The sequence below is a fragment of the Eurytemora carolleeae genome, unplaced genomic scaffold (genome assembly GCF_000591075.1).
Source record: "Eurytemora carolleeae unplaced genomic scaffold, Eaff_2.0 scaffold1576, whole genome shotgun sequence".
Taxonomy (NCBI): Eukaryota; Metazoa; Arthropoda; class Copepoda; order Calanoida; family Temoridae; genus Eurytemora; species Eurytemora carolleeae.
The window spans coordinates 1-65,964 of record NW_019397467.1 but is presented as its reverse complement, the minus strand read 5'-3'; the positions used below and the strand labels follow the sequence as shown (position 1 = coordinate 65,964).

At 31.9% G+C, this 65,964-nt stretch overlaps 3 protein-coding genes and 2 long non-coding RNA genes across 7 annotated transcripts; 4 read left to right on the top strand and 1 right to left on the bottom strand.

Moving 5' to 3' along the window:
• Positions 1-8,198: 8,198 nt before the first annotated feature.
• On the top strand, positions 8,199-12,549 carry LOC111714452 (pupal cuticle protein 36; the record flags this gene model as incomplete). Its single annotated transcript, XM_023489556.1, is given in 3 exon segments — positions 8,199-8,286; positions 9,670-9,753; positions 11,959-12,549. Coding segments are annotated over 3 exon segments (345 nt in total). The 3' UTR covers positions 12,139-12,549.
• Positions 12,550-39,846: 27,297 nt separating this feature from the next.
• Positions 39,847-54,060, top strand: LOC111714454 (putative E3 ubiquitin-protein ligase SINA-like 6). Of its 3 annotated transcripts, none has more exons than XM_023489558.1 (15): positions 39,847-39,955; positions 41,617-41,673; positions 41,912-41,973; positions 42,150-42,221; positions 44,190-44,237; positions 44,866-44,919; positions 45,455-45,552; positions 45,807-45,840; positions 47,314-47,367; positions 48,300-48,340; positions 50,665-50,695; positions 51,269-51,338; positions 52,276-52,340; positions 52,992-53,053; positions 53,966-54,060. In XM_023489558.1, the coding sequence occupies exons 1-15, from the start codon at positions 39,874-39,876 to the stop codon at positions 54,021-54,023; spliced, it is 888 nt and encodes a 295-aa protein (XP_023345326.1). In that variant the 5' UTR covers positions 39,847-39,873; the 3' UTR covers positions 54,024-54,060. The 3 variants fall into 3 exon arrangements, with proteins under 3 accessions (XP_023345326.1, XP_023345325.1, XP_023345327.1); XM_023489557.1 differs by having other exon boundaries at positions 41,909-41,973; XM_023489559.1 differs by lacking the exon at positions 44,190-44,237 and having other exon boundaries at positions 41,909-41,973.
• Positions 54,061-55,024: 964 nt separating this feature from the next.
• LOC111714453 (uncharacterized) lies at positions 55,025-61,452 on the bottom strand. Its single transcript, XR_002767981.1, has 5 exons — positions 60,491-61,452; positions 59,789-59,868; positions 58,641-58,737; positions 58,011-58,063; positions 55,025-55,982 (listed from the first exon to the last, which is right to left on the bottom strand). It is a non-coding gene; the product is annotated as an uncharacterized LOC111714453 (long non-coding RNA).
• A 459-nt stretch (positions 61,453-61,911) lies between these two features.
• On the top strand, positions 61,912-62,781 carry LOC111714450 (uncharacterized). The gene is made up of 3 exons (XR_002767980.1): positions 61,912-61,993; positions 62,053-62,102; positions 62,301-62,781. It is a non-coding gene; the product is annotated as an uncharacterized LOC111714450 (long non-coding RNA).
• Positions 62,782-63,771: 990 nt separating this feature from the next.
• On the top strand, positions 63,772-65,513 carry LOC111714451 (formin-like protein 6). The gene is made up of 3 exons (XM_023489555.1): positions 63,772-64,277; positions 64,532-65,085; positions 65,338-65,513. Exons 1-3 carry the CDS (start codon positions 64,071-64,073, stop codon positions 65,351-65,353), a joined length of 777 nt encoding a protein of 258 aa, XP_023345323.1. The 5' UTR covers positions 63,772-64,070; the 3' UTR covers positions 65,354-65,513.
• The last annotated feature ends 451 nt before the right edge of the window (positions 65,514-65,964 follow it).

Genomic DNA, 65,964 nt, shown 5'->3' with positions numbered 1-65,964 from the left:
ATTTATAAATTTCATAAATCAGAATATTCCTGCATAGAATTAAAAATTACCCTTTCCTTATGTTTTTTTTTCAAATAATGTAGAAGTAATTTTGCGGAAGTAATTGCCATTCTATTTTTAATCTTATTTTTAACTTATTATCATTCTATTTTTATTCTTGTTTTTAACTTATTGCCATTCCATTTTTAATCTTATTTCAACTTATTGCCTTTCCATTTTTAATCTTATTTTTAACTTATTGCCATTCCATTTTTAATCTTATTTCAACTTATTGCTTTTCCATTTTTAATCTTATTTTTAACTTATTGCCATTCCATTTTCAATCTTATTTTTAACTTATTGCCATTCCATTTTTAATCTTATTTTTAACTTATTGCCATTCCATTTTTAATCTTATTTTTAACTTATTGCCATTCCATTTTTAATCTTATTTTTAACTTATGGCCATTCCATTTTTAATCTTATTTCAACTTATTGCCTTTTCATTTTTAATCTTATTTCAACTCATTGCTTTTCCATTTTTAATCTTATTTTTAACTTATTGCCATTCCATTTTTAATCTTATTTTAACTTATTGCCATTTAATTTTTAATCTTATTTCAACTTATTGCCTTTCCATTTTTAATCTTATTTTTAAGTTATTGCCATTTCATTTTTAATCTTATTTCAACTCATTGCTTTTCCCTTTTTAATCTTATTTTTAACTTATTGCCATTCTATTTTTAATCTTATTTTTAACTTATTGCCATTCCATTTTTAATCTTATTCTTAACTTATTGCTTTTCCATTTTTAATCTTATTTTTAACTTATTGCCATTCTATTTTTAATCTTATTCTTAACTTATTGCTTTTTCATTTATAATCTTATTTCTAACTTATTGCCATTCTATTTTTAATCTTATTATTAACTTATTGCCATTCTATTTTTAATCTTATTATTAACTTGTTGCCATTCTATTTTAAATCAGTCAAACCATCTGAAGAGTGCCATGTCTTTTGATTGGAGGGTACCCTTTTCTCTGATTAAGAAAAAAAAAGTATTTTCTATAGGCTGAGAATTTATCATTTCCATTTTGTTTTCTGTTTAAAAATGACATTTGCTACAGAAACAACAAAGGAAATTTTGTGCAAGCAATATATGTATATTATAACCCTCGTAATTGTGCATACAAGTATAAATATGTACACATAAATATGTACAAGTATACAAGTATAATATATACAATATATACAAGTATAAATATGTACATATAACATGATGATTAATGACAGTTGATAGAAGACATGTTGACTTCTTGATATATATTGCAGTATTTATTTTTAAGAATCTTGAAACAAAATTTCATAAAATATCACATAGCGTTTTCAGAAGTGTGTTCTGCTTTTTTTAATTTCCGGAGATATGAAAAATTTCGCGTATATTTCCGTTAATAAATAAGATCAACTATAGGATTCAAAGTAATCTCAGATTCTAAAATGCAAGTCTAGTGAAATCTTTGGAAATTATAGATATCAAGATGGAAACACTGTTTAACCATATTCAAGCTATATTGTTAATTGTTCTCTAAAATATTCAAATAATTAAATAAATGTTGAAAATTCGGAGACTTACGTGCTAATTTTCGAAAAGCTCACCATGGATGCAGTGTTGTTAACAGTTTTGGTTCGTTTTCGAAAACTTTAAATAAAACTTCCCACGCTTAAAACCTGTATTTGGTTAAAGTTTATTTTAATAAAACTTTGCAATATTTTATTCTAAAAAACGGAAAAAAGAAAAATAAATAAATAGGATAAACACATTAGTTTTCAGTCGTTACAAAAACCACTATCATCATATTAAACACATTTCTGTTTTGTTCTTTTTTTGCATATATTTTCTCTCTAGGCTTGGTAAAGAAGAGAACATTTTTACTAATGTATAGACAAGATGGTATATACNCGGCTTAAGTATGGTTGGTTCCACTTTAAAATTGTATCAAATGTTTCAAGATTTGAGCCGGCGCTTAATTTAAACCGGGTTTTGACAGATTTAAACCGCGGCTCAAATTCTTTAAATTCCATCTCAGGTCTATAAGGGTCAGGCAGTTTTGTTTATTTTTTTGTTGATCAGAATCTGGACACATCTTGATATATCTCATTATCAATGAACGGAATTTCAAGCGACTCCAGTTAAAGTGGAATTTCCGATTCTTAAGTAAGTATTTTTTAACAAAAATGTAAAATATGTGTAAGTATGATTCAACCCAACGATAGAATTTATTCCGAACCGGAGTTAAAAGGAATTAGAAAGCGATAAAATTATATTTTAACAATATACATCTACGATTTCATTTTTACCTAACACCTAAAAGGTTACAGGTAAACACAAGATTGAAAAATTTAAAAAAAATGTTTTTGTGTTCCATTAATTTACCTTAGATATATATTAATTATTATAATTACTATCATGAAAACAATTAAATATTTTTTGTTTAATGTTTATTTTAAAAAATATCCAATTCAACAATATTCTTATACTCAATATACAATATTTTATTCTCAGTATATGGTATTCTCATTCTTAAATGGACTGTAAAGGAAAAATGAAAGGCCGGGGGTATAGGATGAAACCTTGAGAATCTCAGGCGTTGAACGATACTTAAAAAACATCTGTATGGTGTTCCTGTCTCGAGAAGTTGATATAAAAATGTGTCAAAATTATACGAAAATTTTTATATACAATTTTGTATAAAAGTAGTAGGTTTAAACAGATCATATTCAGCAAATATGCAACCAATCTAAAAACGATTATATCCCACAGGAGCTAAATTCACGTCGAACTAAACTAGATTGCTGGAGAAAATTCACGTCGAACTAAACTAGATTGCTGAGGGAAGTTCACGCCGAACTAAACTAGATTGCTGAAGGAAGTTCACGTCGAACTAAACTAGATTGCTGAAGGAAGTTCACGTCGAACTAAACTAGATTGCTAAAGGAAATTTACGTCAAACTAAACTAAATTGCACATTAAACTAAAATCTTAGATGTTTTCAAACATAACTTAGCTGATTGAAGAGCTATTATAAGAACAAAACATTTAAAATTTTTAATATGTAACGGGGTAAATTTGCTATTTTTTTACTTGTTCAAAAATTCGTACAAGTAATGTCGAATAAATTTGACCTTTTTCTTTGCTTAGTTCACCGTGAATTCATAACTCTATTTTTATTTTTACTAAGCTTCAGAAATTAAACTTGCTTGGTTGAATATTATGATTTGTTTATCATCAAAAGTTTTCAAAATAAGCAGAATTTGATTATCAATGACTTTTTAAGATAAGAATTTGATCATCAATGACTTTTTAAAATAAGAATTCAATTATCAATAATCCTTCAAAATAAGAATTTGATTTTTAATAACTGTTTAAATAAGAATTTGATTATTAATAACGGTTTAAAATAAGAATTTGATTATTAATAACTGCTTAAAATAAGACTTTAATTATCAATAATCCTTCAAAATAAGAATTTGATTTTTAATAACTGTTTAAAATAGGATTTTGATTATTAATAACGGTTTAAAATAATAATTTGATTATTAATAACTGCTTAAAATAAGACTTTAATTATCAATAATCCTTCAAAATAAGAATTTGATTTTTAATAACTGTTTAAAATAAGATTTTGATTATTAATAACTGTTTAAAATAAGATTTCGATTATTAATAACTGTTTAAAATAAGAATTTGATTATTAATAGTTGTTTAAAATAAGATTTTGATTATTAATTACTGTTTAAAATAAAATTAAATTTTTAATAACTGTTTAAAATAAGAAATCGAGTATTAATAACTGTTTAAAATAAGAATTTGACTATTAATAACTGTTTAAAATAAGAATTTGAATATTAATAACTGATTAAAATAAGACTTTAATTATCGATAATTCTTCAAAATAAGACTTTAATTATGGATAACTGTTTAGAATAAGATTTTGATTATTAATAACTGTTTAAAATAAGAATTTAATTATTAATAACTGTTTAAAATAAGACTTTAATTATCAATAATTCTTCAAAATAAGAATTTAATTATTGATAACTGTTTAAAAGTAAGAATTTGATTATTAATAACTGTTTAAAATAAGATTTTGATTATTAATAGCAGTTTAAAATAAAAATTTAATTATTAATAACTGTTAAAAATAAGAATTTGTTTGTTAATAACGGTTTAAAATAAGAGTTTGATTATTAATAACTGTTTAAATAAGATTTCGATTATTAAAAACTGTTTAAAATAAGAAATTGATTATCAATAACTGTTTAAAATAAGAATTTGATTATTAATAACTGTTTAAAATAAGAAATTGATTATCAATAACTGTTTAAAATAAGAAATTGATTATTAATAACTGTTTAAAATAAGATTTTGATTATTAATAACTGTTTAAATAAGACTGTAATTAACAATAACTGTTTAAAAATAAGAATTTTCTTACTTAAGACAATAAATCTTAAATTACAAGGCTACACAGACAATGAGGAAAGGATTTTACACTGATTAATTAGCAATTAGTGAAGAGGTGTAAAGAATCCAACAAGTTTCAACCAAAATTAAATTTATTTTGGTTTCTCTTCATGCTTGAAATACTAAGAACTTTAACAACTATGAAAACTGATGGAAAATTACTTGTTAAAATAAAATGTTTACAGCTTAGCGTTGAAATATGATTTTAGGGGTTCATCAAATATAAAAACCACAAAAAGATTATTATAGATGAGAACTTGACGATGAGATAAGCTAAACTTTAGACCAAATTTTTGCATCAAGAAAAATAATGTGAATTGTAAATTTTTTTAAAACTTATTAAAATTTTTTTAATTATCTTCGTTTAAAAATCTGTTAAAATTTTGGATTAATGTATTCACGTTAATTTCGTTTTTTTTAGATTGAAAATTTACTGTTAGTCTTAGTTATATTGTTCACCAATTTTCTAGATTAAATATAGGATATTGGCGATATTTAGATGGACTGGAAGTTGCATTTAACATATATAAGTTTTAAACTTAGAAACTTGTATTATAAGCTGTTTTACATTTAAGACATTTTTGTATTTACTTTATATAAGTCGATAAAAAATGAATTTTTTAATTCAAATATTTATAATTTAAGCTGCGTTGAGCTGTACGCTAGCGTACACTCCGGTTTTCCGGGAATTTGAACACTATTTTAGACTTTAGAGATAAACACACGGAGCTCTCTACCTCGATGATCTGTTTTAAAGATTAACATTGCAAATCCTGTATTCCCCTCTTTCATGGTGAATAGCAATTACGCCTACAGTCCCTTTAATGTCTCCTAAAAATGTTTTGATTTGTTGCATAATTGTGTTCCACTTGATTAATATTTATCATCCAAAAATATATTTACCTCTCCTCACCGCAAAACTAGGCTTTGCATGCGTATCATCGCACCATCAGACCGCGTAGCTGACGCCTGCATTGACGCAAAGGCCTTAAATAGACGCAAACGATTGGGATATTTAAAAGGAAAAATCTAAAAAGTGCGTCAGTTCTGACCCAGACATTGAAGGGATATAAATACAGGAATATGTCATTAAAAGACAAAATGAAAATAAAAATTTACAAAAAAACGAATATTTGAAGAAAAAAAAACAGTTTTTAAGTTCAAGTTATTTAGTGAATTTTATTGAGTAAAGAGTCACTTTAAAAGTTACTTCATGTAAAAATAGTTTTTTTTTGTACGAGTTTTTGCCACAAACTCAAAGTTTTAATCCCTATATCTTTGCAACCCAATGTATGTATATACCTTTGATATTTCAAACTATGAATAGTGAATACTGTTAGAACAAATAGTCTCAGATGAAAGTTCATCGGTTTACACCATCAGGTTGCAAAGATAAAGGAATGAGTTTCCTAAAAATAATTATTTTTGATAATTCAATAAAAATAACAGCAAAATGTTTATTTTAAACAATGACCAATGATAAACAATGTTTGTCGACTTTGTTTTGTTTTATTTAAAAAATTTTCGATCTTAAAATGTTGTAAAAATGTTGTTAAAATGTTGTAAAAATGAAAATATCGAATATTTTACAAAAAAAAATTTTTATTAAAACTGATACACTTCATCAGCTTCTTTTTAAAAAGTTGTGATTGAGAAAACTTCAAATATGTTTTTCTTAATACTTAAACTATCTTAAATTATCTTGAATAATGTAATTTTCATATTCAGTTTCATTTTCAGAGTTAATCTTAAATTATTCTAGAGTTTAAAAAAGAAAATAAAAGTTTTTAATGAATTATTAGAACCATGAAGTTGTGTATTCTACTTACCCCTCTCATCCTTGGAGTAACGCTTGCAAACCCATTTAAGAACAAGGTATATCTACAAAATATCAAACAAAAATAGCGCAATTTAACAAAAAGTTATACAATTTAACAAAAAGTTATAGCAATTTAACAAAATCTTAGAGCAATATAACAAAAAGTTACACAATTTAACAAAATGTTAGAGCAATATAACAAAAAGTTATACAATTTAACAAAATGTTTGAGCAATATAACAAAATACTAGACCATTATCACAAAATGGTAGAGCAATAAAGAAAATGTTAGAGCAATTTAACAAAATATCAGACCACTATCACAATGATAGAGCATTAGAACAAAATGTTAGAAATAGATAAGAAAATTTTTAAATTGAATGGCAAAATGTTATAATATTACATACATCACAATTTTAGAACTTAGTGGCACAAAGTTTGAACTGTTTTCCCTACTCTAGGAGGGGGGGATTATCATTGCAACTTGATGATGGTGTAAACCATTGATATTTCTTATAGATTTTTTGGAAAGAAGTCAAAAATATTCACAAAATAGAAAAAATTATTTAATTTTGAAAGTTGTTTTAAAAACTTGTAAATTTTAACAAAGATTTGCACGTGGCATTTATCTTCATTTTCTTAAAAATATCCAGTGTGTCCCACGAAACATGAGAGTAGCAAGACGACTTGAAGATTGTCTTTGATCTTTGAAATAATTTACGATCTTTATAAGTAAACCAAAGTTAGTAGTAAAATTCTAGAGTTACTAATCACAAAATACCCCTAGTGTTAGCATTTCCAAAATGTGGTCTGCCTATATATTCTGCTGAACGCAACACTAGAGCTGTCGTCGGGCTGTATTGAAATTCACTCTGTCCAATTTTTTTCTGAATTTTATGTTGCTTTTTATACATCCCGAATATTGTATAGGCACAGAATTTTTTCTTGAATCTTGAGGCTTAGGTCTTTCAACCCTTCGTGCATCTCAGACTTTAATCAAAGATTGCCCTGAAAATCAACATGTCCCCTGTCCAACCAGTCAGTGACAAAAAACCTCAGTAATTAATTTTATATTTTGAAACCATTCTTTTGAGAAAAACATGCAAGGGTCCAGTGCTCCTTGAACACCGGACCCATGTATTGTAACCGGAATTCGGGAACACCGGACCCATGTATTGGAACCAGCTTCGGGAACACCGGACCCATGTATTGGAACCGGCTTCGGGAACACCGGACCCATGTATTGGAACCGGATTCGGGAACACCGGACCCATGTATTGGAACCGGATTCGGGAACACCGGACCCATGTATTGGAACCGGATTCGGGAACCAGAAATCCGATAAATCCGGATCCTAGGAACTGGTTAAATGAAAGTATTTCAATGTATCTTTTAACAGTTAATGTCGTGTTTTTAGCTTCATTTTTTTAATTTAAATTTTTTGTTCTTTCACGAGTTCTTGAAAATAAGAAGTTAAGATTAAAGAATGCTAAGTTTCGAGTAAAATTTATTCTAATGAGGCTTTTATGGCGCTTCGCGCCCATCTTCTATTTCAACTTTAATTGTTGCTCTATCTGTGAACATCGTCTCTTTGTACAATGTTAAACAAAAACAAGAAAAAGTTCCCAGATTTCATAATATTTTTTCTTGGATTTTCAAAATTTTACAAAAGTTTAAAATTTTGGGAGACAACTTTTGAAATTTCGAGCATCCATAAACTTTCTCTGGGTTCATGTGAGGTCCCACTCTAAATTTGGGCCCGATCGGTTCAGCCGTTTTGACGTATTTTGTATAAAAACAGACAAACATACAAACAAAAAGACAGACAGACGCCCAAAGTATATATAGTTTTGAGTGTGTTTATATACAGGCTCAACAATTGATGCCTTACCGATACGGATATGCTGTTAAAGACGAGGACGGAAATGATTTTAACCAACAAGAGCAATCTGATGGACAACAGGTAGAGCACATTTGATAAAGACGACCTTTACAATCTTCATTTCCAAATGGAGGACCGTCAGCCAAACATTTAAATATTAAGTCATGATGGAAATCTGGGAAATTTACCAGATATCCGTAAGTATTTTTCTATAAAAAAGGTTAAAATTGAAAAAAAGTTCAAAGTTTACAGATTTATAACAGTGGTCGTCGTTTATATCAATACAATGAAGATGAATTTTCTGTCGAAGGGAGTGACCAGCAATGTATGATGGTTGAACTGAGATTGCAGTATTGTAGAGAAATTTTTTAGGATTCATTTGAGAGATATAAAACGTTTTAAAGATCTATAATTACTTAGTTTGAGCGCAAAGTTGACGTACAAAATCATCCATTTGGGTGGGTACAGTAAACTAATTAGTGGTTAAGGAACAGGTTGAGAAAATAAAATTTAACTCTTATCATCAAAAATAAGTGATCTTATTCAAAAATTAGTTTCTATAATCTCTTATTATTCACAAAAAATTTCTGCAGATTTTCTGGAATTATTATTGAAAAAGACGACATTTAAAGAATTAGTAGAAATCTGCGAACAAATTCATAGAAAATAAAAAATTCAATATAATGATGAAAACGAAATAATTTATTCTAACATTGATTTATTGACGAATTTCTTTTAAGAAATATATTCCTAAACATCTAATTAGCTTACTATAGAATTTTTACTATAATTTTTGTCGTTGTTATTTTATAATTTAAAAACTATTCTTAAAACGTATTTACCCAAATTGATGATTTTGAACGTCGACTTTGCGCTCAAACTCAGTTTTTATAGATCTTTAAAACGTTTTATATGTCTCAAATGAATCCTAAAAAATTTCTCTACAATACTGCAATCTCAGTTCAACCATCATACATTGCCGGTCACTCCCTTTAAGGTTTTGATTTTTAACAAGTTTACAAGCCAACAAAGGGAATCTTTTTATTTGTCAGCTTCTCTTGATTTTGATGTGTAGCCAAGGAGAATTCTCCTTTTGTGTAACCATGCTGATTAAAATAGAAATCCAAATTTGTCTTTATTGTATTGATATATACGACGACGACTGTAAAAAAATAGCTTCTTTAAGTAAAGATTCATTTTTTATACCGATTTTTGACAGTGGTTCAAAAAATCTTCGAGGATTTACTCATTTAGTTTATTTTATTTTTTTAAATCATGCAATATTTTAACTCAAATCTTAAATTAATTTTCTCAAGATTAGAATTTTCCATAGAGCAAAAAGTCAATTTTTTTATCTTCCCAGATTTTTGAGAAGTCCCTTGAAATCTAAAAAACTGTTTGAAAACGGATAAAAAGATGCTGGTCATAATATCGAGAACATTCCACTAATTCCAAATAACCTAGGTGACAGGGCAGTACAGTGTACTTCTTCCTGATGGTAGAATTCAGACTGTAACATACAGTGTGGCACCCAATACAGGATTTGTGGTAAGTGTTCTTATACTGTGTACTGTGTACTGCGTACTTTGTTCAGTGTACTGGTCACAGTGTACTGTGTACTCTGTAATGTGTTCTGTGTTCTGTACTGTGTACTGTGTACTGTGTACTGTGTACTGCGTTCTAAACTGCGTACTATGTACTGTGAGCTTTGTACAGTGTACTGTGTACTGTATACTTTACACTGTGTACTGTGTACTGTGAACTGTATACTGTGTACTATGTACTGTTTACTTTATACTGTGTACTGTTTACTCTGTACTTTGTACATTGAACGCTTACTTGTCCTGTATACTTGTGCTTTGCAGTGTGTACTGTGTACTGTAAACAAGTACTGTGTTTTTGTATTGTGCTCTGTACTTTTCCTTTGTATTTGTCCTGTGTTCTTGTTCCGTGTACTGTAAACAAGTACTGTGTTTTTGTATTGTGCTCTGTACTTTTCCTTTATATTTGTCCTGTGTACCGTGTACCGTGTACTGTGTACGTTTCCTGCATACTTGTGATGTGTACTATTTTTGTGAATAAAAGTGCAATTTTAATGAAACATCACGTGGTTCAGAAAATATAAAATATAAAGATAAGAATATTCCAATGATTGTTGAAAATTACAATCTGAGTTAAAGAATATAGAATGTGTTTATACTTCTATTAAATTAAACTGACAGAAATGAACTTGAGTTCAATGTGGTAAAAATGAATTTGAACATCAAAAAAAATAAAAAGAAGAATTGATAATATTATTAATAATCGATCTAAAGGCCCACAAGTTGTCCAGCTATTTCGAAACACTCCTGAATGGACTGTAAGTGTAATTTCAGATGACTCTCCCTGCAACGAGGAAATTATGCCGATTCATAACCTTTGTCTTATCAAGTATGAATTGGATATCAATGTTTTTAATTTTGAAAACTGATTATTTTCAATTGCGGTTTCTCTACAAAAGTGACTTGCAAATTTCTACTACTGTAAAATATTAATGATCAGATAAGGTTTTAAGTGTATCGTTGTGAATCAGGTATTGCCATCTTTGCATAGAGTTTTACTAGAATTTACGCTGATAGGGCCTTTTTTGAAGAAGGGACCCAACTCTTAGTTTATTTTACCGCTTTAAAGTGTTCCCAAGGCTTAGACTGATCAAAATACTTTGCTGTTAGACAATAATTTTAGTTCCGACATCTTGAAAATAGAGAGAGAGATGTCGTTTTTGGTTTGTTTTCAACGTAAAACTTTATTTTCATTTTTAGAGGAAATTCTGAATCTGAGATTTTGTGTTTCGAATTTTTTTATTAGAAATTGTGCATAATCTTTTCTTATGACAAAACATGTCGTCAAAAAACGATTGATTAAATCGTTAAAGCATTTCCGCAAACCAAAGCTTGAATATTTGAAAACCAAACCTAATTAAAATTAACCCCATGTATAGTTGCTAAGTATATATGTGTTGCCGACTGATGCACAATGCATGTTAATGCATGATGTATTTAAACTAATAATTCAATCAATCAAAAAGTGTATCTAGAGCACCGTGAAAACCGACTGGTATATATGTTCCGCATTATCAGAATTAATTGCTTTAAAAATCCGTTGCTCTTCTCTTGGCAGACAAATATATATGATCCAGTTAGCTTTGCAACTTATTATTAATTTTTGGCTACAAACTCAATCATTTATCATTTCGATTTTGTTTTCTGTTTAAAAATGACATTTGCTACAGAAACAACAAAGGAAATTATAAGACTAGTACACAGTACTGTACACACTGTACACTAAGGGTTAGAGCGTACCGGAAATGCCACTTTTAAAGAGACTGTAAGTATAATTTCAATTAATCCTTTATTCAAAGATGGCAATTCTCGTTTTACAACGGTACCCTTAAAACTTTTGTGTGTTAGTCGAGTACAGAGATATGTGTGTTTAAACTTATCGAAACCCGCTTGTATTTAACTGAAAATTCAAGTGTGCGCTGCGTTGAGTTACTTACACTTTACAGTCTGAACTCAACACAGCGCACACTTGAATTTAAAACACAGAGGTTTTAAGGGTAGCGTTGAAAATTCGGTGTTGCCCTCTTTGCAAGGAGGGTCATTAAAAATGACGCTGACAGTCCCTTTAAAATAGCGGTACACTTAGAAATACGTCTACAGTTTCTTTACGCAAAAAAGTGCATTCCAAGCTGAATATATCATTTTGTTTCAGGCGGAGGTTACCTATACTGCAGCTCCCGGAGGTGCATTTGGGGGCGGAGCCGGGGGCGGCGGAGGAGCAGGAGGATTTGGTTCAGGAGGCGGTGGAGCTGGGGGCGGAGTACGTGGCGGTGGAGTGCGTGGCGGATCTCAATCTGTACAAGCCGGATATGGCGCACCTGGCAGAAGATAATTATTGAGAGAAAAAAAGTATTGTCTTCATATTTTTTGTTATTTTTTGTTATTTTTGTTATCTATCTCTTATTCTAATTTATATATATTTCTGTTTTGTTTGATATTTTGTGCAAGCAATATATGTATATTATAACCCTCGTAATTGTGCATACAAGTATAAATATGTACACATAAATATGTACAAGTATACAAGTATAATTTATACAATATATACAAGTATAAATATGTACACATAACATGATGATTAATGACAGTTGATAGAAGACATGTTGACTTCTTGATATATATTGCAGTATTTATTTTTTTGAATCTTTGAACAAAATTTCATAAAATATCACAGAGCGTTTTCAAAAGTTCTCTATTGTTCTCTAAAATATTCAAATAATTAAATAAATGTTGAAAATTCGGAGACTTACGTGCTAATTTTCGAAAAGCTCACCATGGATACTGCATACTGTTAGTTAACACATTCGTTCTCATTAGTTACCAAAACCACTATCATTGAACTAAACACATTTCTTTTTTGTTCTTTATTTTGCATATATTTTCTCTCTGGGCTTGGTAAAGAAGAGAAATTTTTTACTAATGTATAGACCAGAGCCCAAAACTTAAGTCAGAAATAAAACCAGGTATTGGAAACCTGTCAGGGTCAGGCAGTTTTGTAGATACCAATATCTAAGACATTACTTGATGTGGTTACTTTATATCCGCTTCATATCTCTTTTTGTTTTCTGTTTTCTAAAATCAAAATTTACGCAAATGTTTAGAGAAAAGGATACTCGGGACACAGGAGTTATACGTTTAACTAACGTTACTCTCTTATAGTTTCAACACAGAGCTCAATATAAAAACTTTTTTATAAATATTGCCTAAAGGAACTGAGTTTTTGTCACAAACTCAAATTGTCTAATCCCTAGATCTTTACAATCTGATGATGTAAACCTTTAATATTTCGAACTTAGATTATTTGGTCTAACAGAATTCATAGTTTAAAATATCAAGGTCTACGACATTGGGTAGCAAAGATATAGAGATTAGAAAAGTAGAATTTGTGACCAAAGCTCAATTATTTTTTTGCCAACAATATGATGAAATAAGATATGCCATTTCTACGTTATACTATGTGCTAACTAAACATATAACCACAATAAAGTACCGAGTTTTTTAGCTTAGATATAATGATTATTTTTGTTCAAAATTATAAACATTTGCTTTGAAAAATGCTCCCATTCTTTTACGATGATTTGTTTAAGAATACAAAAAGGCCTGTACAGGATTCTTCGGGAGAAGAAAGCACTGATGATGAAGATTAAACTAGATTAAACTAGATTAAACTAGATTAAACTAGATTAAATATTAAGTTTAAAGAAGAAAGCTCATCAGAACGGCTCTGTCCCAGGGCTATAAAAACTGACTAAAAGGAGAAGGATTCTTTAATTGATAAATGGCTGAAATTCAGAGAGTAAAAGATTAATTTTGTAGAATAAAAAGTATAATAATTAAGGGGTCATTGACTTTTATACTTTATTTATTAATTGCAAAATCTATTATTTTTCCATATTTAAGAAAATAAATATTATTTCATTATGAACCTAAAAAAAAAAATTCTTTTACGAAAAATCAAACAATTTTTAAAGGAAAATTTAACCGATTGTAATTCTTGATTAAAGTATTTTTACAAAAATATTAACCAATATATTTTCAACATATTTTACATTTTTGTCAAAAAATACTTATTTAAAAATCTTTAACTGGAGTCGTTTAAAATTCCGTTTATTGATAATGAGATATATCAAGATTTGTCCAGATTCTGATCAACAAAAAAATAAACAAAATTGCTTAAATGTTTAATATATCCGTTAATTTTAAAAATAAAACGTAGTCAGACCACATTTATGAAAGCCCTTAGGATATTTAATCTGTTTTTGAGGTGTTTTTTTAAACACTCTTTTTTATACACCCTACAACGGTAGAATTTATTCCGAACCGGAGTTAAAAGGAATTAGAAAGCGATGAAAGTATTTTTTTAACAATTAAACACCTACCTAAACTAAAAGGTAAACTCCAGATTGAGAAATTTTAAAAAATGTTTTTGTGTTTCATTAATTTACCTTAGATATATATTAATTATTATATTACTACCATGAAAACAATATACAATATTCTATTCTCAGTATATAGTATTCTAATTCTTAAATGAACTGTAAAGGAAAAATGAAAGGGGGTATAGGATGAAACCTTGAGAATCTCAGGCGTTGAACGATACATATAAAACATCTGTATGATGTTCCTGTCTCGAGAAGTTGATATAAAAAATGTGTCAAAATTATACGAAAATTTTTATATATACAATTTTGTATAAAAGTAGTAGGTTTAAACAGATCATATTCAGCAAATATGCAACCAATCTAAAAACGATTATATCCCACAGGAGCCTGAGAATCTCAGTTTTGCTCCTATTATAATTTTTTATTTTTTATTTTGCATTTTTAATAGGTATAATTAATAACATTATTACATATAGTCCGTGTAGTTCGTATTACGTCACCAGAACTTCAGCCAATGGCAGTGCATGCAGTATACAGGTCACGTGATTTCGGTCTGTATCACGTGACAACTTGTACATTCGCATAATTTTGACACAGTTTTATATCAATTTCTCGAGACAGGAACATCAGATATATATGTATCGTTCAATGGCTGAGATTCTCAGGTTTCATCCTATACAACCTTTCATTTTTCCATTACAGTCCCTTTAATATACAATATTTTTTTCTACTTTTAAAGTCAGCTCAGGAAAGTTTCAGGACTGAACCCACTAATGTGAATTTGTTCTGATATTTAGTTAGCTGAAAATTTTAAACTTTTTATATTTTCATTCGTGAAATTAAGATTTTCCCTATTTGCTATTTTATACTTCTTTTATACTAAAACTATATTATATACAACATATGTTTTGAAGTAAGAAGTAAATAAAGTCTTTTTAAGCTGATTTGGACAGATTGTGATTTAGAGATAAAAATGTGGCTTTAAATATGTCTTCACACTACACAGATATATTAAATATGTCTACACAGACAGGATGAATAACTAGTATTAGTAATTAGTTTTACGCATAATATACGCATAATACGCATAGCCAGTCTCTTCATGATAATAAAACATCTACATTTTGTTAATAAAAATTTATGGTAATCATAATATTGAAACTTTATGTAAAGGAATTGAGTTTTTGCCACAAATAGAAATGTTTTAATCCCTAAATCTTTACAACCTGATTATGTAACCTTTGATATTTCAAACATACATTACTTAGTCTACGAGAATTTATAATTTGAAATATCAAAGGTCTGCGAAATCAGGTTGTAAAGATATTTAGGCCGGTTAGAAAATCATAGCTTGTGGCATAAAATCACTTCTTTCACGTGCATTTAACTTTTAAAAAATGTAAGAGTTAAATATGTTATTAAGTTTCTAAGTTTTAACGACTTACACAAATAAATTGTAATGAAAAAAATGTTCATTGTGTTTATGGACATGTTGTACAAAATAGTGATTATTTATTGTTCACTATATAGGCTTTTAGGGCGCTTCGCATCCATTTTCTTTTTCACCTTTAGTGACCATATTCTCTTTGTACAATATAAAACAACAACTAATATACTAGTACACTATGAAGTTTTGATTTCACTGGCTATGCTTAAGTTGCTCAAGACAAGTACAAACGTACAAACGTCTCTGAACTTATTTTCATTGTACAATTTAGTTCAGTGCAAGGGCGTATACAGAAATAAATCTAGGGGGGGGGGGTAAAATTTTAACTGTAAACTCAAAACATTTGCCTTATTGGATACTTTAAAGGTACATATACAGTCCAATTACCTTACAAGTACTAATTTATCTCTCCTTCAAACAAAACAAGCAGAAAGAAACAGTAAATAAATTGTTTTATGTTATTCACTCTTCAGTTTCAGATTTGATAAGTGTTATAGATCTGAGTGCCTCCCCCCCTGTGTACGCCCTTGGTACAGTTTACTTTTAGCTCTTTTTTACAAAAAGCTTCTGCCTTTCCAAGTCATGTTACACTTCTAGTTCTTTGTGCATGTACATGAAACTTGTAGCTTCCTACTTCATGTACATGGTTTGGTTTGGTTTGGGAAAGCAGTACTGTACAAGGGTGAGAATGTCTAGGATTCCACTGTCTTGGTCAACGTTTCTCTGTTAATTGAGAAGCAATTAAGATTTGTTAAGGTTGAGATATATAAATATATATGTGCATAGGAGTTTTTATAGTTTGGGTTGAGTGCTTGGTCCATTTTGGTAGGAATAAACTATACAGTGAGAACCAGAAAACGACTTAAAGATTCAAGATATGATTTCAAATGGTCTAATGAACATGTGACACAGCAATTGTTCAATATGCGCAGTGCGCACAGCTGCCACTTCACTTCATAAGAAATGGTGTTACTAGTAAAACTATTTGCTTTGTAACAATATCAACTATCCTGAGATGCTGTTTTCCTATTTCACAGTTTTCTGGTTCTAACTGTAGCTAAACAGAAGGGTAGTAAGGAATAAAGAATAAATTATGATACCATCAACTCCAAAAATGCGCTAAAATTAAAACCGGTTTTTCAAAAGTTAATGAGCGATAAACATGACACGCTGATTGGTTGAATTCTAAACTTCTTTCTGGGATATCGAATATGTATTCACCTAATCTCGGTTATAGTAAAACCAGGAGATCAAGCATTGATCTTGATATCCAACATTCTAAAGTTTTCAGCTCAGGGCGCTTATCGCCTGTCTTCTTTATTTCAAATTTAAATTGTAGCTCTATCTGTTAGCATTGTCTCTTCATTTTCAAAATTTTACAAGCTTCCACAAACCTTCCCTGGGGTCACGTGAGTTGCTACAAATTTTGTATTCTTATCCTCACTATTATTATTATTATTATCATTTTTGAAGGACAGGCCCTCGGTTTTTGTTCGTTCAGGACAGTACATTATATATCTTCTTTCTGAGTTGGTAAAGATTTTAGCATATTCTATTATAAGCAAAAGGAACTGAGTCTCTCTGGCACAAACTCTGATTTTAAAATCCATATATCTTTGTGCAAACCTTAGATATTTCAAACTATCATGGAGTATGTTAGATAAAATAAGATTTAGACATTTATTTCGAAATAGCAAGTTATGTTGGCATACACGTAATAACATACAGTTTGAACATACCTATATAAACTGCATTGTACATTGTCTGAGGATCTAATTGCGTTAATCCTTAATGCAACTAGACTAGCAACTTAACATGTAATAGATATTTGTGAATAAGATCATTCAGAATCAGAACTCCGCTTTGATTACAGTGTATAATTGTACCCCCGTTGAAATATTCAGGTTGAGATCATACCTCTTTATAGAGATCGATTAAGGGCTTGATAGATAGCCAATGCTTGTGTTCCTGTGTGCCATTTAAAGCCTGAGTTATTGCTTCTTTGATAGCTACGCTTGTGTCCCTGTGTGGCATTTAGAGCCGAAGTAATAGCTTGTTGGATAGCTACGCTTGTGTCCCTGTCTGGCATTTAGAGTCTGAGTAATAGCTTGTTGAATTAGCTACCGAGATCGCGCCCAGTGGTAGTGGCGTTGATCGTTCATGAGATTGTAATCTGGACTGATACAGTTTGGTACGAAGTTATAAGAGTACGGCATTTACCACATACATTACTATTTAATAACTTGCTACGATTTACAATGCTAAACATTTTTTGTTTAATCATTTTTTCGTTTTAGATTTAACAATCTAAGTTTGAAATATCAGATTGCTCAGGTATAGAAATTCGAAAATTTATGTTTTTGGCAAAGATTTAATTTCTATGTAAAGAATATAATATTGCTATTTGTTAGAGTTCTGAGAAATCTCCTGAAAACCGAAAATGTTAATGCTTAAAATTATAAATAAACCTGATAGCAGCCCAACTACTGTTTTTCATGGATTTAAAGAGAAAACTGTTTCACATTGAAAACATATTTATGTTTAACTTGGACAAATCAAAATAAATTCTCTACGCTCCTGATTCGTTTAGACCCCCCCCCCTTTCTTCCTGTAGAGGGGAGGGGGAGATAATCCTGATTAGTTTAGACCCCCCCCCTTTCTTCCTGTAGAGGGGAGGAGGAGATAAACCTGATTTGTTTAGACTCCCGCCTTTCTTCCTGTAGAGGGGAGGAGGAGATAATCCTGATTTGTTTAGACCCCCCCCCCTTTCTTCCTGTAGACTTCATTGAAAACTAAATAGGTCCAATATCTTTCCATAGATACTATTTAAACGTTTTTGTAACCCGTTCCTATAGATTCCAATTCAGGGGTTCCTGGGAAAGTAGAGAAAACGTATCAAACCGTCAAATGTTTAAAAGAAATTATATTTTGAAGAAAAAAAAACAATTTTTAAATAACTTTGAAAAAAAAATTAGATATTTTCAAATAACTATTTAGATACTACAGTTTAATCTAAAATTTGACGAAAAGCATCAAATATTGAAAATGAAAAGGTACCGTACCTTTGCGCTGGAATTCTGAACGCGAAAAATCAGCTTTGTCTTCTCGACCACAGATGTAGTTGAAAAAAGTAAGACTTATACCATATAGGCTACTAACTGAAGGGCCCGGCGTTGCACTTGGCAAAAATAATTGCAAAAAAATGTTGAAAAAGAAAATTTCGAATTTTTTCAGCCTATAACACCCCCCGGCCACCTATGAGTGTCCGCAAAAAATTTCAGCCCATTCGGTCCAGCCGTTTGGGCGGCTATAGGCAACATATATATATACGAATGTCTTGTTTTATTATATAGATTTAGTTTACCGTCAAATTAGCCAAATATGTGAACGGTCCTTTTGAAAATGTATTTTTTTCAATAATTTGCAAAAGTCAGAAAATTTAAAAGATTGTAAAATTTTCAAAAGTTGCTTCTCTATGAAAATTTACAAAAAAGGGTAAATTTTTCTTTTATTGGCTTCATTTTTTGACAAATTATTCAATTTATTTTGGTTTATAAATTCAGATTGTATATTTGTTAAATTTATAAAAAATAGATTTAAAGAAATCCTAGTCTAAAAAGGAAATTTATTAATTCCAAAAATATTAGATATTTACACTTTACAGAAGTTATATATAGGATCAAGTTCTAAACATGAATAAAAAATGCAGATTTACTAAAATAGTTTATGAAACTATTGTGTTCTTTATCATTCTTACTCACTTCATCGTCAATTTTATAAAAAAACGTACTATAAAGTAATCATCGTGCTATAAAGTTAAATTAGCTGTACATTTCGCACGTGTGCTGTAAAGTTTTGATTGGTTCCAGGATTTTCTCCAAAAAATTTAGGATATTTCCAAAATATTTTTTTTTAAATAAAATGAAAATAAAATTGAATTAAACTTTATATTTGGACTTCTGCTTTGTTTCAAAGCTTATTTTATCTAGAAATAGCCATTGAAATAAGACAAGCACACAAACGTTTCATAAAATTTCATAGAACACTGTTATTTTGGCACGACGTGCTATAAAGTTTTTAGACAGAAATTTTCTCTTTATCGAGAAGGTTCAAGCTTTTTTAGATTTAATTTTGTCCCGGGTAACACTGCGAACAAAATAAATAGTCATAAATAGTCATAATTTAATCTAGTGTAAGAGAATATCGATACTTAAATGTGAATTTTTTTTCTTTTTTTCTTGCACGGAAATATTGATGTGGACTTAATTATTTGGCCAAAAAAAACTAATGTTAATTGAATGAATTGTGAAGAATAAATCTGAACATTATAAACAACAAATTCAATTGGCAAAACAACGTTTGTTGGTATATAGAAAGTTATTTTATTGTCAGGCTCCTTATATACAATGCAACCGATACAGGGGCGGATACAAGGGGGGCAGGGGGACATTCGCCCCCCCCCTGACAGATTCAGGGAGGGGCGTAGCCCCCTCCCCTGAGATTTCCAGGCAAAAAATGTTCCCAATTTGATAAATGATATTGTTAACGATAAATTTAGAATTAGAAATTTGTAAGAAACTAGACTTTAGAAGTTATAATATTGTTCATATCTAGTAATGTTCCTTAATCTATACTCATTAATCAAAATTGTAATATTGTTCCTAATTTTCATGCATTTAATTGAATGAATTGTGAAGAATAAATCTGAACATTATAAACAACAAATTCAATTAGCAAAATAACGTTGTTGGTATGTAAAAAGTTATTTTATTGTCAGACTCCTTATATACAATGCAACAGATAAAAGTGAAAATAGAAGCAATCGATATTGAATTGAATTCAATTCGATATTACCCTATACCCCCTTTGATTTTTCACGAACACTTCTTTATAGAGACATACCACCGTGGACTATGGTCGATTTGAATTCGAACCTGACCAACCCCTTGTAGTTGTACCGGTCATAGTGATGCCCCCCCGCCCCTATCCTATGTCGGCCCGGTTTCAACTTCGATGGCGCGTCCAGTCTTTTCTTTACAGTACCCGGCCTATCATAGGCCTATTTCACCTACCCCACTAGCTTAGTTTAGTTTGATAAGATATTGATAACATATTCAGAGGTCAGGTTATCCCAGTGCAGAAAAAGTGTTAGATAGAGATGGGCATCATTTTTTTGAACGAACGAAATCTTTTTTACCGAACAAATCTTTTTGAGAAAAAGGATGTCGTTCAGAAAAAAACGAATATTAGACGAACAAAATGAATTGCTTAGAGAAATAAAAAAAATTATTGTTTTTTAAAACGAACAAAAAGCAAAAAAAGAAGCATGTGAAATTGTTCGAAGAAACCTGAAAAAATGAATGAATGAACAAATTTTTCCAAAAGAATTTAAAAGAAAACCATTGTTTTTTTACTGAACAAACGATTTTATCGAACGAACGATTTTAATGAACAAACCATTTTACTGAATGGTCATTCAGTGAGAAAACAAACGAAATAAATGGAAACTAATCAATAGTTTTGAGAACTAACAAAATCAATTTTTTTTAACAATTGAAAAAAAACGAATAAAATGGGTCTCTAGTGAATGAGCTCTCTGGGTTACCTTGATAAAGTAGTACACGAGGAATATTTCCATCGCATGCTGACCTATCTCTGTCTTGTAATGATACAACAGGATCAGCACAACCTCTTTTCCAATCCTGAAAAACAGAGTTCATTTTCATAGTAACTGAATCTAATTCAGCGGATAGGACTGGGCATAGTTCCTGGGAACGATCGTTCTTTTATGGGAACAAACGGAATTATCCAGAATGATGACATCGTTCCAAAATAAGAACGAATTCGCAAAGAAAATGTTCTAAAAATATAATTTTGGACATCTATAAATTAACAAACGTTGAAGAAACAGAAATTGGTTTTAAAGAACGGTTAGGAATTGCTAATGTTAAAAATCAGGAACGCATTCTTAATCATGAACTTGTTCTAAATCTTAATTTTGGTCTAAAATGGATTGGGTCCTAGTCCAATTTTTCAAGGTCAGCTTACTAAAAAAATAGACCTCCAACTCCAAGTTGAATTGTAAGGATGCAAAAGAGGTTTATAAAAAAAATCAAAAAGTTTGTTGAAAAAATTTCAAAAATATTTTTTTTCATTTTTGACAAATATTGACATGTGACACAATTTGTCAAAGGCTTTCAAAATGTAAAAGTTTTACTCGAACGAGGAACGGTCAAGATCAGGGGCGGAAAAGAGGGGGGCGGCCTGGGCCCACGGGTGAGTTTACAGATAGAAAGTAGAAGAACTGGAGTTTACAGATAGAAAGTAGAAGAACTGGAGTTTACAGATAGATAGTGGAAGAACTGGAGTTTACAGATAGAATGTAGGAGAACTGGAGTTTACAGATAGAATGTAGGAGAACTGGAGTTTACAGACTGAATGTAGGAGAACTGGAGTTTGTGAACTTATATTTTTTGAACAAATAATAAATAGGAATTTACTGCTTTTTGTACAATTTTTAGGGGGAGGGCCGGGGGGGCTGGGGGCCTAAATTTTTTCCCCCACTTATGCGCACAATTATGCCCCCCCTGAGATAATGGTTTAGTCCGCCCCTGATCAAGATCATTAACATTCATTCTCGATAACAATTATCCACCATTAACAAATCATGATTTGTGAATAAGAACTCAAAGAACGTAACAGAACTGAACAGGGATGGAACAATTGAAAAAGAACTTGGAACTAACGGTTCAGCTCAAGGCCTTTGTTCTAGAGCCAGGATTAAACGTTCAAAAAAAAGATAGGAGCACACCCACAACCCAGTCCTATTAACGGATTACAGTAATAATTGCGCGGGATAAAATTGTTGTCAAATATGCGCAATGCTACAATTTCATGCAAGGAATTGAGCGCAATACTGCATGCACAGAATTATTTAAAATGTTAAAGTTTGCCTTATCAAACTTTGCAATAATATGCAACAAAAAAGGAGAGAAACGATCCAAAAACGACCCCAAAACTATCACTACAACAGGCTCGTTTTTTCATCGTTTTTGGATCGTTTTTGGGTAGTTTTTTGCATAAATCAATATCAAGGTCAATATTTGACACAAAGTTTAAGAACAGCAAATTTTAAGAATTAAAAAGTTTTTAAACATTTGCTATAGGGAGAAAACTACCATAAACGAACCAACCATATTTTCGGAATAAATTGAATAAAGAGCAATGCATCATGTACTGAATTTAGAGCAATTCTGCACCACGTACTAAGTGAAGTGCGGTATGCACAAAATTAAGCGCAATGCTGCATGCATGAAATTAAGAGTAATGTGGCATACAATGAAATAAGGGTAATGCACAATTCAGTGCAATTTTGCCTTGCAGTTTAAGAAAATTTCAAAGAAAACATTTAAAAATTTCTTTTTCGAATTCAGTCATCTTCGATCAATTGTTGACACAGGAGCGGGGGGGGAAGTCAGTTATTACGTTATTAAATGAAAATTTAGGGCATTGAAGTTTCAATTTTTAATAAACCTGCTGCATTGCGCAAAAGATGATACCTTTAAGAATTTTTGGATGTTCATTAAAAATAATGAATTATGTGTTCAGTTTATAAACTGCTTTACATTTTACAAAGAAAGTTTTACATCATTTTACGCATTGTGGGCACAAAGACAAATTGTTTGGGGTAATCTAATGTATGAGAACCGATTAGAAAAATCACATTATAACTGTCATTACCTGAGAGTTAAGGATTTGCTCAAAAAAAATTCTATTTTGCAATTGTCTTGTTAAATAGTTCAAATTTTTGGTTATGGGTGCCCTTTGAACTTAAAGAGTATGTTATGGTGAATCATTTTTATTATTCATAATGTTTTTAAAAATAATTCATTTTAAAGGAGAGATTTAATTTATTTCTGGAGAAAATAATTTTATTAGTTTACATGAAAAGGAATCGTCATTAAATTTCAATTTAAAACTTAAATATAAATTTCTTTATATATATTTTGCATGACGTCACTGCTGTGGCTCATGGCTGCCGGAATACAAAAAAAGCTATTATGTGACATAAAACCTAGAACTTACCTAATGCAGATGAGCCAAATGTTGAAAAAAACGCTCTGACTGAAATACAAAATTTTGCTTATTATTCATCATTTTTCAAGTATTACAATATTCTCTAAGATTCGCCATAATTTCTGTTTTTCTCTTGAATATTTTACTATAGTTTCTGGTTATATATCTGTAGTCTGCCATAATTTCTAGTTATCTATCTGTAGTTTATCATAGTTTCTAGTTATCTATCTGCAGTTTATCATAATTTCTGCTCATCTATCTGTAGTTTATAATAATTTCTGGTTATCTATCTGTAGTTTATCAGAATTTCTGGCTATCTATCTGTAGTTTATCAAAATTAATGGTTATCTATCTGTAGTTTATAATAATTTCTGGTTATCTATCTGTAGTTTATAATGTTTTTACAATTTATTTAAAATTTTTAATTTTTAATTTTTAACAAAATTTAAAAAGAGAGAAGTGAATTTTTTTCTCTGACTTGTATCTTCTTTTGAGCTGATCATACATCTGTAGATATCATATGTATTTGCAGTTTTCAGTTCTGCCAGGAATGTCTGAATTAACAACTGATTGAAGGTTCAGCTTCAAACTTATATCTCTTGATCAATTGTTACGCATATCTCACGATGCGATCAAAGTCTATTAAGCACCCCTGTTTTGCCGGTATTTACCCTGAACTCATGTTGTGTGTTTCTAAGGAAATCTGAAGATGCAGAACCAGTTTTGCCGGCGCGTACTTTATACTCATTTCATGCGCAGGATTCTAAGGATTTTTCTAGTTTTACCGCTATTTTTGAGAAAGAAGGATGTATTCTCGTTAATATATATTTGATTTATCCTGCAAGTGTCTAATGTGGAGGACTAATGTGGTAAATATAGAATTATTAATATTTATTAGATTGTATTGTTCTCGTGTTTTTTTGTACTTATCCTCATATTTAGTCAATATCTTTGTACTACAGTTTTTTACTGCCTAGATAATATATGATTGGTTGATGAATATAATTTGTTATTTATGTTATCTAAAGCTTTTTCTGTAGTCTAAAGCTCTTCTATTTATCAGATTGAAGTTCTGAGCCTTAATAAAGCTCGAAGACTTGATTCTGAGTGTTCATTATGGATTGAGCCAAGAGTAGAGGAGCTTACGGTCAGGCCCGATGGAACACTACACGGTAGATTAGCTGATTTTCTTTAGGGCGAATTTGGTAGTTGCGAAACATCAATATCCTTACAGGTTGGAAAATAAAAGTCACTGCTAAGCTGGGTTTAAAAATAATGAGGATATATTGACAGATTCCCCATTAACCGGTATCATAGTGCATGGTGCACAACCTTTTAGGATTCTAATCCAAGGTTTACAGAGTTCCCGTCTCTATCCAGGGTTTACAGAGTTCCCATCTCTATCCAGGGTTTACAGAGTTCCCGTCTCTATCCAGGGTTTACAGAGCTCCTGTCTCTATCCAGGGTTTACAGAGTTTCTGTCTCTTTCCAGGGTTTCCAGAGTTTCTGTCTCTGTCCAAGGTTTACAGAGTTTCTGTCTCTATCCAAGGTTTACAGAATTCCCATCTCTATCCAGGGTTTACAGAGTTTCTGTCTCTATCCAGGGTTTACAGAGTTCCCAACTCTATCCAGGGTTTACAGAGTTCTCAACTCTATCCAGGGTTTATAGAGTTTCTGTCTCTATACAAGGTTTACAGAGTTTCTGTCTCTATGAGTAGATGAATCCATTCACCGGCCACAAACCAGTTCTCCTTTCTCAACGTCATCATCTCTGTACAGGGTCAACTCAGAAATCATCAGGGGCGCAATATAGACTTTACTAACGCAGTATGTATCTGCGTAACAGAGTTGTATAAGAACCTGACTGTTTTGAGCTCCCTTGATGCTTACACATAGAACCAGATTCAATCGAAAGAATTAACGTCTTTACGATGAGGATACTTAATAACAGCTAACCAGGCTTGTTATTAAGGAGTAAATTTAAAGCTGACAGTAGCAAAAATCTAGATCCAGCTAGCTAGATAAAAACCTCCATTCTCCAGGTTAATAAAGTGATGAAAGATGAAGGCAGGCCTTTAATGTTTCTTGTAGTTCCATTTTTTCTTTTTCAATTGTGTGCAGGGGTGTGCAGTGGTGTATATCCCCCCCCATATACAGTCCTGGATAAAGTTTCTCTAGTTTGCCATTTTCTCCCTCTCATCCTGTATCTCTAAATACTTTTAGAAGCGCCTATTAAGACCTAGTTGTTGCTTATCTGAAAGCTGAATGTACACTGATCTGTGTAGTTTATAATTATTTCTGGTTATCCTGTAGTTTATCAAAAACTTTGGTTATCTATCTGGAGTCTATCATAGTTTCTAATTATCTATCTTTATTTTATCATAATTTCTGGTTATTTATCTTAGTTTATCTGTTTATTTACCTGTAGTTGATCTGTTTATCTGTTTATCATTCACCTGTGGTACCTGTAATTTATGTGCCTATCTGTTTATCATGTTTATCTACCTGTAGTTTATCTTGTTTATCTGTTTACCTACCTGTAGTTTATCATGTTTATCTGTTTGTCTACCTGTATTTTATTATGTTTATCTGTTAATCTATACTTGTAGTTTATCATGTTTATCTGTTTATCTACCTGTAGTTTAACATGTTTCGTCTGTATCGAATCCCAACCTTTCTCAAGCTGCCTTTAGGAAAAGGAAAAGAAAGGAAAAGTAAAGTTATTTATTTTTGTTTACATTATATTTGATATAAACTAGTGGTGGATTGTTAGTATTTTTTGACGATCTGAACTAATAACTTTTAGAAATTAAAAAGACAGATTTATTTGTAATGTTAAAAAAATAGACTTTATGGGTTGTGGAACAAGTATAGGTTTTACGTAAAACGGGCATTTTTTAGCATCTTTTTAATTCGCGCCGATTTTTTACATCCTTTTTGTTTGATTATATCTTTTACTCTTTTTAATCTTTTTAGTCTTTTCTTTGTAAAGTCGTCTTTGCTTTCTTAGATTCTTTTGTAAACATAGCATGTGTTAGAATTAGTACATTTGAAGTGCTGACAAAAATCTTCAATTAAATTCTGTTTAAAACTCAAAATAAGATTGATATTTGAAAGCTTAGAAAAGTGTCGTTCATTTTCTTACTATATTTTAGGGAAATTGTGAAATCTTTTTTAAATGTTGGGGGTAATTGGTCTCCCTTAAATTGAAATAAAAGTTTTATAACATTAAAAATTCCTTATTTTCTTAAGGGGAGTATGTTTAAAGCCCAAAAAGCTTCCGCTGTGTGACTTATTCTAGTTAACCCCATCAAAAGACGAATAGCTTTCTTTTTCAATGATTCTATCTTATCAATATTTTTGTTTGAAGTTAGCATTAGAAATGTTAAATTAAATTCTAAATGAGAGTGAAAAAAAACAATTTCATGGTGTCAAAGCTTAAGAAGTTTTTAATTTTTCATAGCATAAAGTGAAAAGTTAATCGCCTGTATATAGTAGGTTTTTTTAACATGTACCAACAAGTTATTTTTTCTAATTCTTTATTTATTGTGTCTGCTAAAGTATTTAAGTTTTTACATTTTGATGCCACATTTGTGTCGTCGGCAAAGGCTAAACTGAAAAGTTGATTAGATTGGAAGAAGTCATTTACATATATAATAAGCAGTGAACCGCTTAGACTTGATCCTTGAACAAGACCCATCTCTAACATTTCGACTAAGTCTGAGAAGGTACCATTTATATCGACTTTTTTCCCCCTGCCGCGTAAGTAAGATTCAAACCATTGTAATGTGTTTCCCCAGATTCCTGATTTTCAAGCTTTTTCACAAGTATCTTTTAATCAATACAGTCGTAAGCTTTAGAAATATCTAGTATCAGAAGTAAAACAGATTAAATCATTATTTACATGAATATATAGTTTAAAAGTTTAGTGATTGCTTGCAACATTACGTCCTGGCAAAAAAACCAGATGGATTTGTTTTAAAAAAGTTATCATTGTTGAGAAATGAAAACATTCTTTTAAGCAGATTTTTTCCAATATTTTAGAAAATCCATTGATTAATCCAATTGGACGAAAATTAGATAAGTCGTCTTTTTTATCTTTTCTTATTAACAGGAATAGTTCTGGACATTTTCCAACAATATTTCTGTTGATATATTTTTAAGCAATTTTTCTGAAACTCCATTTATATCCCCAGAGGTTTTGTTTTCGAGTCTTTCTAATTTTCTATTTTAGGAATAGCTTCTGCTTTAGATTGGCCAATAGATGAAAAATATTTATTGAACTCTTTAGCAATAATAACTTGATCTGAGCCCGCGATTTAAAAGCTTCGGCTCGAGTCTTAATTCCTTAAACCCGACTTTAAGACCCAATCTTAGACCCAACTCTGACGACAGCTTGTGTCACGTGATTGACAGCTGCGAGATCTTAGGCTCGACTTAAGGATTTAAGCCCAATGAAAATAAAACCGACCTTGGTTGGTTTTAGTGAAGAATAAGGCTCAATGTTGGGTCTTATTCTCATCAAAACCCGGAATGCGCCAATTCCAACTATGAAAATCCGCCAAATACAACAATAAACCGGTTTTATGAACTAAATTCTGTTGAAAAATAGATGCAACTTAAATCCAAAAGCCCGAGCCGTATATAAGGCTCAACAACAGCTTAAAGACCCGAGTCGTATTTTCTAGAACTTTTTAAATCGCCGGCTCTGAGATAATTAAGTTTTCCTTATTAATGAAATCTAATTTTATTGAACGCTGATTAGGCTTGTTTCCCATCCCTGTAATGTTTTTTAATGTTTCCCAAATCTTCTTAGGCTTTCGGTTTTGGCAACCTATTAGTTTACTAGAATAGACCTTCTTGGCTTGTCTTATTTTTCTATTATAAATGTTTTTGTATACTACACTGAACTTGATCTTATCTTCAGGCTTTTTAATTTGCTGAAAAAAAGTATATGTTGAGAGTTTTTGCGCTCTCAATGAAAGTTGTTCCTTTGTCATGAATTGGTTTAGGAATACTTTTCTTGCATTTTTATTTTTTATTTTTTGGAAAGGAAAATGTTTTTAAAATTCATGAAAAATTTTTGATTAAATTTTATTGCGGCAATCTCTGCAGTTTGAGATAAAAATACATTATTCCATTTTTCTTTTTCAAGCGCAGTTTTAAAAGATTTTTATATTATTATTCTAATGTCCCCTGTATTATCATTCATGCTCCTTTTGAGATTTTGAAATGAATTTTCGTTGTGTTTAAAATAATTGGTAGAAATATTAAATTATGGTCTGAAATCGATTGGATATTTTGGAAAATATTTGTATCTTTTGGGTTATCATTGGTTATAATACGGTCTAGAAGTGCAAAACGTTGTATATTTACAAATCGCAAGGCCGCTAAGTTTAAAAGGAAAAAGCCTGAAGAGAATTTTGCAAATTTCTAAGGAAGATAATAGCTCACTGAAAAATGCTTCAAAGTGATTTGATGAATTATTGATACTGAAATATTTGTTAGATCTGTAATAAGATCTAACAACATTATTAATATCTTTAAAGAAATTGAGTCTTTGCCACAAACTCTGGTTTCTAAATCCTTATATCTCAACAACCCAATGTTGTAGACCTTAGATATTTCAAACTTTGACTTCTGTTATATCAAATAATCAAAGTTTGAAATAAAACAAAGTAAATTACAAAAATAGGTTTAAATCTTTATGTTTTTAATGATAATTTCTCTTGTTAAAGAGCTATTGGTTAGAACAAATATGTTATGTAACCAGAGGCCGAATTTTAACAATTTGAGCCGCAACTTAAATTTTAGCCGGGGCTCAAATATAATTAGTTCCACTTTAAATTGTATTCAATTTTTTTCAGATTTAAGCTGGCGCTCAATTAAAAACGGTTTCCAGATTTAAGCCGGCGCTCAATTAAAAACGGTTTCCAGATTTAAGCCGGGGGCTTAGTTAAAAACTTTTTTTTTCGGGATTTGAGACGCGACTTAAATTCTTTAAATTCGGACACTGGTAAATTAGCATTTCTAATTACATAACAGGAGCTACGGGGTCACTGTTAATGTCTCCTAGTTTGCAGTTGACAAATTCATAACAAACTATTTCTCTGAGATCGTGAACAAAATTTGCAAATAAGTGAACTATTAAAATTTATTGAACGTAAGAAAATCAATTTTTCATTTTAACTTTACCTTTTTGAAAGCTGGGTCGTCATAGTCCTCAACATGTTTTCTAAAAAATATTATTTATTTTTATTAACTTTCTTTTCTTTCATGATAAACACTTATGCTCCAAAGTGAAAAATTATTTTTGAATTTGTATTCATGAAATTTCATCAGATATCTGTAAAACTGAATAATATAAATAATTTTTTTAACTAAGTTGAGAGATTGATTTGAACTTGTACAATATACCTTCAATGACAAGATAGCGGGGGTACTTGATCAAGAACAATATACCTTCAATGACAAGTTTGCGGGGTTACTTGATCTAGAACAATATAACTTCAAATACGGCCAAGGCTGGACCCAATTCGCTGTAACTTTTTTACTTGATCAGGAACAGTATACCTTCAATGACAAGATGGCGGGGGTACTTGATCAAGAACAGTATACCTTCAATGACAAGATGGCGGGGGTACTTGATCAAGAACAATATACCTTCAATGACAAGATGGCGAGGGTACTTGATCAGGAACAGTATACCTTCAATGACAAGATGGCGGGGGTACTTGATCAAGAACAATATACCTTCAATGACAAGATGGCGGGGGTACTTGATCAAGAACAATTTACCTTCAATGACAAGTTGTCGGGGGTACTTGATCAAGAACAATATACCTTCAATGACAAGATGGCGGGGGTACTTGATCAAGAACAATTTACCTTCAATGACAAGATGGCGGGGGTACTTGATCAGGAAAAATATACCTTCAATGACAAGATGGCGGGGGTACTTGATCAGGAACAATATAACTTCAAATACGGCCAAGGCTGGACCCAATTCGCTGTAACTTTTTTACTTGATCAGGAACAGTATACCTTCAATGACAAGATGGCGGGGGTACTTGATCAAGAACAGTATACCTTCAATGACAAGATGGCGAGGGGGTACTTGATCAGGAAAAATATACCTTCAATGACAAGTTGGCGGGGGGTACTTGATCAGGAAAAATATACCTTCAATGACAAGTTGTCGGGGGTACTTGATCAGGAACAGTCTCACGAACAGGCTGAAGAAGGCCGGGTACACAAGGTACATGAAGTAGGTATTATCCAAACTGAAAAAAAAAATTTTAACGATGTAAATTAAATCCCAAAATTACAACCTTAAATTTTTATATAATTCCTTTTTATGAAACATTACAATCATAATAAACAGATTTGGTAATTCGTTTAGTAAATGCTCCTGTTGGGTTTTTACTATTTTCTACAAAATCGACCTATAATTGTTAAGATTATGGCCTTTTCAGGATGAAAATAGGAAAAATAATTTTTATCTTTGCCTCTCATTTAAAAACCTAGAAAGATATATGCTGATCAAAATGGTAAATTTGTTTATCATGGCTTTAATATAATTTACAAACGTTTTAAAAGTTCTAGCACTAAAGCTGATCGTGGGAGAAGCTGAAATGTGCTTTTTGAACATATTTCTATTTGCGCAGAAAGCTAAATAACCCCAAAACCAAGCCAATTTTTGCTTATGTATTTCTTTTTCTTGGATGTACACATTAGATTTAGTTCTAAATGTGAAGTAATCAATATTTGGTCAAGAAAAAACATAAAATGATCCGATTTTTTGTCCAATTTGATAAATCTAAAAGACCTAATATTTGAGTAGTGTGTCCTATATGTGTGTCATTCCTAAGTTTAAAAAACTAAAACTGTCCTATATGTATATATTATATATACATTTAGCAAAATTGGCGTCAAAATTAATGTGTGCTATAACAATTTATAACACTGTTAAAGTTTTCGAGAGCGTTGAATCTTTGTAATTGAAAACGCATATAGACGCACAGAAAAAAGATATAATCCGAATTATTTTTATCAAGTGTCATTTTAATGTTTTTATGCGCGGCGCAAAGAAACACGATTTTGACAAATAAAAAGAAAAGTTTTTGAGAGAGTTGAATCCTTGCACTAGAAAACGCATAGACGAACAGAAAAAAAATGTCCAGATTATCCAAAGTTACATTTTTATGTTTTATTCGCGGCGCACAGAAAAAGGGAAAAAATGGCCAACTACCCCAATTTTTGATTTTGGGCCAGTTTACATCTGCAGCTGTTATTTTGGCTAAGGGTGCTCTGAAGATTTTGGACAGAAGTTTCCTCTTTATCGAGAAAATTCTTAAAAAGGCAAGAACCTTCTAAATACGGATGTTTAAGTCCAAAAACTTTTTCACACGTCATGCCAAAATTATTATTCTAGGTAATTTTATGAAATGTTTGTGTACTTGTCTTGATATGGTTATTTCTAGATAGAATAAGTTTTTAAGAAAGCAGAATTTATTTCTATTTTCATTCAAAACAAAAAAAATATTTAAGAAATATTTTTTTGAGAGAAAATCCGGGAACCAGCTGATGAGTAAAATTTAACCATTATAAAAGGCTTTTAAGACGCATCGCGCCCATTTTCTATTTCAATTTTGAACAATGTCTCGAGTATTCATTGTACAACAAAAACAGTAAAAAGTTCGTGGATTTTATAAAATATTTCGTGGATTTTTTAATTAAATAAAAATCGAATTTTGTTTTGACGCAAATATTTAAAATTTTGATCATTTATAAATTTCCCCTGGGGTCATGCTAGGTCCCACACAAAATTTGGGCCTGATTGGTTTAGCAGTTTTGACATTTTTTGGTCACAAACAGAAAAACAGACAGACAGACAAGCAAAGCACAGGGTGAGTCAAAAAAAGTGATTAGCGGCGTCTGATGAAAATTGTACCTTTTTGTGCAACTCTCCTTTATGGTATTTTTTTAATATTTTGTTGAAATTTTGTTAGTTTTTTTTGGTACTCCAATGGTCAAAAAAAAAATCCGCGTTACTTTTGATTTCTCTCATAATAAAAAGTTCAGAAAAGTAAAAATGATTATATATATTATTTCTATCAAATTAGAAAATTTTGTAAATATTGAATAACAGAATCACAAATAATTTGTGAAACTGTAATAAGAAAATTCGCAATTTTCAGTTCTGGTCTGATTTTTAAGGAAAAGTTATTTAAATCCTCTAGTTCCTTTCTTCTTTTAGTATATTCTAAAATTATAAGTATGCGCTGTGCAGTCGAACTTTTCCTTACAAATTAGACAAGAACTGAAAATTGCAAATTTTCTTATTGCAATTTTGAGAATTTTCTGTGATTCTGTGATTCAATATTCACAAAATTTTAGAATTTGATAGAAATAGTGTATATTATACACACATTTTTCTTTTTCTGAATTTTAGATTTTGAGAGGAAAAAAAAGTTTCGCGGATTTTTTTATTTTGGGCCATTGGAGTACCAAAAAAAAGATTCCAAAAAATATTGAAAAAAACATGCAGGAGAGTTGCACAAAAAAGTACAATTTGGCACCAGACGCCGCCTAATTACACCTAATGATCACCTGAAAAAGTTTGAGCACATCCTAAAATCCTGGTCTTCAAGCTGAAGCAAGCGGAATAGTTCATACAGAGCTAGATTCTAAAACATAAAGCTTGACACATTTAAAAAGGTTTAAATAGCGTTTTGTATAAACTTTTGTTAGTTTTTGGCACTTTGAAAAGACTGCATTGAATATAAAAAGGTTTTAAGTCTTTCACACCTAGCTAAATTTTTACGTCTGACGCAAAAACGTTTTAAATTTTCATTTCTTCTTAGTTCGGCAAAAATACAATGGGTTTTGTAACGGATAAGTTTCGCCGAATATTAAACTATATCAATACATTGAAGACGACTGTTCTATTTGGGTTTAATTTCTACAATCTTTTTTTAAATTACAAGTTTACAAGAGAAAGAGAAGATGTTAATTGAAAGCTTCTCTTTGTTTCCATGTTTATGGGTGGATCCATCTTTGCTGTTTGAATTGCAAAGTGGAAATCAAAATTGAAGTCGAAATTCGTCTTCATTGTACTGATATATATGACGATGACTGTGAGTAATGTTAAAATTCTAAAAAGAATGGTAATATTTAAGTTGCATTTTTAAATAGTTGAACAGTCTCTTTAAGGACTACTTTATAAAATTTGCTGCTTAAAAGAGGATTATCTACATATTTACCTGTAGTAAGATGTAATCTAGTAGTGTAAGAACCATTCCATAGTTGAGAACAGTCCAGCAACTTTATACCAAACACAAAATTGTTTTTGTATTCCGAAGTTTTGCACAAAAAAAAGCCTAATTTTGGTACAGGTAAGTACTGATGCGGCTAGGAGTTTTTTTTCGACCTTTCGTTAACGGTTAGTTAGAATAACAGAACGGACCAATTTTTCAGGAATCCGTTCGTTCGTCGGTAGCTAATTTTTATTAAAGTGAACGTTAACGATCTCAATTTAAAATATTTAATTAAATTAACGTTGGATAATTGAGAAAACTAATATTTCATGTTTTATAATTAATTAATGTAAAAATATCACCCGAGGGAGAAAAAATCGAAGACAGCATCAAAAATTAGAAAAACTAGCCGTTTTTTTTAACGTATTCGATCATTCTGTTTAATTTCCTGTATTTCTCATGGACGATCTTTTCCTTTTCATATCGTTATCAAAATTAATGATTTTGCCGTCTCATTAAAGCAATTTTCAAATAGTTTTTAAACCCTGTAGTTCGTTAAGGAAACGTTGTTTAGCTCCTATAGGTACTGATGGTCATCGTGTTGCCCGTTTTTAAACGTTTTAAACTACAAACATTCCTATCTTAAAATTTTGAATAATGTCCCATGCAAAATGAACCAAATATTACAATATGAAAAGTAATTCAGAAAATTAATGCAAACGAATTTATTTTCTTTAAAAAAAGATGTATCACCCCCAAATAGTTGCCAGTTTTTAGAGAAACTTTAGCATCGGTTTGTTTCAGCTGTTTAACAGTGATATTCATGATACGTTTAAGATGTAGAAGATAATTTTGGAAATTTAGATTGTCCAAAACCGTAGCTAGCAGGTAAAGGCAGTTTAAACAAAACTAAAGAAGTAATTGGCGAAGTTCTCATCAATTCATGCGTTAGAGCTTGCAACCTTTAGATCAATGTGTATTTTGTGCATTTTAAGGTAAAAATATCAATGGGGGTTAATTTATTATTCTGGCAAATATATAAAATTAATCAAACACTGAAAATCATATAAAATAATAAAAGCAAATTTTAAAACACTAGGCTTTTAGAGCGCTTCTATTTAAATTGTGAACATGTTCAAAAAGTTCACATTTTAAAAAAGTTTGCGGATTTTTAAGAATTTAATTTTTTTTTTTAAATTAAAAACCTTTAAAACACATTTTTTTAATTTTTATCATTCATAAACCTTCCCTGTGGTCAAGTGATGTCCCACAAAAAATTTGGGCCCGATCAGTACCTTTTAATTACTTTGCGTTGACCCTTTTAAATAATTGATTAAATACAAAATAAGCTTTCCTTGAACGTTTGTAGAGATTAAAGAGAAGTGAACTACAAACTCCAGTATTAATCACACCCAAGATAATCGGTAAACAGTTCACTAAATTACAGAGATTAAAGAGAAGTGAACCACAAACTCCAGTATTAATAAGATCCAAGATAATCGGTAAACAGCTCACTAAATTATAGAGATTAAAGAGAAGTGAACCACAAACCACAGTATTAATCACACCCAAGATAATCGGTAAACAGCTCACTAAATTATAGAGATTAAAGAGAAGAGAACCACAAACTCCAGTATTAATCAGACCCAAGATAATCGGTAAACAGTTCACTAAATTATAGAGATTAAAGAGAAGTGAACTACAAACCACAGTATTAATCAGACCCAAGATAATCGGTAAACAACTAACTAAATTGTAGAGATTAAAGAGAAGTGTACCACAAACTCCAGTATTAATAAGATCCAAGATTATCGGTAAACAGCTCACTAAATTACAGAGATTAAAGAGAAGTGAACCACAAACTCCAGTATTAATAAGATCCAAGATTATCGGTAAACAGCTCACTAAATTACAGAGATTAAAGAGAAGAGAACCACAAACTCCAGTATAAATCACACCCAAGATAATCGGTAAACAGTCCACTAAATTGTAGAGATTAAAGAGAAGAGAACCACAAACTCTGGTATTAATCAGACCCAAGATTATCGGTAAACAGCTCACTAAATTATAGAGATTAAAGAGAAGAGAACCACAAACTCCAGTATTAATCAGACCCAATAAAAACAGCATTTTTAATTGTTAAAGGGTTGGCTCTGTGCTCAATAATATACCAAATTCTTATAATACCATGGCTTGTCTTTTGTTTAAAAAAAAAAATATTTGCTTTCCAATCAACAACATGAGTAATCTAGTTAAAAATTTGCGCCATAAATTTATGTTCTAGTGTCTTTTTCATATATTTCTTAGTGTATGTAATTAGTCATATTTACTATGTTAAATTGTTAATGAAGTCCCTTATTACAGTATACAGCAGTTTTTGTAATTCATCAACTAGTCATGTTTGTCAACTTTAATCGTAGGTCTGTGCAGCACTATAAGTAGTAAGTAGTTCCTGACAGTATTTAACTATATATTTTGTCTGTCCATAATCCATAAAAGTCTTTCTAATCGAAGTCCGTCTTTCCTTGTCTGCCACTTAGGGGCTTATTCCTTATTTCCTCTTAAGCCTGCACAGGTTCTAATAGTCCGATATAATCAATTTTATATTTCTTGTTATTCTTCTTAGGTTGTCAGGTTTTGTGTAACATTAAATGATATATGTAAATTGTAATACTTCCGTTTCCACAGTGTTCTGGATCTTATTGTACTTTACCAAAACCGTTGAAGTAAGAAAACAGAACCATTTAGCTCAGCTCTCTGGGGCCCTGCCTACTTAGGAATGAGAGAGAGATGTAACCAGACAGCGGATGACTCCACTGCTCCTCTTTCTCAAACCTCATACGGTTTTAATCCAACCAACAACTCGGTCTGTCAAAATCTACGAAATTTTTAAAATCACTTTTCGAACAAGAAAAAACGAATATCTCAAAATGGAAAATCTGAACATTTCATTAGCCTAAACTAAAATTTATTTATTTATTTAAATGGACTGTAACTTGTAAGCTTAAAAATTCAAAGATGCAAAGATGTCAATTGCCAATGTCCAATTCACAACGGTATCCAGTATTATAAAAGACTGTACTCTGAGTATCCACTGTACCCTGAATATCCACTGTACCCTGAGTATCCACTGTACTCTGAGTATCCACTGTACCCTGAGTATCCGCTGTACCCTGAATATCCACTGTACCCTGAATATCCATTGTACTCTGAGTATCTGCACTGTATCCTGTGTATCTGCACTGTACCCTAAGTATCCACTGTACCCTAAGTATCCACTGTACCCTGAATATCCACTGTACCCTGAATATCCACTGCACCCTGAGTATCCACTGTACTCTGAGTATTTGCACTGTATCCTGAGTATCTCCACTGTACCCAGAGTATCCACTGTACCCTGAGTATCCACTGTACTCTGAGTATCCACTGTACCCTGAGTATCCACTGTACCCTGAGTATACACTGTACCCTGAGTATCTGCACTGTATCCTGAGTATCTGCACTGTACCCAGAGTATCCACTGTACCCTGAGTATCCACTGTACTCTGAGTATCCACTGTACCCTGAGTATCCTCTGTACCCTGAGTATCCTCTGTACCCTGAGTATCTGCACTGTATCCTGAGTATCTGCACTGTACCCTGGGTATCCACTGTACCCTGAGTATCCACTGTACCCTGAGTATCCACTGTACCCTGAGTATCTGCACTGTACCCTGAGTATTTGCACTGTACCCTGGGTATCCACGGACCCTGAGTATCCACTGTACCCTGAGTATCCACTGTACCCTCAGTATCCACTGTACCCTGAGTATCTGCACTGCCCAAAAAAAACTTTGGGGTGTTTTGGGAGCTGAGGGAACAATTTTCGTTTAAATTTCACACTGCTGCAGTGTCGTTAGAAAGCTTTATTGCTTTAAGCAGTTCTCAAACATGGGCGTAGTGGGGGGGGGGTTACCCCTGTGCACCCTATAGACATGCACCCCCTAGGCCCACCCTAGAGCCAGGGCCAGGCTGTAATAATATATTAAACTGTCATATATATTCAGATTTTTTTCTTATCAAATGACACTGTTACAATTTGTCCATTTTATGATAATTTCTCAAATTCTTTCTTTTCCCTTAATCTTATTTACAATATTTTTTGCGGGGTTTCATTTAAAATCCATTTCAGTCTCTCAGTTTTATTAAGCTTTAATAAATAATTGTCACCTGTGTAATCTAGTCATAATATATGATTGATATCGATATGATATATGATAAACTCAAAAACATCAAATATATTTTTTGCTCTTTTACTACTAGATTTTATAATGGTATTATGGTCAGATGACTAATAGTCAGGTAGATTTTAAGCTTTAATTTTTTTTTCTTAATACGGGTATTTTAGGGAGGTGCACAAAAAAAATAATTTAACCCAAACCTCCACTGCGCCCCTGTTCTCAGGTAAGATGTTGTTAGACAAAAATTTAATGTCTTTATAAATTGTTTTGGAAAAAAGATTAAGTTATGAAATAGTTTTCTAAGACAGCTAATAATTAAAAATCCAACATTCTGAATCTTTGTTAAGTGAAATAATATTTATTTCATAACTTTAGAATAAGGTATGCCCTTAAAAAGTTAAAACTTCATGTTTAAGAGAAACTATGGTTTCAGCGACATGGAAGGGAGGAATAAGATTTCCGTATGTTACAACTAACATTTAGATTGTAAACAATTAACTGCACAGATGATTAACAACTAAACAGCTGATTTATTTATTTATTAGCTATGATTTTTTATTTCTATTTCCATTTCGCATCAAGAAGATTGTATTTTTTCAAAAAAAGATTTTGAAGGAAAGGTCGAAAATTCTAACGAAGTTCGCAAAATTTTCGAACAAATTTTGAACTTCGCGTAAATTATTCAACTAAAATATTCTAGAAAATGAACGAAAATTTTCGTTTTCATTCACATTTTTGTTGGATGAAGGAAATTTTCGCGAAAGAGATTAAACGAAAATTTGGAAACCCTAATAAGCCCTCCCTTTCAGTCTGAAACTGGGCTTTTATACCAACTACCTGAGTCCTTATGGGCACACTGCCTGAATGACTACTTTTTCCTGTAACAAACTAAATCTTTGTTTTGACCCACTTTTAGTTATTAGATTTTATAATTTTTGGCTTTCTGGAAAACCTTTGACATAAAGAAATGGATTGCACAAGTTTTGCAAAGAAAATTTTGCACATTATTTGCATACAACTAGTCAAAAGAAATTTGTACATTTTTAGTTTGTCTGAATCAGGTTATTTAAAATTTTGCAAATTTTTTTGCATATTTAAAATGGCATGGACATTGACAAGGGTTTTTTGAAAATCTATATTTTATCATTATTTGGACATTTTAACTTTATAACTGGATTTTGCAAAAAAAATTCAATTTTTGCAATATGCAATTTTTTTTAGCAGATTCTGAAAATAGAGCAGAAGAGCTTTTAATGATGTATCATTTGTCATATTAGGACATCAAACATGGGATTTAGAGGTGGATGGGGTCCATGTTTAGAAATGAATTCTTAAGTCGACATTTTCTTGTAAAATTGTTATTAAGTAAAAATATTATTAAGGAGAGGAGGTTTTATACCTCTGAAGGGTCCAAAAATCGTTCTCTAGGATCAACTACCTAATTCACTTTTATTCTGGAGACAAATGGTGTTTTATTTATTTACAAGTGTACACTTTATAAGTGATACAATTCAATTTTTATTTTCAATTAAATGAGTTTTGAAGGAAAATAATTGTGATTGTAATTAAAGGGTAATTTCCTATAGAAAGATTAAAAATTTGAAGGTGGGGTTGAAGAGGGGGGGGGGTTGAAGGTTTACCGAGATTTTCTATTTTATCAAGTTAATTATAATTTAAGGCAAAATGGAAGATGTAAGCAGAAAAAGAGCATGGAAGCCTGAGGAGGAAATAGGAAATGGCGATGTAAACAAAGATTCTATGAAAGGTATACACCCATGCATGTGTTCCCTCCCCTCTTTTTCTCGAATTCGATTTTCTAGTTTAGCACACTGCTTAAAATGAATCATCAGATTTCAAGTCAAAACACCTAATTTTTATTTCGGATTATATTAATATGTAGACTTCTGAGATATAATCTAAATTTTCTGAAAATATCCCCCCAAGGATTTTTAATTAAATACATTTTAAAGAAATTGTAGAAATCAAGTGCATTTTTAAGTCTAAACTCAATCGTAACTGTAGGTTCAATGATTAATCAAGATTATTCTGTGTTTTTTAGCGATATTTTTCAGAACCGTTGAAGGCAGGGTCCCCAAATTTTGTGAATTTTCCTTAACAGTCATATGACGTTTCAGCAAAAAATCAAACCCTTAAGTGAACTGTATAATTGCCCAATTACTGCCTAAAAAAGACTTTTTCTAGTAAAATCAGTAGTACATCAAAAAACTGTTTCGGGCCTCATTTTGACAGTCAGGCAGTTGAGTTAGGGGTTTAATTTTATGCTACAATAAGTTTCATGACTGTTAAAGAAAAATTAAAAAATTTGGAGACCATGTCATAAACTGTTAAAAAAATATCGTCAAAAAACCAAGATAAAGCTTTAAGCAGATAAAAGTCTTGAAATGAAAGTTTTGTCTAATTTAAGACCTGTGGATGTACTTGATTTCTATAATTTCTTAAAAATTGATTTGCTCAAAATTCCCTAGATGGCATTATCTGAAAATTGAGAATATAACTCAGTAGCCTGCATTTAAACATAATCCAAAGAAAAAGTTTAGTTTTTTTGACTTGAAACCTGATGGTCCATTCTCAGCAGTGTGTTAGGGAAAATTTAAGATTTTCAAGATTGAAATTAAATTTTTAGCGACATTACGATCCTTTTTAATGCCACTTTTCATGAAGTGAAAATAAATACTAACTATTTGTGATGCAAAAATGTTAAGTAATTCATTTATTGGTAGGTTTACTTTAATCATAACATAAAATCTTTTCTGATAATAATGTATCAGTATGATTATGACCTCATTATACCTCGAATTTTTTCATGCAAATAGCTTCTCAATAGCATTTAAGAAAAGAAAACGTGCAAAATTTTCATCTACAAGTTAACAATCTAGTTTTTTATCAGAGACATTTATTCAGGCCCCTTTGACCCTTTTTGGCTTTCAGGTCATTAAATATTTTGTGCGCCCCCCCCCCTTGGAAAAGTTTCTTGTTACGGGCCTGAACTGTGAACAGTGAACAGTGAACACCTCGGAGTTTAAAGGACTTTGGACCCCTGTCATACATGCAATTTTTCCCAGGATGGGTTTGACGCGACGTTCTTTACCCTGGAAAAAAATTATACCGCTTTTGGGGAAAAGGCAGTTTTTTTCAATTTTAAATTTAAGAAAATGAATGCTATGTAAATTTCTGAATGAATTAGGGGGGGGGGGGGTTAATTATCTCTCCAACAAAATTCGATTTTCATTAGATTTGAAATCCACGAAATTTTTTTTTTTATAAAATTTGCGAACTTTTTTTGGTTTTGTTTTATAAGGTATGCAAAGAGAATATGTTCACAATCGAAATAGAAAATGGTAGAAATTTTTTTTCCGCGGGGAAAAAAAGATGGCGGGGGAAAAGCATTGAGATTTATATGTTTAGATGATTGGCTGGATAATGTTGAGAAAACAGACTCGAACTCGAATTACTCACTGAAAGGCAGGAACAAATAATTTTATAACAAGAAAACTAGTTTGATAAAAATATTGGATACATTTGGTGAACAGTCCCTTTCAGAGGCGTACACTGGGGAGGGGCCCCCCCCATGGGGCACTAAAGTCTATGCTTTTTAGGGGATTTTTAGGCCCCAACGGGTGTTGAGCCCCTCCTCGACAAATTCCTTTGTACGCCCTGGAGGGACGATATGTTATATATTATTAAACTATTCTTTAAGAAGAAGGTGTCTGTGCTATCTGTAGGGCTCTACCTAAACAATCACCGCTCTACGGCTGCGATAAGGAATGGAAAAGAATTTAATATCACAAAATCCAAATAGGGGTTTTTGGAAGTAGAGGAATTAATAAAGTAAAACAATAATCACTTTTTCTTATTATTTACATTTGGAAGCTTATGGATGCACAACTCTATTTCAAATATTAACAAATATTTATTCTCCATCTATTCTTTTTTTTCAGGGGCATTTTATCTGCAGCTCTTGCAGGGAGCAGGGGGGTGTTCTCCTCAGTTGCCCCCACTGTTTTAATTCGGTAAATATCATCCAGTGGTTCTATCAATTTTAAGCAAAGTGTAATTTTTAATTGTAATAACTGATATTTTTCTTAAATATTTTTACGCCATGTTTAGAAATGAATTCTTAAGTCGACATTTTCTTGTAAAATTGTTATTAAGTAAAAATATTATTAAGGAGAGGAGGTTTTATACCGGGGTTGAAGAGGGGGGGGGGTTGAAGGTTTACCGAGATTTTCTNGTCACCACAGTATTCTGGTTAACACTGTATTCTGATTACCACTGCATTCTGGTTATCACTGTATTCTGGTTACCACTGTATTCTAGTTGCCACTGTATTCTAGCTGTCACTGTATTCTAGCTGCCACTGTATTCTGGTTATCACTGTATTCTGGTTACCACTGTATTCTGGTTACCACTGTATTCTGGTTACCACCGTATTCTGGTTACAACCGTATTCTGGTTACCAGTGTAATCTTGTTACCACTGTATTCTGGTTATCACTGTATTCTGGTTATCACTGTATTCTGGTTACCTCTGCATTCTGGTTACCACTTTATTCTAGTTCCCACTGTATTCTGGTTATCACTGTATTTTGGATACCACTGTATTTTGGTCACCACAGTATTCTGGTTAACACTGTATTCTGATTACCACTGCATTCTGGTTATCACTGTATTCTGGTTACCACTGTATTCTAGTTGCCACTGTATTCTAGTTGCCACTGTATTCTGGTTACCACTGTTTTCTGGTTACCACTGTATTCTGGTTACCACTGTATTCTGGTTACCACTGTATTCTGGTTACCACTGTATTCTGGTTACCACTGTATTCTGGTTACCACTGCAATCTGGCTATCATCTGAACTATTTTTTGCTTCGGTTTTTAGGTTTAAAAAAGTAAAATGTGATAAAAAGAATAAAAAATATTTTTGGAACATTGAAAAACAGTTTCCGAAACCAAACTTTTGTAAAAATTCATCAAAAATTTAATGATAATAGCCAAAAATCCGCGAAAAATTATGATTTAAATTCAAATTTTTAATGTTTAATTTTAATTTTTTTAAGATTTCAACTGAGAACTCTTTTTTAGCATATTCTTAGTTTAAAAAGATCCGCTTTTCTGTTGAAAGGAGCGACGTCATATTAGCATGCTTTCAGTAAATACGTAATGCAATTGTAAATTTTGGTTAACAATAGAATAGACATTTTCCATTTCAGACATTTTTCAATATCTCAGCCAAAAATGGTGAAAGCCAGTGCTTATTTTTTCATCATGTACATGCAGGAACAGGATATGAATTTAAATCTTCCATATCTCCGTCTGTAGTCTCCAGATATGTAGGATCCGGCACCTTATTAATAAAAAATAAACTATTTTATTTTCTTCATTTTTTATGTTTGATAGGGGGTGTCAAAAAAATGTTTTTAGAAAATATTTTTTAAAGTAGCTAAGAATAACAGATAGGAAAAGAAAATATAAAATGCTTTTTAATCATAAGTAAACTTTATGGGCTAAAAAATTCCAAAAAAATAATATTTCACCTCCTTTGGGATGTTTTTTACTCGCAATTGAGTAGCTGATCTTACATTTCTCAGGAAATAATGCAGGTAGCAGGTGCTTCCATTGATACCATGATCTAGGAACAGGATGATGATATACAGTCAGATTTGTCTCCATTTTCTCAAAATAGTTAGAAAATGTTGTTTGTCCAAAACATCGATAATCCCCTGCATAAATAGATATAAAGATAGATAGATATGGATATATATATAGATATAAATATAGATATATATATATATATATATATATATATATATATATATATATATATATTGCACCCCGCGACTAACGGGTTTCCCCTCGTACGTAAAGCGATCCTACTGGAACAGCAGAGAGCCTGCTTATACGCGCATTTTCACAAGGTTTTTTATATATATATGTATATTTAGATATTAAGGAAAAGATAAAAATGACTTTTTCTTTAGGAAATCAACATTCGTCTGACAGAACTAGAGACTAAGTTGTTCACCAAGGTAAAGCACATTGTATTTTCACTGGGATCAGTAAAACTGTGGAATTGGAAGACGACTGTTGGACTCAAGTTTTGATTTTTAATAGAAATTGTGCAGTGTACACATATTTTAATTAGTAAGTTGATTTAAGGTGCTGTTAAGTTTATTTGCTGTATAGCATAAAATAAACATAATAGTGCTTAAATATTGCCTGCCCGTTAAACAGTTTTATTTGTCCCATTATAAATAATTATTTTTTAGTACTTAGTAAATTTTTTCATATTTTGTTTTATTCAAAATCTTTTAGATGTGACGGTTTGGTTCACGTACAAATGTAGTATTTTGTGCAAGGGTGAATATTTTTCAGATGTAACCCCTTTTTGATGATTTGGGGAAAAATGAAAAATAGGACATCAAAATGCAAGTTATTTAATTCTTTTTGATATTTTTTTACCCATATTTTTACCTTTTGTCTCCTAAAAATTTAAATTATTAATTTTCCCAATTCAGCGAAAAAAACTAGAAAAATATTTGTCCTGTGGGAAATTTTTTTTTCAAAAGTGGGAAAGATTTTTCGAGAAAATATGCACCCTTGTTTTATTGTTAGGATTGTAACTTAACTTTGCTAAAACTTATTATTTTGTGTCAGGATTGTAACTATGCTGTTAAAGGGTGTACACAGAAGATATCTGAAGAAGCTAGGGTAATTTTTTTCAAATTTGAATGACAGGGTTCATCCCCCCTCACACCCATTTTAAATTAACTTTTTTTTGTATCGTTGCATCATTACTTCTTAGTCTTGTTTGATCAATACAAAATATGTGCGGTTTATCCTCTGAAATTTATTGTATTTGTATGGTTCAGATATGTTCTAGGTTCATTTGGGAAGTAACCTTACCTTATAGGACTTAATTCCAAGTGATCCTTAAATTTTAAAAATATTGTCGATTCACAACGGAACCTTATTCAGACCGCTCGCAACATTTTCAAAAAATAGCAATTTAGCCAAAATTTGTTTATTTATGTAGCAGTAGAACGACTTATGGTTGAATTAGATTACAAAATGTCATTTATATTCCATAATTTGCAACAAAATGTGCGCGAAATAATGTTCCCAGTGAAATATTAACACTTACAAATGTCAAAATCTTCAGTGAAAGTTCAAAATTTAAGGAAATCTCTAAGACGACAATCATTCCGAATTTTGTAACGCTCAACTGATCTAAAATTCTTTTTAGGAAATCCACGAGAGAACCTGTTTCTATAGAATTGTTCAGTGTCCCAAGCGTTTGTTTGCCAAGTCTTGTACTTTCAGTGATTCGCTTCGGTTCATTAGGAAATAATTTTTTTCTGCCACAAAAAATATAAAGGGACAGGGCGCAGTGAAATAGGTTTTTAGATTGCCTTAAAGGGACTTTCGACCTAATTTTAAGTGATCCTCAATTTAATGAATAGAGGGGATGAACTTTTTGCTCGCGTAAAGTTTTTTTCTAGCACTTTGATCCTGTCAGTTTTGCGCACTTTTGAAATTGTCATTTAGATTTCTAACTTTATTTTTTTTAAAGTTGAAATTATTTTTCTTTGGTCCAGGGATCATGGTAGATCCGAACACAGCTTTGACAAGGTACTATTTCTTGAAGACAGAATTAATTCCGTTGTTAAAATTTTCATGTAGAAAATACGTGTTTTGTGTATTCTATATGTACATTGTACACGCTGCCCGACTGATTCTGCTGAATTTAAGGGACGGTAAGTGTAATTTCAAGTGCATGCATTATGCAAAGTTGGCAATGCCCGATTTAAAAGTGTACCCTTAAAACCTTAATCTGATCAAAAATATAGGATACCGTCATTTTTCTGGCTCAAAAGGTGGAAATACCTGAGAGTTTCTTTCTTGCTTCATTTTACGACGAAATGCGTAAGTCACATTCGCAGAGAAACCGAAAATGAAAATAAACAGTTTAAATAAACAAGACTATGCATATCTAATTCATGCATTAAGGGTTACTTGAAATTACGCGCTTACTGTCCCTTTCAGGACGGTTTTTGCCCTTTTTGTAATCTTTTAAAAACGTGGTCCATGAAAATTAAATAGCTTTAAAATATCTGAACAATTTTGATATGATTTTAGAATTACAAATATAAACAAATTTCTTGATTTCTCTCCTCAATCAATATTAACGATTAAATTGACGTCCTTTTGGATTTCTCAAGAAACAAGTTTCCAACGTAAATAGTTGAATTAGAAATTAGATTGGGATTCAAAATTTACCTGGAAACTGAGTTATTTAAAAATGTTTTACACATAGAAACCAATGTAGAGCAAAGACAGTTTACGAGTTTCCCCTCAATTTTTAAGTAAAAGAAACTAGGATTCCAACGGAAGCGCCACACTTTCTTTACGGCGACAATTTTATTGTATTGTATCTACATATAAAAAGTTGTAATCTTTGTTTGCCTGTCTGTTTGTTTGTTTGTCCGATCATAACTTGGTAACCCTTGGACTGATTTGCCTCAAATTTTGATTGGGGAGAGCCACGGGAATGTTCTTAGCTTGGTTTTAAGATTCTAAAGTAAGTGGGTCAACTTTTATCGAAAAAAATAGGTAAAACCTTAATTGACGACAAAGCGCGGGTAATCAGTGGGACTAACTATAACCCACTGTGGGCTCCCAAGCTAGTATCATTATAAAATCAAACAAAGAAAATTTCGTCGTTTTATCGTTTATTGGATACAATCAAACCAACAAACAAGCCATATACCCACAAAGAATGAGATTATAAATACGACCTGAAACTTTATATTCAGCTTAGAAAACAATCTGAAAATGGATTATATATATACTATGGTGTATATATATATATATATATATATATATATATATACAAAGTGATTTGACAAAGAAGAAACAAGTTTAAAATTGCAGAGAATCATGAATATAAGAAGACAGACAGAATTCCGTACAGTCGTCTCTGAGGTCGTATCCTTTGTGGGTAACCCTGTTCATGCCTGTTATGATAGCCTATATATAATGAAAATAATTACATAATTTGAAAATAACATTTGAAAACATTAAATTAATCATCTTATTTTCTAGGGATTTACAACTCTGGGGCATGGGTTTATCACTAGTAAAATGATGCACGACAAGGTAATTATTTTTCATATTTTTAAAAGAACTTTACACCCAGTCTAAAAGTTGCCTGTTCCATGTTGTATTTGCATTCAGTCGTACCGTCCAGTCAGGCTACTCATGGTAGAATCGACCCAGCACGTTTTATTCAACGAATATAGCCTGGCAAGATTTCTAATCTCAAATTTCAAATTCTCGGTGCTAGACCTCTCATGATCGTTCGATTTTTAAATTTGGACATTTTTGGAATCGGAATTTTTACCGATCGATAGACACCAGTTAGAAGTTTCACTAAAAATGAGAAAGTAAATCCACTTGTTGGTAGTTTGCCATTTTGGCTAGGTTGAAAATTAATATCGAGATTAGAAGAAAAGTTAACTTTGCTTTCGCATAAATATGTTTTAAAATGTTCAAATAACAGATACGAAACATACAAAAAGGTTTTTAAATTTGACATAAATGAATTATTCTTGTTATTTTTGTCGTATTATTATCAAAAATGGCCTCCTTGGTATATTTACGATGTAGTCCTTATGCACATGGCATATAAATTTGAATTTTAAGTGGGGTGGCCGATATGATAATTTTCGATTTGAGGCCTCCTGTCCTTGACTTTGTTATGATCATTATTATTATTGGACTTTTCATAATCAAAGATGACTTAATCAATAATGCAAGGGCTAAAAGTGTTCAATTCTGTTAATTCCTATATCATAAATATTGATATCTAATTCATACTTCATCAGATAAAGTTTACAGTCCCCGTAAGCCAAGCCCAAACACTTGTCTTCTCATTCCAGTTTTATGAGTTTCACTGTACACACTAAAAATTTATTAATTAATTAACGATTACCTTTATAATTTTACGTTTTTTTGTATAAATTTGATTTTGTACTTCTTATTTTTTTATTTTTGAATTATGCACTTTTCAATTAACAAATTAATTTTAGGAAAAGTTCTTATTTGATCTAGAGAATCAAGACAGTGCCAGGTATGAAGCATAAAAAAGATTGTATTTATTTTCGTACTTTCTGTCCTTAGAATTATATTTGATGCGGATCCATTCCCTTTAGTAATTGATAACTATTAATTCATGAAACATGATATTTTAAATCCTAATCCTAAATGGTATAAATCTGGATCCTAAATATTTTGAATCCGGATCCTAAATGTTTTGAATCCTGATCCTAAATGTAAATAGAATGGTTTGAATCAGAATTAAATGTTTGAAATCCGGATTCCAATAGGTTTAAATCCGGATCCTAAATGTTTGAAATCCGGATCCTAAATGTAAATAGAATGTTTTGAATCCGCATTAAATGTTTGAAATCCGGATTCTAAATGTTAAGAATCCGGATTCTAAAGGTAAATAGAATGTTTTGAATTCGAATTAAATGTTTGAAATCCGGATTCTAATTGTTATGAATCCGGATCCTAAAAGTTTTGAATTCTTATCCTAAATGTAAATAGAATGCAGGGTGGCCAAAATGTACGGATTGTACGGATTTTTTTTTGTAACCCTAAAATTGTACGGATTGTACGGATTTTTTTTTCAAATTGTACGGATTGTACGGATTTTTATCCTGGAAATACACCGTTTATTTTTTAATTGCGGCAAATTTTTCAAGAAAATTTCAAAAAAAAATTCTCGTCAAAATGAAGTTAGTTTAACTTATTTTCTGCATTCTTAATAATATTAGATTGATTAATGTTTCAATTGACAATCAAAATTCATTCATAATTTTCGAGATATGTCCTAGAAGTGTTCAATTGAGAATATGTATATCTATCTGTCTATCTTTCTAGCTATCTGTCTAGCTATATGTCTAGCTATCTGTCTAGCTATCTGTCTAGCTATCTGTCTAGCTATCTGTCTAGCTATCTGTCTAGCTATCTGTTCAGCTATCTGTCTAGCTATCTGTCTAGCTATCTGTCTAGCTATCTGTCTAGCTATCTGTCTATCTATCTGTCTATCTACATGTCAGTTTATCTATCTTTTTATCTATCTGTTTATATATATCCTATCTGTCTCTCTGTTTATCTATATGTGTATGTGTCCATCTGTTTCTCGGTCTATTTATCTGTCTATCTATCTGTCTGTCTGTTTATCTATCTATCTGTCTCTTTATCAGATCTGAGAACATCCTCTGAAGTTTCTTCCGTTTATCTGTAAATCTTTTCATTTTTAGTTTAATATTAACTTTCTTTTAATTGGGTGTGCAACCCCTGTACTACCTCCCACCTCGCTAATTTTAATTATATAACATCCTAAATTTACACTCCACTCTTTCTAATTATAACTTAATCGTTTGTTTGTTAAATGGCCTAATTCACACCGATCTTGTTCTCTAGTTCTCTAGTTCTCTGGTTCTCTTGCTCTCTGGTTCTCTGGTTTTCTAGTTCTCTAGTTCTCTACTTCTTTACTTCTCTAGTTCTCTAGTTCTCTAGTTCTCTAGCTCTCTAGCTCTCCAGCTCTCTAGCTCTCTAGCTCTCTAGTTCTCTATTTCTCTAGTTCTAAGTTCTCTTGTTCTCTAGTTCTCTAGTTCTCTAGTTCCTTAGCTGTTAGTGTTTAATATTAATGTTTAAGTTTTATATCTTTGCAACCTTATGTTGTAGACTTATTATAAGCTGTGAATTCTGCCAGATTTATTAGGCTTCGTTTCAAAAACCAAAGGTTTCAGGTTGCAAAGATAAAAGGATTTTAAAATTGAGTTTAAGTTGAGTTTCTTCAGTTGATCTTTTTTTTTCATTATTTCCGGGTTCTTATCCAAGCATTCAAATACCTACAGTAGTTTTTACTACCAGGAATATAGGTTGTTAGAGGGAACATCATTGGTTGCTGAGGGAAGGGTGGGGGGGAGTTAAGAGATGGTGAGGAGAAAGAGGTGGTGGGGAATGGGGAGGGAGACAGTGTTGAATAATATTTTCAAAAATAGTTTTATTTTTCTTAAATGTACGGATTGTAGGGATTTTTTTCGAAAATTTTACTGATTGTACGGATTTTTAAAAAAAATGCACAGATTTGTTAAAAAAAAATGTACGGATTGTACGGATTTTTTTTTCGAAAATTGTACGGATTGTACGGATTTTTTTTCGAAAATTGTACGGATTGTTCGGTTTTTTTCTGAAAATGTACGGTTTTTTTCCAACAAGTTTTGGCCACCCTGAGAATGGTTTAAATCCGAAATAAATGTTTGAAATCCGGATTCTAATCGTTATGAATCCGGATCCTAAATGTAAATTGAATGGTTTGAATCCAAATTAAATGTTTGGAATCCGGATCCTAAAACTTTTTAAATTTTATAATTTTTTTAGATTCCCTCCACTAGAGCTAGAGTTTGATCAGGAATGTAAACCAACATATTTTTTAGATAATTTATTTACCATTATTATACCGTTTATTTTTTAAATTTTTAACAAGGGTGAAATATGAAACTTCTACTCTCACCAGGAAAAAAAATACTAAATCAAGTTAGCGGCTACTTTTTTTTAAACATAAATTTTTAAAAGTATTAATTTAATTAATATTAATGATCTAACGTTTTTGATATTGGTAGAGATCGGGCTGAAAACCCCAAATGTGGGCAAGACTTGAAACTCAAATCCTCATTTAGGAGCCTCAAGCCATCCCTGCAAAATTTGATAAGATTTAGTGTTTCAAGAGTGTCACCAATTATGATTTTGTTTGACATAATATATTTTTCTTCTTCAATAGTAAAAGAATTCAAGAAATTATCATAAAATGTACTGATAAAAAATAATAGATATGCTTAATGTATATAGGGGAGTGTCAGGGATGTCAGGTTTAGTTCAGAAGGGGGCTTAAGGAGGGCCTAATTTATCACAATGTTACTTTTAGTCACGAGTACAATTATAAAAACCTTTATTTTGTGTAAGTTTACATTTTTAAAACCTGAAGAACCTGTTTTACCTGTATTACGAGAGGAAGCAATCACGAGGACTCTGGTTCTTCTTTCTTAGATATTACGGTAAAACATAATATTTGTATTTTTTTTAGTTTTTCAAAGAATAATTTCCCCCTCCCGCCCCCCTTTTGAAAATAATTTATTTCATTAGAAAATAAATTAGCTGGGGAAATTTTTTTTAAAGGATTTATGCTTTGAATGGGGGGAAATACTTGATTTTCATGGGAAAATAAATGATTTTCATGGGGAATCAATGATTTTCAGGGGAAAATAAATGATTTTCAGGGGAAATCAATGATTTTCAGGGGAAAATAAAAGATTTTCAGGGGAAATCAATAATTTTCAGGGGAAATCAATGATTTTCATGCGAAAATAAATGATTTTCAGGGGAAATCAATGATTTTCATGTGAAAATAAATGATTTTCATGTGAAAATAAATGATTTTCAGGGGAAAATAAATGATTTTCAGGGGAAAATAAATGATTTTCAGAGGGAAAATCAATGTTTAATGTATCCAACAGAACAAAAAAATGCCGTGTGCTGTGAAATTGCACCCCTCATATTGATCCAGAATAAGATTTATAGATTGTTAGGTAAACCTTTGTATTGTAGACTTTAATAATGAATTTTGGATTGGTTGGGAAAATTATGAATTAACAAGAAATTTTACAAATATTTAATATTCAAACATTTTGATAAAAGATAAAAATTACAAGAAATGATTAGAATTGTAGAATGTGAAAACATTTTTTATTTTATTTTGAGTTTACTGTTTATAATTTTTCTTTTATTTTTTGTGAATATTTTTACAGGAATCCATTTTATGAATTTATTTATATATCTTGTTCTAAACAAAGAAGAGAAACGATGACAAGAAGAATAATAAAATAAAAAATGTTATGTATTAACTGTATCCAATTTATAAAATTAAAAAATTGTTAAAAAGGGAGTAAATGTAAACGATCCCTTCAATTAATGATGTTGGTTGTTGTACTTGAGGTTGTGAGGATGTTGCTGCGAAATATTCCTGTGAGCTGAGTGTGGGTCCGGGAGACCTAGAGAAGGTCGGTAAAAAAATCATTTTGCTCCCAAAGTTACCAAAATGTAAACAAGTTCTTTTCAAATAATGTTTTCTAAAAATACAAAAAAAAATATTTTTTTTACAAACTTGAAAGAAAATTTTACGATATTTTGTTGTTACAATTAAGCGTTTTGGTGCCCTAAAAACAGTAAGAAAAGAGCTTTTTAAAGGTTTTGTTTAGCTTTCTGTGCAGTGTGAGCCAAAACTAGTAAATGATAATAAATTCCCTCTTTCCTCCTCCTCTCCTTATTTCTTCCCTTTTCCCCATTTTTTTTTTCTATTTTCAAACTTTTCCCTGGCCTTTGGGGAAAAAATGTTATATTTCTCCCCCATTACGGTTTGCATAGTTTCCTGTGTGAGCAAAACTNCCCCCTCCACCTGACATTTTTGGTAAACGGATATAGGCCCATGCTAAACAAATATTGGCAAGTCAAGTTATGAATACTTACTGTATTCATCGTAACATGTCTTGTCTTTATAAATAAAGATGAACCTCTGTTTGTCTTTTTGTTTCTTTGTTTGATTTGATTGTCCTTGGTTGAGTGGGGTAACTTTAAAGAGAAAATATGGTATCCAGGCAAAGCCTTGTTCTCAAGCTAGTACAGAATGAAATGTGAATATGTTATGTATTTAGAATGATATATCTCTTGCTGGCCGAGTGTACAAAGGAGCGGTTGTCCCATATTCATACGATAGGTAAGCTTTGAAGCTTATTGCCATATTAAAGGGAGTGCCTGGCTAGACATGGTAGTTAAGCTGAGAATGCAGTATATTGTAGAGAAATAAATGAGAACGCAAGTTGAAATTATTCTGAATAACTGTGCTTAAATTATTTTGATATTTATTTAACTTTTTATTTTTAAATAGAAGTGGCAGGTTATTTTTTTACAAATTTCAATGATTTCCTGTTTTTCAAAAAGAATTTCAAAATCATGCTGATAGAGTTTTAGAAACTTAATATTTTTCGGAATATTTTATTAAATTATTTAAAACGTTCTTCAAGCTATAGTCATTAATACACAATGTTAATACAGTGAAACCCTTAATAACGAATACATCGGAAGAATTGATCAAATTTCGTCTTGACAATTTTTCAATGAGTTTTATACTATATTTCGTCAATTTCAGTACTTGCGAAAATAAATAAATAGCCATGAATATGCGGGAACAGTTTTAAAGAGTTCCATATAATCATTTAATTAAAAAACTAAATATCTGCAACATTCCATTATCAGAAAGTGAAGAATACGACATTTGATGTATTCTTTCGATATATTCGTTATAAAGGGTTTCACTGTAGCAGCTGTAGTCCCTGCTTTATTTTCAAACGTTGAATAAAGAAAATTTAAATTTTGAATTCATAATTATCTACAGGTTACCCACAAAGGATGAGACTTCAGAGACGGCTGTACAGAATAACATCTTGTAATTTTTCTTGCATTGAGATTCACTGTAGCTATACATTTTTTCACTTCTTTTAAAACTAATTGAAATCACCTATTAAAAGTCTAGGATACAAATGAACCTACAGTCCTTAGAATTAAAAAGTTTCAGGTCGTCTTTAAAGTCTCAGTCATTGTGGGTTACCTCTTTATGTAATTGAACTAGGATCAAAATTCACAACAGTGGACTCTGTTTGGTAATTGATGATGCCTCAGTCAGGTAAATTTAACATTCATTTTTCTGTTTCATTTGTCATAATATGTTAGTCATAAATACCTATGCCATAGTTTGCCCTGGCCATAAATACTGTTGGCATAGTTACACTTGCCATAAATATAATTGTCATAATATGTTAATCATAAATACCCTTTAGTAGTGACCTGAGATACTTTAAAGAAGGTTAAGTCTGTGATAGGATCATCAGACATAACTTTCATGGGTCGCGATCGAGAGCTAAAGTGATTAGCTTTCTGCCTATACCCCCTTTCATTTTTCCTTTAAGTCCCTTTAAGTCTGTTACTATTCCTCTTAAGCAGTACCTTAATCTCAATGCTCATGAGCTGTCTCTTAATTAGACTTGTTGGGAAGTTCTTTTTTATCTTCAAATATTTATGAATATTAATTGTAATTATAATTAATTTCAAATGATGTAACTTTTTTATGGTTAGTATTTTTATGGTTAGAATTTTTATGGTTAGTATTTTTATGGCAAGTGTAGTTATGGCGAGTGTAACTATTAAACTTATGGCAAATCAATACATAACACTAATACTAACACTTGGCCTATTTCTAACATTGAGTGATAGAGATGGGCACAAATTGAAAGACTGGGTTTTTGAGATCCCTGCCCAGATCCAGAGTAACAATCGATAGAAAAAACATTAACCAATATTTTAATAAACATGACGAGGACAACAATTCCCAATTTAAATTTTTTTTTTAAAATAAAAATTATAGTAGGAGTTCATTTTCAAGATAATGTTAGGTTTTCCATTTTTCGAACATATCCTATCCTGAATTTGAAACATCTGAACAAAGCTCACTTTCATAACTTACAAAATAAATCACTGAAAACAAAAATTATCTTATTGAAACTTAATTAACTACTGAATTATTTCCAGAATCTAAGTTTCCACATTATTTTATAAATATATGGTGTAATTTTGTTCTACTCGTCTTGGATTTAAAGATATATACTTTTGAAAAAGATAACTTTGCAGATTTGTAATTTATGACAAGTTTAACATGTGGCAAGTGTAACTTATGGCAAGTTTAAATCTTATGCCAAGTGTTAGTTATTGCTTGTGTAAATTATAGAAAGTGTAAATTTTTTTGTCAAGTGTACCCTGTGGTAAGTGTTACTTATGTCAAATGTTAATTATGGCAAACATATAATATGGCAGGAGTAAATATGACACACTTATTAATGGCAAACATATTTACGGCATTTATAAATGAACCCAATTTTAAGTCTAAACTCTATTATTTATATATAAATATATTATCAAGCACGGAGAGCCTACCCCCTAGCGTTTACACCATTTTTGTACAATGCTTTACATCAAACCCAGTGTTTTGAAACTTGTCGATATCTATTGTAGTGAATCCCTGTTTTCCTGAATCCTTGATTTCTAACAATTTCAACGTTAAAAATAGATATCTGATGGAATCCTTGCTTTTCCCATAGATCTAATCTCTTGCACCTAACAATTATAGAAATTGATGGGTTCCCCGCTGTCATAATCTGATTCTTTCTTCTCCCTATTCAGAGATAATTACATCCCTAACGTCTAGAAAAATCCCGATAAAGAAATGACTATTTTTAGTGGTCATAAACCCTCCCCCTCCCTTTCTTGTACCACTTCCCCCCTTCATAAAGAACCGATTAGTTTAAATATACTTTACATTATGCAATTCTAACTAGTAAATAAGAAAAGGAAGTTAAATAGTGCTCGTTTTATTTTGTATATAATTAATGTTTGTTATATCATAATTTTGTAAAGAATATTTGTTATTGTTATGCTTTGTAACTCATATCGTTATCTAATTCTTGATGATGGAAAGAACCCCAGGTCTTCAACACTCTACGACAAGCACTGGAAGGAGAAGGTCAACCCATCTGACCTCTCCCACTCTTCTTCTCTAGAAGACCTCGGACAACATCTACCGAGGACTGATGAACCTGAATTAGAACATTGATTACTGTTTAGTTGAACATTCTCTTTAATAAATGAACCCACACAACCCTCTCTTCACAAAAAACTGGTGGAGAGCGCCATCAAGATCAACCTGTACCTCAGCTCTACCTACCTAAACACAAGAGAAGACCTGGAGAACCAACAATAACAACAGCTGGACCTAACATGTACTGCATCCTGCAGTAACCTAGAGAACAATACTGCACAGAACACCTGGACCTGGATATATATATGCATACTCAACCTCTACACTGGGCTGAAGTGAGAACACCTGGACCTGGATATATATACATACTCAACCTCAACACTGGACTGAAGTTTGAACACCTGGACCTGGATATATATACATACTCAACCTCAACACTGGACTGAAGTGAGAACACCTGGACCTGGATATACTCAACCTCAACACTGGACTGAAGTGAGAACACCTGGACCTGGATATATATACATACTCGACCTCAACACTGGACTGAAGTGAGAACACCTGGACCTGGATCAAAACTAAGAGATACAACAGTCTACAACATGTCTGTGAGTACATTTAACTTCCTTTTTACTAGTTAATCTATTTATGTTGACATTAATCCGATAATTGAACCAATTATTACCCCCCCCCCTCNAACTACTGAAAGTTATCACCCCAACAGAGGCTAGGACAATGTTAGACAAATTCTTCATTAAAAACACCCCCCCCACACAAACACACACACACACACCTACACCACACCTAAACACAAATATTAGCACACTAGATATCAACACTCTAGCAAAACTCGTGACAGACGCACAAACACACCAAGATTCGACCAATGACACTTTTATCAAACCACCTATTCTGTACGGCTCCGAGCCACTCACACAGACAGACATAGACACATTACGACTTTATAGAAAAGACACAAGAGGTTTTGCATCCCTCGAGGGAACCCTCCAATACATAAACCAATTTTTACAGGACAAGGAACACATTGTTAATGAACACGAACTAGTTAAGGCACTTTGTATAATACTTCCCACTGACTGTCTAGAAACACTTGAGCACCTTAGATTTAAACACGCAGGGATTGAAGAAACATACAGGACACTACAAACCATACACGGAAAGCTTAAATCGGTAGAAGATATTCAAAACTCTATAGAAAGGATAGTTAGGAATAAGGACAATAACAAACCACAACAGGTTATAGACCAAATTGGATCGATCATTCTTAAGTCTAAGGGGGCGAAAGACACATTAGATCAAACAGCGATTAGAGAGACAAAAAGATATCTAAAAGATTTAGGGGGGGAAGGACTTTGGGCAGCCATTGCTTTTCCCCCAACAAAACAGGCCTATTGTTGGGGCCCCCTGTAAATAATCCCCCTGAATTATCAAACAACCCCCTTGTACAAAATTTAGAAAGTAAACCTAATGAAAATGTAGACAACGTAGAAATTGAAAACCAAAATAATATAGATATCATCAATGCCCCATCATATTTTACTCTAGAAGCAAAATTGAAAAAGTTACATAAAACTCAAAAAAATCTTAAATCAGTGGCTAAAAAGTGTAAAGTGTCAAACCAAAATACCTCATTAAATGAAAATATTCAAGAACTAAATGACAGTATAAAATCCACGACCGAAAGTATACTTTCTTTTGAGAAAACAATCAANGTAGACAACGTAGAAATTGAAAACCCAAATAATATAGATATCATCAATGCCCCATCATATTTTACTCTTGAAGCAAAATTGAACAAGTTACATAAAACTCAAAAAAATCTTAAATCAGCGGCTAAAAAGTGTAAAGTTTCAAACCAAAATACCTTGATAAATGAAAATATTCAAGAACTAAATGACAGTATAAAATCCACGACCGAAAGTATACTTTCTTTTGAGAAAACAATCAAAGTCCTACTTGATGATAAAAAGAAACTTTATTTACCCATGAATAGCTCAAAAGACGATATTTATACTAATGCAGAGGATTTCAAAAATTTTGAAGATTCAAATATTGAGCCTTTCACCTGGGTTAGACCAAAAAAACATGCAGATGCAGATCCCATTGAAATTCCAAAACCTGAAAACAAAGATACTTTAAAATCTTCGGAATCAACTGAATCCAATTCTATTGAAACCTCTAGCCCCAAAAGTGTAGATATTTTTAAGTTCCCCAAATCTTTTTTCACTTTTTTTCGGGGGGCGGGTAACCTGCCCTCCCGGACATCCCAAGCTTATGATGTAGATAAATTCACAGAACTAGAGGGGTGCATCTCAGACACACCCCCCCTAAAACCGGAAATTTTACACAATGAGATTTTAGATCCAGGTCGCAAACCCTGCTGCAACCGACCACCCCCCTCTGGAAACTCATGTATTGAACGCGAAAGAAATAAGCATTTTAAAGATAATTTAGATTTGCTCCCCCAACTGAGCCTCAACGAAAAAATGGAAAAATTTCTTTCAAAAGACAGAAAAATAAAATACAACATTGACGACTTAAATGATGTTAGTCAAACAATTGACCCTTTTTTCACCCCATCTATCGAAATCAAATCAATCCATGAAACTATTTTCTTTTTTCTGGCTTTTTTCCTTCAAGTTTCCGGTTTAACAATGACGTTCGGTTTTAATATTGCAATGAATTTGATATTAACCTCGATCCTCTGCTTTACATATCCATCAATAGCTTTCTCATTATGTTTCTATCTCAGACTTTTCACTAGCTCAGCCTTTTCATACTTAGAAACAGTCCTAGAAATATGGAATATTGAACTTTTCAAACTGAATCTAACCCCCTCTAAATTCAAATCCTGGAAAATCAGATTAAAACATAAATTCCCAAACATGTTCCCAAATACAAAGCCTAAAATTCCCAAAAACCTTCTGGCAGCTAGGATCAACTTCATTACAAATAAAAAACCAAGGGGTAACTTTAGAAAATATCTTGCAAAATATATCTTGAAATCAAAACCTGAAAACGCCAAAATTAATCATTTGAATGGCATGGCAAACTCAAACATTCTTAATCCTAGAATCCCATTTTCAATCCTTAGTTCAGTACCTCTAGTTTTAGCTAGGCTAGGAAAAAACAGTGTAGGGTTCATTTTAGATACAGGGTGTCCCACAAATATAGTACCCTTACACATTTTGGAACATTTTGAAAAAACCTCCGGATACAAATGCCTAACTTTCGAAAATAAAAAAACGTTCCAAGCTAACTGCCACAGTCAGAGACAAATTATGCCGACAATGCAAAAATAAACACTAAAGTACTGAATCTTAATCTTGAAAACGAATTTAATGAATTAAACGAATCGAATTTTGATGAAAGCAAACACAAAGATGATGATGAAACCGCTGAAAAAAACAATGAGGAAACACAAGAGTACCAAGATCTAGAATTAGAAAAGTTTATAGAATGTATAAAATATCTTGATGAAGAAGAAACCGAAGTAACAAATATTGAAAAAATCGTATGTAAACAACAAAAAACGGAATTGGAGGAAATTGATTCGGAACAGTTTAGCCTTGTAAATAAAAGTGAAATTGCAAAAATATTTTTTATTGATAAATATTCTAACTGTCTCATTCATCCAAAAAATATGTGTAATTGCAAACAGTTTCCGAAAAAACATAAACATAGAAAAAAATTCGCCGAAGATATGCGCCCAAAATTATCAATAATGAAAGAAGAAAATGCTGAATTAATTATCTTTATAAGAATTCCTGGGAATTTAAATATTGCATATAGCCCAATTGCTGCTTTCCTAAACAAAATATTAATAAAAAATAATCTCACTACCTTAAATCTATGTTTAAACAGTAAACTCTCTGACACCCTCCTGGCCTCCTTCTCGTCTGTATATACTAGTACTGATACTCCTAAAAAATGGAAAATATTTATTTCTAATTCTGAAAAAATACATAATATCTCAACGGGAGGCGGGGAACAAACAGTTTATAAACAACAAGTTTATGGAAATTCCCAAAATTCAATCCCAAGCAATTGTTTACAAGAACCAGAAGCAATCCCAATACTTACAGTTAACTCTTTTGAACAGGACAAAAAAACTTTTCTCTAAAATAGTAAGGAACAGAAAACAACTTTTTAGAAACATTAATTGATCATTTTAACGAAGCAGTCTCAAAAAGTCCTTCAGACATAGGTTGTATACATAAAGAAAAATATAAAATGAGCATTTCTTTAAAAAATCCTAATGCCCGCCTCCCCCTTGATCTACCATACCCAACGTCTGTAATTAATAAAATTGCATGCAATAGAATTGTGCACAATTGGTTAGAATCAGGAATAGTAGTTGAATCAAATGTGCGAACACATGGTTCCCGCCTAACAGTAGCAAAGATAAGTATAGGAAACGGAGATTTTGAAAAAATTAAGGAAAGATTAAAAAATGAAAATATAACAATCGATGAATCAGATAAATCTGAGCTACACAGACTAAACCCGAATATATTCACAATGTACGAACTAAACAAACTTTACCGTATTTGTCTTGATGCCAGATCTTTAAATGAAAACACACTTCCCGAGATCGTTTGTTCTCAAAATCCAGAGGAAGTAATTGCAGATCTGATGTCCGTCGGAAGCTCCGCGGACCAATGTAAAGAACCAATCCTAAATGTAGATAAAGATTTTCAAACTTTCAAAGAATTTTTAGAAAATGAAGACGACAATGATAAAACACTTTATTTTTCATCATTAGACATTAGAGCAGCTCATAATTCCCTTCAATTAACGGAACAAACTAGCAAATATCTTAATACTATCACGCCTGACTGGTCAACAATTAAGTTTTTAAGATCCCCATTTGGCCTAAAAAACGTTAATTCTACTTTTAACAGAGTATTAGCTGACATCCTTAAAGAACTTATTTTAAAAAAACTAATCATAATTTATGCTGATGATCTCCTTCTTTGCTGTAGAGGAAAAAATAATCACAGAAAACTTTTAATTAAAGTAATGCAACTTTTTAAAGAGAACGGACTTAAAATTAGCCTGAATAAATGTTCTGCTTTCGTCAAAAGTTATCAATTTCTCGGGTTTAAATTTGAACCATCAGGAATATCTCTAACAGATGAAAGAATTAAAAGCATAAATAAAATCCCTCAACCCAAAGACTTAAAATCCTTACAAAGATTTTAAGGGTCGTTCACATATATATCTAAATTTATCCCCAATCTGCAATCTCATCTTTTGCCCCTAACGAAACTTTTAAATAAAAAAACCGAATTCAACTGGGGACCCGAACAAACACATGCATTTAACTCGTTAAAAAGTAAAGTGACAGCAGACTGAAAACTAAATTACATAGACACGACAGAACCTTTATACCTATACTGTGACAGTTCTCGCTGGGCGGGAGGTAGCGTACTTTATCAAGAAGAAAAGATCACGAAAAGAAAGAAACCCATAGCTTTTTTTAGCCGTAAATATAGTCAAAATCAGGCAAGACGCCTCAGTATTATTAATATTATAAGGGAAATTTTGCTTAGTATTTAAATGATTTTTTTTTAGCCCAGCACAATATTACAAAATATCAAAGTGGGAGAAGAAATTGGATTCTTTAATAGGTATTACTTTTATTAATTAGACTGAATAAAATATTATTATTGATAAAATTTTAAAAATTATTACATACAAAATGTTTGTTAAGGTTTCTTTGGTGTTCAGTGCCCTTAGGAGTTTCAACTTACGAGGCAAAAAACTGTCCTGTTGATGAGAATGTGATAATATTGACTTCAAAAACTTGTTTAGAGCATTATATGACAGTCATAGGTAAATTCGAAATTATTAATTTTGAGTTAATAATATCCAATAATTTAAATTTTTATAGACAATATTTGAATAAGTATGTTTTTATATCTTAGTGAACAGAATCCAATTAGATAATATAATTTTTAAAAATAGGTGTGAATGCGTGTACACTCTGGATCATGAGGCAAAAGAAATGTTTGTTAAATTTCATGATGAAATGATAAACATTAGGTAACTTTGATTTAATTAATAGAAAAGGTATGAATGAAATATGTATACAAGTTGTTTAGGGATAACCTTCAATACGACTCTATAAACCACAGTGTTGCAAATGTTGCAGGTATTTAAGAATAATATTGTTTACAGAAAAAATATCTTTTCAGTCGCAATCTTCTCGCAAAGCTTTGTTTTAGAGAAAATAACTGTTATTCTCGCGGTTCAATATAAAAAATAATGGTTTAACCAAAAGACAAACTATCATCATTTTTTCACGAATATTTATTAATAGTAAATAAAAGTAAAGGTTTTTCTATTTTAGGCTTGATGGAGAATGTGCTTGGCAAGGGGGTGTAGGGCGTGGAACACTTGGCAGCGGAGGGGCAGGCAAACCGTGACTGACTCCTTCCAGGCTGAATCCAGGCCGAGTTCAAACCACTGCCTGAGTCTGGCTTTTTTATCCAATAGGCTCTTGCCAGCACAATCTCACCATATGAATCAGGGGTGAAATTTTGATCCATCTCCAACCAATTCTAAAATAAGAAAAAAGGCAGTATCTCTTAGGCAATATATCAACATACAATCAAACCATTCCAATTCATTTTTAAATTCTTTATTATTTCTCTTCAATCTCTCTGAAAATGTACTTTCTCCTTCTAAGTCGATTCTCCAGAATAGAAAAAAGAATTGTAAAAAGGGATTAATATTCCTAGTTTAAAGATTTTGATGTTTCTTTGTGAAGATATAATATCCCTGTACAACCTAGAAAAAAGAGAAAATGTTAATAAATTCATACTGTATCACCCTTTGTCCTTCTTATTCAGATAATTTCCGGGGCTGATTTCTAAACATTGACAGATCAAGGATAGAGAGATGTCAGAAGGATAGATGACAGACTGAATTGGAGCTCTAAAAGACATTTTTTGACCTAAGAACCTTATTTCAAGTATTTTCGTCGAAGACGACATTTAAAACTGTCCTGGCATTGATAGGCGCTCAATTTCTAAGTCAAAACTCAAAAATAGTCAACCTTTAGTCTCAGTGCTCACACTCATTCCGACAAAACCTCCCGAATCAAAAAAAACGTGGATGATCTTAGTCGATTCAAAATCAAGGAAAAAATCTGCAGAAAGAACATTATAGTTCCAATAAATCATGAAGAAAATAAATAAAAATTTAAGATAATTTTTTCTGAATTTTGTTAAAAAAGAGACTTGTAGTTTTTTTCTTCTTCCAAAAATAATCTACAGAAGCCCTGGCTTGACTGGAAATGGAAACCCTGGTTGCTGAGAACCTTTCGAAATTTTCTATTTAAAAAATCAGAAAAAAAAAATTCCAAAATTTTCATTTAAGAGAATATAACAAAAGAAATAAATATTTAGAAGAAAAAAGATTTTTAAGAAAAATGTCGGAAACCCTGAATGTCTTTTCACGGAGGGCGCTGGTAGCGCCCACGCACTTTTTGATACTCTTTCCGTTTCCAGGGGCCGACAAACGTTTTCCAACACGTTTGCCCGGCACTTTCGTTTCTTCTTCCTTCCCATCAACATCTAAGTTTTTCTGTCTTCTCTCTTTATTTTCCGCTATGATTATTGGTGTGCATCCTGTCGGAGGGTTCTCCACCTCTACGGAGAATGTGATGAATGTTGTGCCTGTGATGGATCCGGAGAATACCGGGTATGGAGGTAAGAATTCGATTTTATTCAATTTCAGTTCTTCTTCATTTTTATTTTCAGAGATTAATTTGTATAATGATTGGAATGTTAAAACTAATAATTATTTCAAAGTATCTCGAGAAAATAATATATTTAACAGCTTTTAAGGAAATCATTTAAAGTTAATTGTAATTGAATTAGTGAAAATGCAGAGAAAGAGCTGTGAATCTGAGCAAATTTCTTTTTCTTTAAGATTCGAAAGTTGCCCTGAATTTCTCTAAATACGTCTTCATAATTAACAAATTATTCCTTAAGATTGGTTGGAGGGTCCTGTCGCTCACGGAAAGCAGAATCTGGGTGTCAAGCTCTTCGGGCTTGTACTGGAGAAGCTGGGTGTGGCTACTGATGTCCTGGATGAGGAGGACCAGGAGATCCTGATGTATAACCTCATGTTGTCTGCTGCTGTGATCGGCGTTCTGGGGGTCATCCTGTGTCTCTTCCTCGCCCTGTACCGGATGGTTAAGGGTCTGAGTCTCTGCTGTGTCCCCCGGGTCGTTACCCATCCTGTCGACGCGGCAACAGCAGTTCTCCGGAGGTTTTTTCTGGGAGAACGCAACGGAGACTACTGGTTCGAGCCCGATCAGGTAGATTTTCCTAGCTGTTCACTCTTTCACCTTTATTTCTGATTAATTAATCAATTTGTTTAACATTTATAAGATTCACTTGTTTCACTTCCTGTCTGACTAATTAATTAATCAACTAGTTTTTTTCAACTCTAAATAGAGTTTTTTAATATCCTTGGTGTAAAGTTTAGAGCACTTAAAACGTTCATTCTAGTTACCTTTGTATCCGACCTATTAATTAATCAAACATTGTTGAATAACTGATAAATATTCAGGGCGGACACGCCAGGTTTGATGACGTGGATGATGGGTGGACTCTGTCCTGCCCTCGTCGTAGTTCTGCCGGAAGTCTCCCTACTTACAACTCCGTGGTGACCTCACAGCCAACCTCGACTCGAGGTGAGGGGTTTGACCGAGGAGAGGTAATACGGATGCAGTCCTTCTCTGCTGTGAGCTCCGTTAGTATGCCTCCTCCAGCTCCGCCTGCTCCGAGCTCAGTTGGAGACAGTTCAAAGGTTCCTCCTCCAGCTCCGCCTGCTCCGAGCTCAGTTGGAGACATTTCAAGGGTTCCTCCTCCAGCTCCGCCTGCTCCGAGCTCAGTTGGAAACGGTTCCTTGATGCCTCCTCCTGCTCCGCCTAGGGCCTCTACTAAGGTTTCTCAGTCTGGCCAGGGGGTGAGGGTGAGTAGCTCCGTCATGGACTACGCTCTGCCCCTGCCTACCCTGGCGATGAGGAGTGAGAAGCCTGCCGGAGCGATGTCTCTTGCCGCTGAGTTGGCCTTGGCCCGGAAGAGCAGCCTCAGAGGTTCCCGGGAGTCCCTTACTGCCAGGTAAATTAAGAGGCCTCATGCATTTTACAACTCTAAATCTCTGCTAAAAAGAGCCATAAAATTAAAAGTTGTCTCGAGGGCAAAGAAACCAAAAGCTTATTTGAGTTAAAGATGTCTCGTTTATTTTAATCAGTTTTGAAAATTTCACTGGGAAAAAGAAGGAAAAAGAAAATGAGAATTCAAATCAAAAAAAACAAATGTCATAAAAACTTTAAGCTTTGGATGTTCGTCAATGTATTTTTTTCAATTTAGGAACGCTCAGAAGTAGATCTGCTCAACCGAGAAACAGTTCCGGATCCAGGGGGGCCGTAACAGTGCATCTATATGAACCCCCACTTTCTCTTCGTCCTTTTTCTTTGTAAGGTTTGTTGTGTGGTTGGTTTTAAGTGTTGGTTTTCAAGTGTTGTGTTTCAAGTGTTGGTTTTCAAGTGTTGGGTTTCAAGTGTTGGTTTTCAAGTGTTGGTTTTCAAGTGTGGGTTTCAAGTGTTGGTTTCAAGTGTTGGTTTCAAGTGTTGGTTTCAAGTGTTGGGTTTCAAGTGTTGTGTTTCAAGTGTTGGTTTTCAAGTGTCGTGTTTCAAGTGTTGTGTTTCAAGTGTTGTGTTTCAAGTGTTGGTTTTCAAGTGTTGGTTTTCAAGTGTCGTGTTTCGAGTGTTGGTTTTCAAGTGTAAAATTTCTTGGTGACATGGAAACGACTCAACACGGAAACGGCTCAACACGGAAACGGATCAAAAATACGCGGAAACCCCTCAAAAACCGGTTTTTTTGAGGCATTTCCGCGATTTCTTCAAATTTTGAGGAGTTTCCTCTTTTTTTTGATCGATTTCCCAGAATTGTATATCCGTTTCCCCTTTATTTTATTCAAATATTTTAGAGGGATTT

Excerpts from the sequence above, each read along its gene's own strand:
- LOC111714454 (XM_023489557.1), top strand. The coding sequence starts at position 39,874 with ATGGAAGATGTAAGCAGAAAAAGAGCATGGAAGCCTGAGGAGGAAATA. Across the intron at positions 44,920-45,454 it reads AGATATCTGAAGAAGCTAGG|GAAATCCACGAGAGAACCTG; the intron begins GTAATTTTTTTC and ends AATTCTTTTTAG. Across the intron at positions 45,841-47,313 it reads CCGAACACAGCTTTGACAAG|GGATTTACAACTCTGGGGCA; the intron begins GTACTATTTCTT and ends CTTATTTTCTAG.
- LOC111714451 (XM_023489555.1), top strand. The coding sequence starts at position 64,071 with ATGTATAACCTCATGTTGTCTGCTGCTGTGATCGGCGTTCTGGGGGTC. Across the intron at positions 64,278-64,531 it reads ACTGGTTCGAGCCCGATCAG|GGCGGACACGCCAGGTTTGA; the intron begins GTAGATTTTCCT and ends ATAAATATTCAG.